The sequence below is a fragment of the Sturnus vulgaris genome, chromosome W (assembly GCF_052056855.1).
Source record: "Sturnus vulgaris isolate bStuVul1 chromosome W, bStuVul1.hap1, whole genome shotgun sequence".
NCBI classification, from domain to species: Eukaryota; Metazoa; Chordata; class Aves; order Passeriformes; family Sturnidae; genus Sturnus; species Sturnus vulgaris.
The window spans coordinates 40,136,060-40,207,759 of NC_142282.1; the positions used below are offsets into that span (position 1 = coordinate 40,136,060).

The window sequence follows — 71,700 nt, forward strand, 5'->3', positions numbered from 1 at the left end:
AATTGTCGAAGTTTTGGGAATCCCCAGCCGAAATAGGGGATGCATTTTGGGAAGCTCCACAACCTTTATTTTATTTTTGGCTTGGACTCCTTTGTAGGCAGCCAAGATTTCCTTCTCTGTTGGGGTGTAGTTAGCTTCAGACCCTCTGTAGCTCCAAATCCAAAATCCTAATGGTTGGCCTCGAGTCTCATCAGGCACCTTCTGCCACAGGCTCCAGGACAAACCATGGCTCCCTGCTGCAGAGTAGAGCACTTTCTTCACCTCTGGTCCCGTCCTGACTGGGCCAAGGGCTACTGCATGAGCAATTTCCTGCTTTGTCTGGGCAAAAGCTTGTTGCTGCTCAGGGCCCTAATGGAAATCGTTCTTCTTGCGGGTAACCAGGTAAAGAGGTCTCACGATCTGACTGTACTCAGGAATGTGCATTCTCCAAAAACCTATGGCGCCTAAGAAAGCTTGGGTCTCCTTGTTGTTGGTTGGTGGGGACATAGCTGTGATTTTGTTGATGACATCAGTAGGAATCTGACACCGTCCATCTTGCACTTCACTCCAAGGAACTAGATCTCTCGAGCAGGTCCCTTAACTTTACTCTTCTTGATGGCAAAGCTGGCTTCCAGGAGGATTCAGATGATTTTCTCTCCTTTCTCAAACACTTCTGCTGCTGTGTTCCCCCACACAATGATATCATCAATATATTGTAAATGTTCTGGAGCCTCACCCTTTTCTAGTGCAGCCTGGATCAGTCCATGGCAGATGGTTGGACTGTGCTTTCACCACTGGGGCAGTCGGTTCCAGGTATACTGCACTCCCCTCCATGTAAAGGTGAACTGAGGCTTGCACTCTGCTGCCAGAGGAATGGAGAAAAATGCATTGGCAATATCAATAGTGGCGTACCACTTGGCTGCCTTGGACTCCAGCTCATACTGGAGTTCCACCATGTCTGGCATGGCAGCACTCAGTGGTGGAGTCACTTCATTCAATGCACGGTAGTCCACTGTCAATCTCCATTCTCCTTCAGATTTAGGTACAGGCCAGATGGGGCTGTTGAAGGGTGAGTGGGTTTTGCTGACCACCGCTTGGCTCTCCAGCTCAAGGATCATCTTGTGGATGGGAACCACAGCATCTCGAGTTGTTCTGAATTGTCGGCGATGCACTGTTGAAGTGGCAATTGGTACCTTTTGCTCTTCTCCCTTCACAAGTCCTACTGTAGTTGGATTCTCGGACAGTCCAGGCAAGGTGTTCAATTGCTGGATGCCCTCTGTCACCACAGCTGCTATCCCAAATGCCCACCTGAATCCTTTTGGGTCTTTAAAATACCCCGTTCGGAGGTAATCTGTGCCCAAAATGCATGGGGCCTCTGGGCCAGTCACAATAGGATGTTTTTTCCATTCATGTCCAGTCAAGCTCACATCAGCTTCCACCAAGGCAAAGTCCTGTGATCCACCTGTCATGCCAGCCATAGAGACAGATTCTGCCCCCACATATCTTGATGGGACTAATGTGCATTGTGCACCAGTATCAACCAAAGCTTTATACTTTTGTGGTTCTGATGTGCCAGGCCAATGAATCCACACAGTCCAGAAAACACGATTTTCCCTCTCCTCTCCCTGGCTAGAGGTAGGGCCCCTCTAAGCCTGTTTATCCTTCTTTCCTTGGGCATATGTCTTAGAGGTTCCTTCAAGGGGATCAGACATATCATCATCATCATCATACTTGGCACCTTGGCAACTGGAGCTGCTCTCCTTTTGGTGGAACTTCCTCTTGGAGTCTTGCCTTCATTCAATTCACTCACCTGTTGTGCTAGAGCAGCAGTAGATTTTCCATCCCATCTCCTCATGTTTTCTCCGCAATCACGTAGGAAGAACCATAGCTCAGCTCGTGGGGTGTACCTTCTTTCCCCATCTGGGGAACGTCTGCGTTGGATACCAGGGCCTCTAATTTGTACTGCCGAGATTTGGAGAAGGTCCTCTTTAATCTCCTCCCTGAGTCTCTTATGATTCTCCTCTATCTCATCTTCTAATTTCTGCAGATGTGTTTCTACTGCTGCTATCCTGGCATGTGTTGGGCCATGCACAGCATCTGCATATGCTCGGAGCTTCTTCGCCGTATCGAGCACGGTCTCATCCCTCTCATCCTGCTTCATTATTGCTAAAGCAGAAGCATATTCATGGGGCCCAAGCCGTACAAGTTTTCGCCACATCACGGATATACACAGTACCAAGTCTGGATTCCTAGTTGTTATGTCATCTGAGAAGATAATCTCTGCCACTGCCATTTCTCTTAGGCGTTGGATCCCTTGTTCTATAGTCTTCCACTGGGTCTGCTGTATATAAAGATCGTCCGCACACAGGTATCTTTGTGCTACACTGTCCAGGACCCGTGCCCATTGGCTGTGAGGGTTAGGCCCCCTCATCATTCCTTGGTCGATGACAGGATCATGTGACAGGGATCCCAAATGCCTGGCTTCAGTGCCGTCCATAATTGTAGCCTTGCCTGCAGCATCCCAAAGACGGACTAACCAACTAATTATAGACTCATCAGGTCGTCGGGTGTATGTAATCCTTTCTTAGGCCATGGAGGTCCTTTAGGGAAAAGGACTCAATACTGGCCTCTCATCTTGTACCAGTTGCTTTGACTCCTGGTTTTATGTCAGGAGGCATTGAGGGTCCTTCTCCTGCATCATCATCATCATCGTCGTCCACTTGTCGATCGGTCTTGTCTGTGCACTTTCCACTTCTTGTGCTAGTAGCAACAGCCATTGGTTGAGGTTTACAGACTGCTTTAGCTGCTGGCTTAGGCTCACTGTCTGTTTTAGTTACTGGCCTCGAGCCTGGGGTGTTGGCTGCAGCCTGAGTGACTGGGATAGTGGCTGATTTATCTCCCTGTCCCCCTTCCTCTGTGTGCTGCCCTACAGTAACTAGCAGGGTATGATAAGCATATGCCAGGGCCCAGCTCACTGCAATGATCTTTTTCTCCTTAGAATTATCATGGCACTTGTCTTTCAGGTACTTTGCCACCTCAGCTGGGTTCTGAATTTGTTCACATGGAAAGTCCCAGGCTATAGGGTCAGAAAATTCATTTATTATTTGGCCCATATCCTCCCATTTCCCACACCACTCAGGATTTCTCATGCCTGGCTCTACTCCTGGGTCAGGGGTCTCATCAGCCCCTCTAGAAATCTCAGCTCTCATTCTAGAGAAAGTGCAGACTGTATAGAGAAAGCTTACCAGATTAAACACCAGAAAGATGGTCTCTAACATTCAGGGGAAACTGAACATTCTCTAATAAGGATGTAACAAATTCAGAGGAGAAGAAGGAGAACAAAGGCTGAAAAGCCTCATCCCCTGCTTCTCCTCTAACAAACTGGGTGCACAACCATAACCATGAACCATACATTTGCGGAACAGACTCCAGCACCTTTATAAACCTCCTGCAAGCCATTACAACCAAGCCCAGCCCGATGGATATTCTGGTCAGTGCCCCTCTGCTACAGAAACTACGTATTAGGGACAATACCGGATCTATTTCTGGATAAGAAAATAAACCTAGGGACCATAGAGGTATTAAGACCTCAAAAAACCCTAGGGACCAGAAACACATGCAGGCCTCTACCCCAAAAGACATGAATTCAAACAACATAGCCTATAACTGCTCTATACCAACACAAAGTAATTGGAACCAAATTATTATTAAAATAGGGGGTTTTTTTCCACTTTCTCATGCCCCCTAGATGGGCTCCAAAATATTTGTCCTGGTTTCGGGCAAATTTGGGGGAAAACCTCCAGAAGGAGCCCCCAGACAGCAAACCTCCACGACTCATCCCCCCCCACCACCGGGTTCAGGAAGAATTTCCTCAGAGAGGAGTGAAAAAAAAAAACCTGTTTATTTAACAAGCGAAACCACTCCTCAGCATAAAAAAAACCCAACACCAGCTGACAAAAATATCTTTCACCGTTCTGAAGGGATGACAAACTCAGAAAGTCTCTCCAGGGACTGGTCGCCCAGTTATCGGTCTCCGGCACTGGGGAATGACTGCTGCAGGTCACAAAAAGCAGACTCCTGGTGTTTCTTGGTGTTTCCCAGGTCCCCGTCCAGAACAGGTTCAGATGGTATCTAGGAAAGGGAGATGGGGGGAAAAAAACAGCCCAGGGAAAAAAATGGACTGCCTAGATGAACTAACTAATAAGCAAAAGCAAGGGCAAAGCAAAGCAAAGAAAAAGAGGTAGAAGCGAGCAAAGCTAAGCTAGCAGCAAGCAGAGCTAAGCTAAGCAAGCAAGCAGGCAGGCAAGCAACCAGCCAGCCTCTCCTAAACACAAACCATGGGGGAGGTGAGCGGGCTAATAACAAGACAAAACAAACCTTCACTTTCAGAGTCAGTCCTGAAAGCACAGGACATAATACCAAACATAAACAGAATACACAATTGGAGATACAAACACCATAACGTCACCCTAGGACACCTCGTTACTTTAAGTCAAACTTACACAGCACAGTTGTCCCCACTTTTCAACATTCTGAAGGGGGACTCATCTGGATTCACCTCAGAGACTGACCCCTGAGGAGTGGCAAGCGCTGAAGGAGGTGCAGCAAACTCTTTTCTACTCATCAGGTATGCCAAGTAGATCCTTCCATCGATATCACTGTGTTTATCATCAATCTGGATTTACATCCTACAGATATCATTGGCCAATGAAATGGCAAATGGTCTGGTCCCTTGTACATTCTAGAATAGGTCTTTTTGCCACATCAGTTAAAGAAGATGGCAACTACAGTGTTTGAATTGTTTGCTCGACTGATAATCAAATGCCATCGACGATGCTTGCAATTGATGGCAGCAGATCTCTCGAATATTATTCTACCTGTAGAGCGGGAATTCTTTGAAGGCAGCTTTGTTAATAGTGTTCCCTTGCAGAGCGCGCTGCAAGACTTTACAGGACAGATTGCTTATCATCTGCCCAGCCATAAGCTATTGCAAATGGCAAAAACAGTCAAGCTGTCGTTGAGACCCAAAAATAGTCAGGTGCCAGTGCAAGGCCCTACCATCTTCACTGAGAAGTCAAGCAAGGCAGGGAAAGCCATTGTTACCCGGGAGGATGAGTCTGGCTGGCAAATGTTGGGAGGCCATGAGACAGACTGCTCAAATGGTTGAGTTGAAGGCTGTCACCATGGCATTCCAAAGTGTTTGGATTGCTCACTCCTAAAGGAAGTTGACAATGCTGTTTTGTTTTGGCTGCTGAAGGCCTTGTGGTGTGCAATTCAAGCCCGAGTTAATCCATATTATATTCTGCACATACAGAGTCACACAAACTTACCAGGTTTTTTAACAGAAGGTAATGCCAGGGCTGATAGGTTGTCTAACCCCGTGTGGGTAGCACCTCAGCCTGACAAGATTGCACAAGCAAGAGCATCGCATGACTTTTTCCATCAGAATGCACCTACTCTGCAAAAACAATTTCATTTAATGGCAACTGAGGCTCATGACTTTGTCAATTCTTGTGATGACTGTCATGGGCTTGCTGCACCTTTGCCAGCAGGGGTGAACCCTAGAGGTCTAAAGGCCCTGCAGCTTTGGCAAGCAGATGTTACTCACATCACTGATTTTGGCAGATTTAAGTATGTGCACATGCCTATTGACACCTTTTCTTCTACCATATAGGCATCTGCTCATACTGGGGAAAAAGGTCGCAATGTGATTGCCCATTGGAGGATGGATTTTGCAATTCTGGGCATACCTTCAGCTGTGAAAACTGAAAATGGCCCTGCTTACGTCTCACCAAAGATGAGGCAGTTTTTGCAGCTGTGAGGAGTCTCACATAAATTTGGCACTCCACATTCTCCAACAGGCCAAGCCATTGTCAAATGCGCTCATGGTACTCTAAAGTGTGTTTTGGACAAACAGAAAAAGGGAATGGATGGAGAAACACCACACAGCCGATTGGAAAAAGCTTTGTACACAATCAATCATCTTACTGTGCCACAAGATTCCAATAATCCTGTTATTGTGAATCACTTTACCTCTTTACAGGCTTCAGATGGGATATGCCTGTCTCGAACAAAGGTCTTTATGCATGACCTAATGTCCTGGGGTACAATGCAAAAATGTGTATTCTATCACCATCTGTTAAAATGTGGGAGGGGTGGTGATCCTTATCTCTGTGGGAGATATCCTCTGCTGATGTGCCATCTGATAAGATCGGGGGATGGTCATCGTTAGCTTTTCACAACCCATCCTTCCTCCAGAAGATATATTCCGTTAATGGGCCATTAAGTCCTATTGTGTGACTGATAAGATTACATCATCCCATTGGGAGATGCTCCAGCCACAGGCAGGAGCCAAGCCTTTCCTACCTAGATAAAAAACTGGGGTTTGGGAGGCGAAGGCAGTCCTTTCCACTGGATCCCAGAGGAAAGTCGGACCTTTTTCCACATCATCGCTGGATCTTCGGAGGAAAACTGCACCTTCTACAGGAGCACTGCTTCAACTGAACCACATCTGTCATCCAGGAGGACTGCAGCCACCATTTATACGGACTGCTACCAACACCCTGACTGACAGGGTGTCAGGCTGTATTTCTGACTGTGTTGGTGGTTGTTTCTCTTATATTATTGCATGTATTTTATTTTTTCTCTTTTCTCCTATTAAATTGTATTACTGACTTGGAGTCTCACACTGGTTTTACTTTCAAACCAACACACCTAACCACAAACAAATGGGAGGGCCCGCATGAACTTATCATTTGGGGTCGTGGATATGCTTGCGTCTCAATGAATGCCGGAGTACGCTGGCTACCTGCAACGTGTGTCCGCCCTGACCTGCGACACCATGAACAGAATGTGGCCAATGCATAACCCTCAAATACTGACCAATATACCGATCACCAACCAGATGGTCCCTCTACAAGTAGAGAATGAATATTCATCTGTTCATGTCTGAACTGTTTTGAAATCAACAAGAGATTTTTAGACAGATTTTATTAATGTATTAGTAATAGATTTTAATTCTAGTAAACAGTAACAGATCTCACTATTGTATTAGAAATGATACTCTTGTAATTGACATCTTGCAGGGAAGAGCAACAGGTTTGAAACTTTCCTAAGCACTCGAGGTATCCTCAGGTCTCTTGAGTTGTGTTTGTTCTCCCTTGCAAGGGGCTCCACAAGGAACCACAACCACTTCTCTTTTTAAACAAAAAAGGGAGACTTGTGGATGCTGGTGAGAATCAGGGAAAAACAGCAGTCTGATTTTCCCAGGCTATTCAAAGGAAAACAAAAGGGAAAGAATTTATAACAAAGTTCAGCACCTGGTGTTGTTAACAGGATGATTGAGTGAGGAACGTGATGTATTGATAAAGGCATGTTTACAAGAGGTGTTGCCTTCCCTGGACCAATGGGCTTATTCTATCCTTTGGTTCAGTGAACCAGTCTATAAAAATGTGTCTACTTCTGCAATAAATCGCTTCTTCTGCTTCTGGAAGAAGTCTGTGTTGCTGTATCTTTTTGCTACTCCCTAGCCTTACAGCAGCACAGGGGCATGAAAAGCAATATGTATTTTTGAGTTAATGAAAGTTCAGCTTTCAGTCACTGGTTGGGCCATTCCTTTGGCTTAGCTCCCATTAGCTGCATTGTTTTAAACAGAGCATGACCGCAACACCTCCGTGCCCCTCCATCCTTTGTTTTATTCCTCTCTAGGGGCAGTACACCAAGCTATCTCAGTGTTCCAGCTCCTAAGGTGTAGTTGAAAGGTTACATAGTCACCAGTAAAAAACATACCATTCTTACACACAGTATTCCTTCTTCGAGCATCCCTGACTGCTTTTGCACATCATCAGCTTTCTGTAAAATCTGACATCAGGCAAAGGATAATGAAAACCAGTAGTATGTTTGACTCATATTTAACTGAAAAAATAATGCTGCACTTGAGTAATTGCATGCCACCAGTGTCAGCACCACCAAGGAAGTTTTTCATGGGTTTGTCCAATCTACATTCTTGAGACAACAGTGGAAAGAAACAGGTTGACTCACATGGAAGAACAAAAGAACAGGAACAGAGGTAAGGAGACCTTCGTGCTTGGGTGATATCTGACTGTAAGCTAGCGGGTGGCCATGATGCCAAAAACAACCTGTTCATACTCAGTGGTGGACCTGTAGTTTCGAACTACTCTCCCCACTCTAGCATCCCTTATGTCCACCTTCTTCATATCTATGAAGAAGGGCAGAGGTCCTATTGTTTGGGGTTTGATTAAGTTTTCTTTTAAATATATATATATGCTGGTTTGAAAGCAAACCAGCAGGAGGAATGAACCCCACACAAATACCTTGAGAGAGATTTCAGGATAGGGTTACAATTTACTAGAGAGATTACAACAAATGCAATGATACAGAGAAAACTAGCTTAAACCCACAGAGTACAACCTGTTGGTCAGGATGATGGTCACAGTCCTATCAAATGGTGGTTGCAGTCCTGTTGAAGTGTTGATCGCAGTCTTGTTGAAGACAGTGGTCCTGTGGAAGTTCCAGTCCTTCTCTGGATCAATTGAGTAGTGGTGGTGTCCTAAATCCCCAAACCCAAAGATTATATAAGATTATATATGCTCAGGTTTAGGTGGGGAATGCTCAGTACCTCCCCCAGGGCAGGGAGTTTCACAATGGGATGATGTAATCCTGTGAGTCATGAGATATTTTGGGAATTCTTGATGGTCTAAGTCCTTGGAGCTGCCTGTTGTGCTGGTGCCATTGAGTTCATTATAGCCCATTAACAGAGCTGACCCTTCAGGCTGGATGTGACTGTGCTGGGAGTTATCACAGCTGAGTCATTTGTGAAGAAAAAGAAACACTACTCTACCTTGCAGGGTTTGTCTCTTCTTCCCTATCTCTTTTAACACTCAGCTTGTAGCCTGAGGTATCACGTATGCACTGGGCAGCTACTGCAAAGGATCCATCATTAAGAGTTTGTAATATATGATATAATGTAATTCATGTAAAGTTGTAAATTAATGTGGAATAAGCAATGTTTGTATGAATAAAATAATAAAGAAAACTCAGAAACTAAAAAGAGAACCACGGACGAAAAAGACACAGTTTGCTTCATCATAGCATTGTAACAGCCAACAAAAGCAGGGCAGCCCAGATTAACAAGTGAATAGACGTGGCTGCAACTGAGATGGCCATCTAGGAAACCGTCCAGGGAACACCCAAATGATGAGCTCCCGACAAGCACCCACGATTGAGATAACCAGAGCCATGGGAAAAATACATCTCAATACCAGCTTCCTGTAAACCAAGACCTGCCTTCCTCAGAATTCATAGTCTCCCAGAATATAGTTTTGTCCAGCCAGCAGAGAAAGAAAACCACATGAATATGCAAAACAACGAAAGGAGACAAAGACATCTGCTCCGGACTAGGAAAAACTGTATATAAACTAGACTGACCAAATCAATTTTGTGAACATTGGGGGATCCGGAGCGGTAGAGTTCGGATCATAGCGTGTTCACCCTGTGCCGATCCCAGGCTAGGCATTGTTCTTTGTGATTGTGGCTGTCGTGGACCGTATCATGGTCACGAAATAAATTATCGGTTGTTTTTGATTATAATAAATTCGGCTGAATCTCTTTATTATCTATAACAATCTTGGTGACCCCTATGTGATCCTGATTGGTGGGTTCGAGAAGACTCCCCTCTGCTCAGGAGATGCCCCTCTGAATTCAGCAGCCTGACAGAATCGGGACAATTTTTGGAACCAATCAGAACCTCGAGCCAAAAAGCCAGTGCCACAATCAAAAGTGGATAAAAAGGGCCCAGAACTCTCGGAAAAGCCGCGACAAAATTATTTTTCACTCACAAAATTCTACGTGCACGAAGAACCCACATGAGAACAGGAATCATAAGTATCACGTGGTTGAGTAAGGAGTGATTGGGCGCATGTGTGAGACGTGATCTTATCACAAAGCAAGTGTGGACCCTGAGACCGCAGTTCCACTATCCTGTGAGGGACATGGTCAGGCGAGGGGGAAGAGAACGTAATGTGGTTGTTCTCTCTTGCTCATGTGAAAAACCTAAGACTCGGTGAAGTTTTAGGGGTCGATCACAAATGGGGATCAAAGGGGAAGATACGTTCTCAGCTGTTGAGAACTGGTAAACCTTTTGGATCCGGGGACTAGGTAAGTCCAGGAAAGGGAGACAGCTCGCTACCTTTCGAAAATATCACAGAACAGTTCTCTGTGAGGCTAAGTAGACTGGTAAATTAAATAAAAAAGGAAAAATTAAAAATAAGTACGGTACTGCTAAAATTTTAAAAAGAGGTCATCTGGAAGATTCCAGCATAAAACAAGGTAAGGAAATTTTCAATTATTTTAAGGATGGGACAGAAAAAGAGCAAAATTCAGGAAAAAGCCCCAAAGAAGCCCTTAAAGGTGCGAGGGGATAAATTGTCTGAAATCCCAATATACATATATACACAATATACACACAACCCTGCGTTTCCCCACCACGGTTCGTCCCCTAATGCTACCCCAGGATGTTTCCTTCCGCCCCCAGCCCCCGAGGTCTCCCCTGTCCCTGTTCCTGTCCCCGGAAATGTTTTACCACCGTCCCTTCATGTTTTCTCTGTCCCCGAAGGTCCCTCTGCTCCTTCTCCTGTCCTGGTTCCTTCCATGAATCCAGCCGTGCACCCAACAAACATCCCCGCTCTCCCCAAAACCCCTCCCATCCCCCGAAGCCCCTCCTGTGCTTCCTAACCCCGACTGTGGGGCAGCCCCACACCCACCCATCCCCCAGCACATCTCGGATTTCAACTGCACCTCTTGTGCAGCCCCCCCACCCCATCAAAGGTGTGCGCCTGGTACACCTGCGCCTGTGCCGCCTTGTGACCAAGCCATGCAATGCACCCACACATATCCTTCTACACGGTCAGACCCTTTCCACCCTCAAGCCCCCCCCTTCCAACCTTTACCCTCCCATTCTAAAAAGCGTCGTGCCCGAAGAAAACACCACTCTTCCTCTGAATACAGCGACAGTGATTCCACTGCCTTTGATTCAGAAGAACCAGATATTTGGGCCACAGCAAAATTGGATGCAACCCAAAATAGAAATTGGCAATTAGCCCAAAGAATCTCTGCCTTTCCTGTGATTTATAAACAAGGCCGCAGAGGAGGATCCTCAAACAGAGCAGAATGGCAATCGATTGGCATGAAACAAGTAACAGAACTGGCCAAAATTGCAAAAGAACATGGCAGATCAGCACACATTTTCAGAAATTTTTTAGAAGTCTTTTTTGCTGCTTTTGTCATGGTTCCCCATGATCTCAAAAATTCAGCTACTTGCCTTCTGTCACCAGCCGAATTTATGTTATGGGAAAGGCATTGGAAAAAACAATTAAAAATACTATCTGATAAGTATTAAAAAGATCCCAATCGACAGAATTTCACTGTTGAACAACTTGCTGGTGAAAACCAATTTTCTAAACCCTCAGAACAAGCAAACTCTATTCCTGAAGAAACACTGCAAGACATTGCTAATGCAGCAAAAACTTCATTTCTCCTTACCCCTGACAACTCTATTCCTAGCTTGCATTTTTCCAATATCAAGCAGGGAATAGACGAGACTTTTATAAAATTTGTAGACAGGCTCAAGGATGCTCTTGAGAAACAAATTGAGAGCACAGAAGCGCAAAAAGAACTTTTAAGAAAACTTGCTTTAAGCAATGCAAATGAACAATGCAAAACCATTTTAAGAGCTTTACCTATAGACACTGACCCCACCATCGAGCAGATGGTGGAAAGCTGCACACGCCACATGTCAGCTGAAAACACAGTGGCCAAAGCAGTTGCCAAGGGCATTGCTGATGGAGTCTCTGGAGCCTTTGCAGCGATGGTCTCCAAAGACAATGCTAGTTGTTTCTACTGTGAGGAACTTGGACATTTTATCAGAGACTGCCCAAACAAACCACCCACCCAAAACCCCCACAACAACTACAACAAACCCCAAAGGCAACAAAAAGAGCAACAGCATCCAAAAAACTTCCAAAGCAGCCCCGTTTCAGCTCCAGGCGCAGACAACAAACCAAAAGCTGCCTTTCACCCAGCCCCAATGATGACAAGTGCGGAACATCAAACCCCATCGTCCTAGAAAATTCCAAACCACATCAGGCAGACCCAACATTTGGCGAAATTTCTATGGGAACCAGGTGTCAACTGGTGACTGTTTTGTCTTTAAATATTACAGATGAAAAATTTTATCATATCCCTACAGGAAAGTATGGACCACAAGATGGTCCTTGGGACATTTTAATCTTTGGTGACAGTTTCCATGGTCCACCACAAATTTCTGTTTTGCCTGAAATTCAAACTGTAGCACCTGGAAAAGAAATCTTTGTCCAATTGTGTTGCATGGACATTCCCTTTTTTTCTTCCACAGAAAACACCTATAGCACAAGCCTTCCTGCTTCCAAAAAATCACATGGAATGAATCCCTCTCAACCCTACAATAATGTGGGCACAAATTATGGGTCCAAACAAACCCATCCTCGAGTGCAGCCTTTCCTGCTACGGGAAAAAATTCAGAAGCCAGGAATGATAGACACTGGTGCTGACGTCACCATCATTGCCCGCTTGGAATGGCCACCACACTGGGAACTTCAATCTGTAGCAGGCATGCTGGCTGGAATTGGGGGAGTTGCCGTTTCCATGAGAAGCAGACACAACGTCGTCATCGAAGGACCTGAAGGACAACTGGCAACCATCCGACCATTCGTGGTAAGAGCCCCAGTCACCCTATGGGGCAGAGATGCCCTGACCCAATGGGGGGCTTCTCTCCGAATTTGAAGTCGGGATTTTTGATGGGGGCCATTGAAGCGTGCACTGACCCGCCTACTCCTCATCTCACCTGGAAGAGTGATGAACCTTTAAGGCAGGCACAGTGGCCCCTATCAAAGGTCAAACTGCACGCATTGCAAGCCCTCGTTGAAGAACAGCCAGCAAAAGGCCACATTGTGGAGTCCAACAGCACGTGGAATTCACCAGTTTTCATCCTGAAAAAGCCTGGAACTGACAGGTGGAGGCTTCTCCAAGACCTTTGCAAAATCAACGACATCATTGAAGACATGGACCCTCTCCAGCCTGGACTGCCCTCCCCATCGATGCTGCCTTGAGACTGGACACTTGCTGTCATTGACATCAAAGACTGTTTTTTCAGCATCCCATTGCATCCCCAAGATGCACCAAGATTCGCCTTATCCGTCCCTTCTCTCAACAGAGAAGCTCCTCTCAAAAGATACCACTGGCTCTTCCTTCCTCAAGGACTCAAAAATTCCCCAACGATATGCCAATGGCACATGGCACACATCCTTTCTCCTGTTCGAGAACAATTTCCAGAAGCAATCATTCATCACTACATGGATGACATCCTAGTTTGTGCATCAGAAAAGACCTACTTAGAAAAAGCTGTCAAAACAAGCATTCAGACCATAGAAAAAGCAGGATTTGAAATCTGTGAAGACAAAGTACAGTACACCAGCCCCTGGAAATATCTGGGACTTTAAATCCGAGAAAGGACCATTGTACCCCAGGAGCTCTCCATTCGAGACGACCCAAAGACTTTAAGAGACCTACACAGCCTGTGTGGATCCATCAACTGGATCCGCCCCCTACTGGGACTCACAACAGAAGACCTTACCCCTCTGTTCAACCTCCTCTGTGGCAACGAGGACCTGGACTCCCCACGCACACTCACCCCAGAAGCCTGACAATCCATCATCAAAGTTCAGGAAGCCCTGTCTTCACGTCAAGCACACAGATTTGAGCCAAATCTGCCTTTTCAGTTTGTCATTTTAGGAAAGGCCCCTCGCTTCTATGGACTGATTTTCCAATGCGACCCTCAACTCACAGACCCCTTGTTGATCCTTGAATGGATTTTCACAAGCAATCAGCCCACAAAGACAATTACCACGTTTCAAGAAATCATGGCACATTTGATAAACAAGGCCAGAACTCGCCTCCGCTCTCTTTCAGGGTGTGAGTTCACATGCATTTACCTGCCCCTGACCATGGGAGATTTGGAAAATCTGCTCCAAACCAATGAAAAACCTTCAATTTGCTCTAGATAGCTACACAGGTCAAATTTCCATTCACATACCAAAACACAAACTTGTTAATCGAAATGCAACCTTCAATCTGGTCCCAAAACTCTTTCAAAGCAGAGTACCCCTCAAAGCTCTAACAGTTTTTAAAGATGGCTCAGGTTCATCTCACAAGTCTGTCTTGACTTGGAAAAACCCCAAAACTGACGAATGGGAATCTGATGTCCAAATTGTGGAGGGATCTCCACAAATTGCAGAATTGGCAGCTGTTGTCAGAGCCTTTGAGAAATTCAAAGACAAACCCTTTAACTTAGTCACAGATTCTGGTTATGTAGCTGGTATAGCTATGAGAGCAGAACATGCTTTCCTCAAAGACATTTCCAATCCAAAATTACACCAATTGATTTCTTCACTAATAACCTTCATTTCCAACAGAAAATTACCATACCACATCATGCATGTTAGGTCACACACTAATCTCCCAGGTTTTATTACAGAGGGAAACAGGAAAGCAGACGCACTGGCCATGCCAGTTGAGACTGCAAACATCCCCAACATTTTTGCTCAAGCAAAACTGTCACATTCATTTTTCCACCAAAATGTACCTGCCCTCATGAGAATGTTTAAAATTCTGAAAAGCCAAGCAAAAGTCATTGTGGCAACATGCCCAAACTGTCAAAACTACCAACTGCCCTCTATGGGTACGGGAGTCAATCCCAGAGGCCTGAACAGCTGCCAACTGTGGCAGTCTGATGTCACCCATTTCCCACCTTTTGGAAAGTCTAAATATGTGCATGTGTCAGTTGACACATTCTCTGGAGCAGTCTTTGCATCGGCTCATGCAGGAGAAACAGCCACTCATGTTATCAAGCATTTTCTCCTTGCATTTGCCACTCTGTGAGTTCCAAAAAAGATCAAAACTCACAATGGACATTTCTCACACGTTTCAAGAGTTCCTCGGTGAATGGGGAATTGAACACATTCCGACCATTCCTGGAAATTCCACAGGACAGACCATCGTAGAGAGAACTCATCAGAACATCAAAAGAGTCCTTCACCAACAGCAAAGAGACACAGAAATTTTATCTCCAGTGGAAAGACTCTGCAAAGCTCTCTACGTCATCAATTTCCTAAATAGCACGGAGTCAGAACCAGACCCTCCAAAACTCAGACACTTTGCAAACTCAACCCAAGCAAAGCTCACTGAAAAACCACCAGTGCTGGTGAAAGACCCTGAAACACATCAGGTGTCTGGACCTTTCCGATTAATTACCTGGGGAAGGGGGTACACTTGCGTCTCCCTGCCATCTGGATCAATATGGTTCCCAGGAAAAAACATAAAACCATACCTAGGCACAGCAAAACCTACTCCAACAGACAACAACAAAAGCTCCCCAGAGTCAAATACAAGACCTCCTCAAAATCAAACCAGCACTGATTGGAGAAGAAGACGTCTTTGAACATCTGCACATCAAATTAAAAATCGTCCTGTCACAAGACAGCAGGCAAAACAAAAAACTAAGCAGCACTCTGCTGCATCAGGCAAATCATAAGCCAGACATAGTCTGGCCACAAAGTAACATTTAGTTAAATGTTACTACCTCTGCTGAAGCACCCTAGTATTAGTCCCCACCCCAATGATTTTACTATAACCCCTAATCCTATATTCACTTCCCTATCCCTAGAGAGAAAAAGAAAAAAAAAGGGGGGGGGAAGAGACAAAGGAGACAAAGAAAGGACATGGAGAAAACCCTAACCCTCTCTCCCCCACCCATCATAAAAATAACTGATTTTACTTATATACCCTATCAGAAGGCCCATCCTCATCCAAAGATAAAAATTATCTCTGTTGATGCTGTCCTCACTGCTGCCTGGATCCTCTTCACCGTGCCGCATGCCTTCAGCTCTATCAGTCCACAACCCAAACATAACGTCTGGGTGAATTTAGCCAAGACATTAAAACAAGATAACATGTGCCTGTCTATGGGCAACCTTGATAACCCACTTTCCACATGTTTGGTAGGAATTCCCTTTGTAGCAGACGAATGGCCCATCCAGAACTCAGAGCTCCTCCACACCACTGGTAAGAGACCAAATCCAGTTGACACTTGGGACCACTGGACAAAAATAGTGCCAAATGCTCCCGAGGAACCCCAAGAATTAGATTTCCTGGGGTCCTCCAAAGCAACATACTGCGTCAAATTTTATTACAAAAGTCCAAAGCAAAATTGGCCTGAATTGAGTCAAATTCGAAACATATACAGAAAAGACGTATCACCCATCAACAAAGCCTACAATTATCCAGATTGGTGCAATTACACAACTCATGCTCTCTCTGAATCCTCTATCCACCCCAAAACGTTACCCCGTGGAATGTTTCTTATCTGTGGTGATCGGATTTGGGCTGGAATCCCCTCTCGCCTTCAGCGGGACCCTGCAGCTTTGGCAAGCTTTCTACCCTCACCCCAACATTACCTTATTACATAATTGGAAAAGGGAGAATGAATCAAAACGCAAAAAAAGATCTTACACTGAATTTGATGAAAGTTGTGACCCTAAATTGTACATTTGGAATAGACCCACAAGAGCTGATGTCTCCCCGTTCTTTCCATGGGTGGCTGCAGCAAAAGCCCTCGGTGAAATTACTCACTTAGGGTGTTGGCTCAGTAAGCAAGCCAATGTCACATCTGCTGCTTTGAGTGATCTTTTAAAGGATGAAGAAACCACGAGACACGCATCCCAGCAAAACTGAGCTGCAATTGACTTCCTGCTGCTCGCCCACGGGCATGGCTGTGAAGACTCTGAAGGGATGTGCTGCTTCAATCTCTCCTCATGTTCAACATCCATTCAGGCAAACATCCAGAAGCTGAAGGACCTCGTGAAGGACTTGAAAGTACAAACCACCCCAGACTGGTTCAACAACCTTTTTGGACAATGGGGGCTGACAGGGTGGGCCACATCTCTGGTCAAGGGACTTTTATGGATTTTAATCATAGTTGTCATTGTGTTAGTTATGTTTGCATGCATTGTTCAATGTTTCAAGAAAGTTGTTGGAAGCGCCTTTTTAGTAAATACAGAGAGAGGAGTTGTGGAGGGAGCAGAAAACACAAAAGAAAGTTTTCCTGCATCCTCAGAACAAGCTCCTTGGAAAATCATAGCTTAGAGATAAGAAATGGATTGTGAAATGACGAATACAAAAGGAATCTGGCTTCCCCCCTTTGGAAGACCCTCTGATCTATCTACAGTATTAGTGGTTCATTTTCTTTTAGTATCCATAGGCCAGCTTGGAATGCAAAATCCCTCAGGGATTGGCCAGAAAGTAGAATTCCCTTGGTAATTGGTGCAAATTGTAAAACCCTCAAAAGTTATAAAAACCCCTGTAAAACAATAGCCATGCATATATGCTAGATAGGATGCCTTCATAGAATAAACTATGGATTTGTGCCTCTCTGCATATGCTGGTCTCTTTTCCCTGCTGATCTGAGAGCTCACCGCGAGCCACAATTCTATCTGGGCAAGGCTCGGGAATTTACTCCGTTGCTGAGAGCTGCGAAAGCAACCTCAAGGATCCCAAAGGGACCCCAAAACCCCACCAGTGACAGTATCTCTGTCCTGATGACCTGAGGCATCATGGGCCCACCTAGCCAGGAACAACTCTTCCTTGTGTTGCCAGTCTAAATCTATCTTTAACACCTGTATCTGTGCAGCCTGATCTACTTGCTCATTGTGTTGGTGTTCCTCATTAACTCGACTTTTGGGGACATGGGCATCTACATGATGGACTTTTACAGGCAGCTTTTCTACCCGGGTGGCAATCTCTTTCCACTCATTAGCAGCCCAGATTGGTTTTCCTCTACATTTCCAGTTAGCTTTTTTCTACCTTTCCAGCCAACCCCACAGAGCATTGGCTACCATCCATGAATCAGTGCAAAGGTAGAGTTTTGGCCACTTCTCTCTTTCAGCAATGTCCAGGGCCAGCTGAACAGCTTTGAGTTCAGCAAGTTGACTTGATCCACCTTCTCCTTGGGCAGCTTGTGCAACCTGTCATGTCGGGCTCCATATGGCTGCTTTCTACTCCTGATTCATCCCCACAATGCGGCAAGAACCATCATTGAAAAGAGCATAGCATGTTTCATCTGCTGGCAATTGGTTATAAGGTGGGGCTTCTTTGTCCCGGGTCACTTGTTCCTGTTCCTCTTCGTCAGCAAGACCCAAGTCTTCCCCTTCCAGCCAGTTGGTAATTATCTCCAAAATCCTAGGGTGATTCGCGTTTCCAATACGGGCACGTTGTGTGATGAGGGCAATCCATTTGCTCCATGTGGCATCAGTGGCATGATGGGTTGAGGGAACCTTTCCTTTAAACATCCACCGCAGCAATGGTAGTCGGGGTGCCAGGAGGAGTTGTGTTTCTGTGCCAATCACCTCTGAGGCAGCTTGAACCCCTTCATAGGCGGCCAAGATCTCCTTCTCTGTTGAAGTATAGTTGGCCTTGGACCCTCTGTAACATCGGCTCCAGAATCCCAGTGGTTGGCCACGCATCTCACCAGGCACCTTCTGCCAAAGGCTCCAGGACAAACCCTTGTTCCCGAATGCAGTGTAAAGCACATTCCTCACCTCTGGTCCTGTCCTGACTGGGCCAAGGGCTACCGCATGAGCGATCTCCTGCTTGATCTGGGCAAAGGCTTGCCGCTGTTCAGGGCCCCAGTGGAAATTGTTCTTCTTGCAGGTGATCAGGTAAAGAGGGCTCACAATCTGGCTGTACGCAGGAATGTGCATCTTCCAAAAACCTATGGCACCTAAGAAAGCTTGTGTTTCCTTGTTGCTGCTTGGTGGAGACATTGCAGTTATCTTATTGATGACCTCTCTGGGAATCTGGCGCCGTCCATCTTGCCACTTTACTCCCAGGAACTGGATCTCTTGGGCAGGGCCTTTGACTTTGCTCTTTTTAATGGTGAAGCCGGCTCCCAGCAGAATCTGAATGACCTTTTCTCCTTTCTGAAATACCCCCATTGTCGCGTCCCCCCACACAATGATGTCATCAATGTACTGCAGATGTTCTGGAGCTCCACCCTTCTCCAGTGTAGCCTGGATCAGTGCATGACACATGGTGGGACTGTGTTTCCACCCCTGAGGCAGTCGGTTCCAGGTGTACTGCACACCCCTTCAGGTGAAAGCAAACTGAGGCCTGCACTCTGCTGCCAGAGGAATGGAGAAAAATGCATTGGCAATATCGATAGTGGCGTACCACTTTGCTGCCTTGGACTCCAGCTCGTACTGCAGTTCCAGCATGTCCTGCACGGCAGCGCTCAGCAGTGGAGTCACTTCATTCAAGACGCGATGGTCCACTGTCAATCACCATTCCCTTTCAGATTTATGCACAGGCCAGATGGGGCTGTTGAAGGGTGAGTGGGCCTTACTGACCACCCCTTGGCTTTCCAGCTCACGGATCATCTTGTGGATGGGGATCACGGCATCTCGATTCGTCCGGTACTGCCGGCGGTGCACTGTCGATGTAGCAATTGGTACCTGTTGCTCTTCCACTTTCAGGAGTCCTACTGCAGATGGGTTTTCTGATAGCCCAGGCAGGGTGTTCAATTGCTTAATGCCCTCTGCTGCCACAGCAGCTATTCTAAAAGCCCACCTGAGTCCCTCTGGGTCTTTGTAATAGCCGTTCCTGAGGAAGTCTATGCCTAGAATATACGGTGCCTCTGGGCTGGTCACAATTGGATGTTTCTGCCACTTTTCCCCAGTCAGGCTGTCTTGGTTTGAAAGACAGGTATGGTCTAAGGAAAGGCAGGAGCCCCTTTTCTGCGATGCAGAGTGCAACCCCCCTCCCTTTTAATTATTTTAGGTCCAATTCAGACGCCTTCAGGCAGGAGATATGGGGATAAGAATAACAGTTCTTTACTGGTATCTAACAAGGCAGAAAACAACAACAGATATAAAAATTGGCAACAGAACAGTCTAGCTCCGCTCCAGTCCCTTCTGGCCGCAGGCCGTCTCCCTGTGCTGTTACCGGTGCTGTGGGAGCAGGGCAGGTCCCGGGCAGTTGAAGAGGGCTGGAGTGATGGCGGCCGCGGCCCAGGGGTGAGAGGGATGGGAAAGTTACTCCCCCCTCACGGTGTCGGTCGTGGTGCTCAGCAGAGTGTCCGGAGATAGTAGGGTGAGCTGGGAGAGCAGCAGAGCGATGTCCAAAGGCAGGGAGCGTGGATCTGAGTCCTGGGATGGCAGGGGAAGATGCCAGAGCAGAGCCCAGGTTGTCTTCCCACTCCACGAGCCAAGCGAGAGAGAGAGAGCTCCAGACCCCGCCGTCCCACCTTTCCTTTTCCGGTTCCCCCCCCTCCCCCTCCAGCCACCCCCTTACGAGAGAACATTATCTGTCGTTTCAAAGTGTAGCCACAATTACTTAGCATAACAATGGGAGAAAATTCCACTGAAAGAAAAGGGAATAGTTCAACCTCCAACACAGGCTCACCTCAGCCTCCAGCAAAGTCAATTCCTGAGATCCCCCCGTAACTCCGGAAATTGAAACAGTTTCTCCCCCCACATCCCGATGTTATTAATGTACACTGTGAACCAGTGTTAACCAATGCTCTGTGTTCCTGTGGCTCTGATGTGCCGGGCCATGGGATCCACACCATCCAAAAGATCCAGTTTTCCCCTGCTTTTCCTTGGCTAGAGGCAGGGCCCCTCTAGTCCTGGTTGCTATTTTTCTCTTGGGCATACATACTAGAGGTTCCTTCAAGGGGATCTGACGGATCATCCTCCCTTCTGTGATACCCTGCACCTTGGTCATGGGAGTCTGAGGCTACCTTCACTTTAGTGGAGCTCCCTCGGTTAGTGTTTCCTTCCCTGAGTTGATGCACCCATGCTGCCAGGACAGAAGCGGGTTTTCCATCCCACCTTCTCATATCTTCCCTGTAGTCATGCAGAAAGAACCACAGGTCAGCACCTGGGGTGTACCCTCTCTACCTAGCTGGGGGGCATTGGGCTTTAATTTTGGGGTTCATGACACCCACTGGTGCTGCACTGATCTTCCTCACCTCTTCCCTTATCTCCTTCATCTCCTCTTTGGGTTCCTTAACCACAGCAGAGACATGAGCCTGCACTGGGCCAGCCATCATACTCTGAAAATTTCTGAGCCTGTTGGCAACAGAACCCACTGTCACTTGGTTGGTATCAGCATTAATCATTGCAATGAAGGTGGTATATTGAGATGGCCCCAGGTTTGCCAGATTCCACAACATTTGCCCTGTGCACCTGACCTTGTAGGGGTCATTAACATGCTGTTCATCCCTCCCAAAGAGCACCTCCAGTACTGCCACTTCTCTCAGCTGTTGGATCCCTTCCTCAAGGGTATTCCAACGCATTCTATGGTGGTACTCCTGCATTCTCTTTCTGTGGACAAACTTCTTTCTCACACTCATTAAAAGTCACACCCAGAGGGAAAGGAGGCCTGGTTCCCTTACAAATACCTGGTCCACACCTGAGTCCTGGGTCAAGGATCCCAAATTCCTTGCCTCAGTACCATCCAGTTGCACAACTGTACCCATAAGATCCCAGACCCGCAGTAACCAGGTTGTAAAAGGCTCACGGCCCCGTCGTACAATGTCTTTTCGCAGGTTATGGAGACTCTCGTATGACAGGGACTCCGTGATGGTCTCAACTTCTGGCTCTCCTGCTGGTTGTGAGGGGATTCCTTCCTGACCCTTATTATCTAGGTGCCTTGTTTTCATCTTAGACTTCCTAGTTTCCACAGGGGCAACTGCTGCTGCTGAGTGCCCTTGCAGTTCAACTGGAACCTGGACAGATGTAAGGTTTGTGGGTTCCACTGCTGCACCATCAGAGTCTCTATCTTTAAGGCAGGGGGAGGGTTTCTCACCAGCTGGGGAAAGGTACTCCTTCAGCATCTGGCTTATTTCCTTCACTAGAACCCCCACACATTCCGGGTGGTTCCCTTTGGAGGTGGGCTGTGGGGCAGGGTGTAAGGGTTGGTCTGAAGTTTCCCTCCTTTTTGCCTCACGACCGTCGCAAGAAGACCCCGAGGTCCCCCACCCAGGCTGACTCCAAACAACGATTTTCTGGCCTGACCAAGTTGGATGCTTGCCAAGGGAGTGTTTGCAGGTGCTCGCTGTGCTTCATGGTACACTGCTCTGGAGCAGTCACTAGCTGGAGTGGCAGGTTCTGTACACCTGTTTCTTGGAGTAACCTTCACAATAGTCCATAAATCTCCCCACCTCTTGGCCAGAAAGCCACTCACTTTGGAGAAGAACTATAAAAGAGCCACCCTCTGGAGAAGACCCTTGAGATCTCCCCACGGATGAAGACTCGTGTATCGGCTGGCCTGTGAGGACGTCCGTCTCGTCTTTTGGTAGCTATTTTCCCATCCCCTCTTTTTTTCTCTCTCTCTCTATATTTTGTTTCCTATATCTCTCCCCTCTATCACAACTGAGTTGTTAGCATTTAATAAAAATGCATTGCTGTTGTTGAATAAACTGATTTTGTCCCCTGCATTTTGCCTGTTTGCACCTCTGAGATCAAACAAACCATCACGACCTCCACTCTGTATTAACAGCGGATCGTGACACAGGGTCAGGCTCTGGGGTAATATCCCTAGTCTCTGGAACAGGGTCAGGCTCTGGGGTAATCTCACTAATCCCTGGGGTAGGTATCAGGGTTGTTATCCAAGTCAATCTCCCCTTATCTCTGAATGTTAGATAGAACAGGTTCAACAGGGATATCAGCAACACCAGCCACAGTATAATGTATTTAGCATTTAGAGCAGATTTGAACCCCTTGAAGACTGGTGGGGTGGGCTTCAAAAACTGTGTGATGGGTTGGGAAAAAATTTCACTTGCTGCCATTTCCTCACAGTAAGTACCATTATTGAAGTAGCCCCAGAAACACACACTCAGAGTGCGATAGCTCTGAATCCATGTGGCCATCTTCCAGAGAAAATTAAAAATCCATTAATTCCTCAACTGATCAACCCACAAAATGAACTGGATAATACCCATAGTAACCTTGGTTATGAGACTCATGTTTAAAAAAGGGCTTGCAAATGGGAGAGATATAGCAGTGACCACATGGAGGGCAAACCAGGGTAAGCTGGACAGCATGGTGTCACCTACCACAAACTTGGGTAACTCAAGAACTGTTATTCCCTTTCTTAACCCTCTCTCAATGCCCTCAGGCAATGCCCCAAGTTGGGCGCCAAAATCTGTCTTGGTTTTAAAGACAGGTATTTGCTAAGGAAAGGCAACAACCCCTTTTCTGCGATGGAGAGTGCAACCCTCTCCCTTCCAATTGTTATAGTTTGAAATCAGAGGCTTTCAGGCAGAAGATATGGGGATAGGAATAACAGGTCTTTACTAATATATTTAACAAGGCATACAGCAGAAACAACAACTATAAAAATTTGCAACAAAACAGAACACTATAGCTCAGTTCCATTCCCTTTTGTCCACAGGCTCCATCTCCCTGTGCTCAGTTACTGGTGGTGTGGACAGGGTAGGTCCCGTGCAGTCGAAGAGGGCTGGAGTGATGGCGGTGGCGGTGGCCTAGGTATGAGAGGGATGGAGGGGCGACTCCCTCTTCCCGGTGTTGGTCGTGGTGCTCGGCAGAGTGCCCGGAGGTAGTAGGATGAGCTGGGAAAGTAGCACTATTATGTCTGATGGCAGGAAACATGGCTCCCGGCATTGGGATTGTGGGGAGGACACTAGGTAGGAGCCCTGGCTGTCTTCCTTCGACTTTATGAGAGAACTGGAAAGTGAGAACCAGAGAGCCCAGTCCCACTTTTCCTTTTCCTGTATTCCCTGTTCCCCACCCCCGTGCAAGAGAAAACTATTACTACTAAGGTGTAGCCACAAATACGTAGCATAATAATGGGGAAAATTTCACAGAAAGAAAAGGGAACAATTCAACCCCCAACACCTATCTCCAGGGAGGTAGATGCAGTTCAGTGGGTGCAAGTTACACGTTGAGCAGCTGATGTCAAAGAAAAGGTTTTAAAAGAAAGGGCCAGTGCTGCAATTGCCTTTTCTTTCATATCCTCTAAACTGCACAGCCAACAATGAAACTATTCCTCTTCTTTCCCCACTACACGCGGGACCACATTCTGTCAGTCTCCCAAAAGTCAGGATCCACAGAGGAACTCTTCCACAAAGTGCTCCCACACGAATGGGGCTGGGCCAGAAAAGTGCTTGGCTTTTTCCTGGGCACTGTCAGCGCTCATTAGAACAACCATACAATGGCTCTGTCGACTCACAAAAGAAGGAAACACACCCAGCCCAGCTTGAAACAACCCCAAGGGCAGAGCCAAGTTGCAAACATCCCTGCTCTCAAATCAACTGTGCCAGAACAAAAAGATTTTGCTGGCCTTCTCCTTCCAATTGCATACCCTTCTTTGTACCACACTCAAAAGGCAACACATACTCCTTTGCCCTAACAAAGCTTTTCATTCTCACAGAGTCGGGTAGAAAACTTCAAAAGATCTGGAAAAACCAGAGCTCACAAAAGTGCAAGCAGAGAAAGCTCTTGCTGCCGACAGTTTCAACTGCACCCATCAAACTATGAGCCCACACCCTGCTATCAACACTTTCCTTCTCAGATCTAGGTACTGTCCTTCACTTTCCGTTTCAAGCGTAATCCTTTCTTAGGCCACAAAGGTCTTTCAAGGAAAAGGACTCAATAGTGACTTTTGATCTTGTGTCAGTTGCTCTGACTTACGGTTTTGTATCAGGAGCTTGCTTTGAGGATCCTTCCCCCAGATCATCATTGTTCACTGGCCAATCAGTTTTGCTTGTGTGTTTCCTACCTGCAGCAACTGCCAGCGGCTTTGGCTCACTGTCTGGTTTAGCTGCTGACTTATGCCCACTCTCAGGTTTAGCTACAACCTGAGTGACTGGGGTATTGGCTGATTTATCTCCCTGCCCTCTGCCTCTATCTGCTGCCCTACAGTATTTAGCAGTGTGCAATAAGCGTATGCCAGGGCCCGGCTTATTGCAAGGAGCTTTTTCTTATTAGAATCATCATGGCAATTCTCTTCCAGATATTTCACCACCTCGTCTGGGTTCTGAATTTGTTCACGTGAAAATTCCCAGGCTGAGGTAACAGAAAATTCCTTCAGGGTTCGGCCCATTCTCTCCCATTCTCCACACCACTCAGAATTTTCCACTCCTGGGTCTACTCCTAGGTCAGGTGTCTCATCAGCTCCTCTGGAAATCTCAGCCCTGTGGAGAAAACATGAAGAGGTGGGATGGAAAACCTACTGCTGCTGTAGCACAATGGGTGCTTGAATTGCAGGAAAATAATACTCAGAGGAAGTTCCAGCAAAAAGGAAGCAGCTCCAGTAGCCCTTGGCTAAACTGCGAGGTATCATGATGAAGACATGTCTGATACCCCTTGAAGGAACCTCTAAAATGTATATCCAGGGAAGGAAGGATAAAGAGGCTTAGAGGGGCCCTGTCTGTAGCCAGGTAGAGAATAGGGAAAACCGTGTTTTTTGGACTGTGTGGATTTGTTGGCCTGACACATCAGAACCACGAAAGTATGAGGCCTTGGTTGATTCTGGTGCCCAGTGCACACAAATCCCATCAAGACACGTAGGGGAAGAAACTGTTTCCATCTCTGGCAGGACAGGGGGAATCACAGGATTTCACTTTGTTGGAAGCTGAGGTGAGCCTGACTGCAGGAGTTGGAGAGAGACTTCCCCCTAGTTCCAGACTTGCTCACATCTTAGGAAGAAGCCTCTGTCCCCCTGCATGGACATGAGTAAAAGATAACAAAAGAGGCTCTTTCCCCCTTGGGGAGAATCTGAGGTTTATTTCTTGTGGACTTACAGGAGCGAAAAGAGAGCGAGGTCAGGGGACATAGGTTTTTTCTAGGGTCTGGAAGAGGGTGGGAGGAAACTGGATCTCAGCCAACTAAGCACAGCCAGAGGGGAGAGGGACCAGACCACAGGACATTACAGGGGTCACAGAACCTACCATTTTCAACACATCTAGTGAATTACAACATCTCCCCGTTTTTTGTTTAACAAAGTTGAAAGAAGGATATTAGGTTCATCTTGATTCAAATTATGATCTTGTCCACCACTTGCAGTTAGTGGGAGAGTTAGATTGTTTTAGGTTTTTCATCTCTATGTGATTGACTAGATTGACTACTGAGGTAGAAGGAATGAGACCATTAATAGCCTTGAAAACCAAGTGATGTAGGATCCCAAATGCCATTATTACAAGGAAAAGAATAATAAAAATTAACATAATGGTTTTAACTATAGAAGTCCACCACCCTGTGAGTCCCCAGCCTTTGAACAGTTCATTGAACCAATCTTCAGATTCTTGCTTCACTTGTCTGATCAAGCTGTTCATGCTTCAGAGGGCAGCGTGGATGTTAGGAACTTTCGAGGTCAGGTTCATGCATCAAAGTCCTTCAAATTCCTGGCACTCATGTCCATGCAGCAGTAGGAGAAAATCTATAGCAGCACAATTTTGGAGTGTGGCCTGCCTGGTAACTTCCCTGTCTTCCAGGAGGGAGCTGATGGTGGTGGATGTTAAGTTTGCCTGTTTGACTAGCCAGCACTCTAGGTGACCCAATTCACCCACAGCTTTGGCTACTGTGACCCACAGAAGAAACAGGGACACAGCAATTCTTTTTGACTTGGCCCAATGGAAAATTTCAGAATCACAGTTTGGGTCCAAATTATCAGCACTTCTCTTTTGGATTTTATTAGCCAATTTGTTTTTATGAGGCCAATCGCTAATTAAGGTTTTGTTGGTTGCCAACAGGGACAACCGCACGAAGGTGCATGGCCCTCCTAAGAGCCGAGAAAGGATCCCTGCACATGCCCAATCTCCATAAATCAAGACCAATCCCCTAGGAAGGCTTTTGGGGCTTGAATGAGTTGGGGCGTCAGCTGCAATATGGTTTAGAATATTACACCATGTTTTGGCAGTGAATTTCTCACGATATTGCATTATATTGTGGAACTCTTTTAAGCTAGAAGGTTTTGGGAGGATCGTAAAATGAATGCAATATTGTGCTGGGTAAGAACCCAATAACTCTAATTCTTGGGGTTCCTGAGCTGCTTTGGGCAAACTTGGCAGCAACTCCTCTATAGGGTTCTTACTCATTACAGCTTGCTGCCTTCGATTTTTGTACAGTTAAATGGTATGTGACTCGGGAAGTTCATTGGGCATCTGTGTTTCAAAGCTGGCTGAATATTCTCCAGCCTTCAATGGGATTCCTACCAGGCAGGTGGACATAGGGTCTTTTGCTGCTGTGGACAGACATATGTTTTCCTGTTGGAGCGTCTGTGCCAGGGTCACCCAGATGTTTTGACATGGCTGAGGGATGATCCATGCAGCTGCCAAACTGTTCAGTGTTAACAAGAAGACAACTTGGATGGGGTTAATCACAGGGTTTAGTGGAGGGTAGGTTTCCCCTAAAAGGAAAGACAAACGTTTTAAAACATGTTAAAGGTCCCTGTCTGCCAGAATGTCGTCCTCTAGGAAGATTTTCTTTCCTTTTTTTGGCAGTGTCTTCTTTTTGAAGCAACAGCCACTTGCTCCTCGCCCCCTTCAGTCAGAGCGGGATGTTTGGGGAATCCACTGAGGGCCTGGGGCAGTGGATATGCACGCATAGACACGTTCCCAGGTAACAAGCTCATAGGGACCTTTGGTTTCCCAGGTTTCTGGGTCCCTAATCAAGACGGGTGGATGTTGGGATAACTTGAACTGTTTCCCACTGTTAAAGTGACGCACCACAGGTGGACGCATGTTTTCAAATTAACAATTCAGAAAATTGATAGTAAACATGGCTTTGCAGAGCTTCTGCTGTGGAGACATCCACGCAGTTGAACTACTCTGTTTAGCCAAAACCTGCTTGAGTGTCTGATTGGTACTCTCAACCACACCTTGGCCTGTGGCGGAGTGGGAGGTGCCAGTTTTATGTTCCACTCCCCACTGCTGAGTGAATTCCAGGAACTCCTTGGACATATACGCTGGGCCCCTATCAGTTTTGATTTCCCTAGGCATCCCCAACACTGAAAAGGCTTGCACTAGGTGCTGTTTGGCATGCACAGCCTTTTCTCCTGCGTGGGCAGAGGCATAGGCTGGGCCTGAATATGTGTCAAAGCTTGCATGAGCATATTTGAGGCGACCAAAACTGGGAATGTGTGTGATGTCAGTCTGCCACACTTCACAGCTGCCAAGACCTTCGGGGTTAACCCCCATGCCCATTGATGGCATGGTCTGGAGCTGACAGCTGGGAGCGGTGGCCACAATGGCTCGAACCTGACTCCATGTTAGCTGGAACTGATGGATCAGACCTGGCACATTCTGATGATATCGCTGGTGGCTCAATTTTGCCTGTTGAAAGATGTCAGGGAGGAGTGCTTGTTCAGCTGGAGTTGCTTGTTCAGCTGGGATTGCAGCTGGGGTTGCAAGGGAGTCTGCCTGACGATTCCCTTGTGCAATTTTGCCTGGCAAATCGGTGTGTGACCTCACATGCATCACATAGAACGGGTGTTCTCTATGGGAAATCAAATAAATTAGTTTTGAAAGCAACCTGAAAAGCTGCTCATTCTTTATGTCCCTGAGCACTGCCTGCTCTGCCCTGGACACTACCCTCGCTACATAGGCTGAGTCTGTTACCAAGTTGATTGGCTCCAAGAACTTCTCAAAGGCTCTCATGACGGTTGCCAGTTCGGCTACCTGGGGTGATCCCTCCACAAACTCAACATCGGCTTGCCAATGCTGAGTCTGGGGATTTCTCCAAGTCATCACCGACTTGTGGGAAGCCCCGGATGCATCCATGAACACTGTGAGAGCTTTGAGTGGTCTCCAACACCTCTTCTCACGAGGAATGAGGTGGAATTCCTCATTAAACAGCTTGTGAGATGGGGCATGGACTGATACTTGTCCACTATATCTGTCCAGAGATAACTGGAGACTGGCATTGCTCAGGAGCAAATGCTCAAACACCTCTTTAGTCAATCTCTCAGGAGATTTCCTTCCCTCCTCAGAAAGTTTGAGTGGGAGGTGAATACATGTGAAGTCACAAACAGCCAGTTCATACAATCTCATCCTTGCTTTCCGAATCAGCTGAGCTATCAGCTCTTGTGTGTTAGCGATGGTTTTGGATCTTTGGTGCGAGAGGAAGACCCACTCTATGATTAAGAGTGACTCTTTCTTCCCCTCAATCCATTGGAATATCAACCCGTCTAAGTGTGGCAGTTTTCCTAGGACAATGAATTTGAAAGGCAGCTCGGGCTGGTAACGATGAGCTTGCCTCTCTCCTGAAGCCTTCTGTACCTTTTTGATTGTAGCCTTTGCCTCTGGGGTCAGTTCCCTGGGAGAAACCAACTCTCTCTCCCCCTTCAATAAATTGAAGAGAGGTTCTAGGTCCTCATTAATGAAGCCTAGCCAGGGCCTGACACAATTCCAAGACCAACACAAGGAATGGAGATATGCCAAGGTTTTTGGATTACAATTAATTTCCAATTTCTGAGGAACAATGGTCCGTGCTGTGATTTCCAAGCCGAGGTACTTCCAAGGTGTCATCCTTTGGACTTTGTCCTCCTGCAATTGAAATCCAGCAGAGGTTAAAACCTTAACCACTAGGTCAAGTGTTTATTGGAGTAGAGAGTTATCGGGGGTACACACAAGAACGTCATCCATGTAGTGTAAGATGATGGCTTCCCTTCTCTGAGCACGCACTGGGGACAGCAATGAGGCCACATGCCACTGGCAGATGGAGGGACTACATTTCATTCCCTGCGGCAAAACTCTCCAGTGGTAGCGCTTCATTGGGGCTTCTCCATTTATGGTAGGAACCGAGAAGGCAAACCGTGGGGCATCTTCTGAGTGTAGGGGAATGTGGAAGAAACAGTCCTTGATGTCTAGAAGAGCCAATTGCCAATCTCTGGGAAACATCGCCGGGGAAGGCATCCCAGGTTGGAGTGACCCCATGTCCTCAATCACTTTGTTTATTTCCCGGAGGTCGTGGAGCAGCGGCCACTTGTCCTTCCCCGGCTTCTTTATTACAAAGACCGGGAAATTCCACGGACTTGTGGTCTCTTCTATGTGGCCTTTGGCCAATTGCTCCTCCACGAGCTCTTCAAGTGCCTTGCGCTTCTCCTTACACATCGACCACTGTGCTACCCATTTTGGGGAGTCATCTAGCCATGTTAATTTATGGGTAGGGCGCTCTACAGTGGCCGCCTCTAAAAATCCCGGGGAGTCTTAGAAATAACCAATTTCACTCCCCACTGGGACATCGTGTCTCTCCCCCATAGAGGGTATTTATAGTCTGTTAACAAATGGATGGACGCTAGCCAATTTACCATCCAGCCCTTCAGTTTGCACTATGCTTTTTGATATTTTTGCCAATTTTACCCCTCCTACACCTTGGATTTTGCCAGCCACAGGTTGCAATTACTAATGTGACGGCCACTTCCTCTTGGGTATGATAGTCACATGGGTGCCTGTGTCCAGTACCCCCTTCCACATGGAGGTGGTCTGATCCCCAGGTTAGATTGCACGCCAAAGAAAGCTTTTCCTCATCCACCACTTCTGCCCAGTAGACGTCAAGAGATTTTCCATCTCCTGGGACCTCCGCTGGAACGGGAATGGCCTGGGAGAGGATTTGCCCCTCAACCAGGTAATATGGTGGTAGAGGACATCGTGCCAGGAGAATGAGGCCGGTTATGCTTCCCTTGATGGTCATGGGAGACATCTGAATCTCCAAGGGTGTGTGTGCTGTGTCCCCAATAACAAAATGCTCACTGTCCAGTTTCATGTGGTATAAAGTCACGTCCTGTGTACTGTTGGGCATATCCTCTGTAATGACTGTCCAATCAGCTGACCTGAAATGAAAACCTTTGGTAGTCACGAGCCTAAAATGGCCTCGTGGCTGCCAAACCTTGTTAACTGAACATTTGACATTACTGTTGTCCTGCATCCCCACACCCTGTATTCCATCCTCCCCCTTTTCTTTAAGAGAGAGACTTTTGCCAGTGTAGAGCCCGCATTATTTATATCTTTGCGAGATCGTGTTAATGGCGGCTACGCACTGTAAACCTATTTTTTTTGTTTGTTGGCCTTCTTCTGTTTCTGGTTGTGTAGACAGTCTCTGGCAAAATGTCCTGGCTTCTTGCACTAGAAGCAGATGGTCTGCTGCAGCTGCTCTGGTGACATTGGTTGCTTCTTTGCTCCTGGTGTCACAACTGCCGTGGTCTTTGGGTGTGCCAGTCCAGGATTTCTCTCGTGTCCACTGAGCAGTTCTGCTTTCCTGGCGCAGGCTTCTATCATCTGTGCTAAGCTAGGCGCTGGTTCGAGGGGATGGCTAAGGATAACCCTGTGGCAGGTTTCATTAGCATTCCTCTGAGCCATCTCCTTAATCAATTTGGCTTGTACCACCAGATCACGCACCTGCCTTTCTACTTGCACACGAAGACAATCTACAAACTGTAAGAAATTCTCAGAAGCAAACTGTTTAATGTTAACCTAACTACCCTTAGCATCCACTGTTGATAACTGGTTAAAAGCCTTTTCTGCAACATTGCATATTTTATCCAGGACAGACTTGGATAATACTCTGGTTTGTTTATCCGGACAATGCCAATCCCCCTCTCCACATAGGTGTTCATTTGTAATTTCATTATCATCAGCATCTTTCCTATCATCAGAGCTTTTTAAAAGCTCTTGTAAAAGCACTTTCAAAGATCTTTTCCACAGGCTTTCCCATAGATCATATTCTGAGGGAGTTAACAGACATCGGAAAACATCCTTGATATCATTTGGGACTAGTTCATTTGAGCTAAAGGTGGCTCTCATCATGCCTTTAGAAGTTTCACTACTTCTGCCAAATTCTCTCTGTACTTTACAAATTTCCTTTTTATCTTAATAAGACAAAGGCTGATAACTTCTCTTGCCATTTCTCCTACTGAGATAAACCATGGGAGCAGCTGATGGTATATATTCTTCTCCCAGGTTTTGATTTCTGGGGCTGCCCACCCTCCCCCACCTCGGAAACACCATCTGTCTCGCAGGGGCTGTGAACTGAGCCCTCCCCACCCCCATCCCCACCGATACTGAACCCTGCAGGGGCTCCACCCCCCCCCCCCCCCGCAGTAGCTTTGGAGGGCAGGCATGTGAGACCAGAGCAGGGGAGGGGTAGCCATGGGAACCAGGGTTTCAACACGTGGGGGCGTGGTTGCAGGGTCATGTCATGCAGGGCAGACTCTTGGAGGAGGGAGGGGGCAAGGCGGCCGAGGGCAGGAATGGTTTATGGGAGGGGAATGGTTTAGGGGCAGGGACCAGATGGTAAAAGGGATTGTGGGATGACAGAGGAAACACGTGGCCGCCACCATATGGGACCCCCACCAAGCAGTCTGCAGTGCCTCGGGGACAATCCACATGGCCAGGGCCATCTTGGATCTTCCCCCTGGCCCCTTCAGGCTTAGCCACTTGGCTGTTGCCCTGAAGGGAAGGGAAGTCACTTCTTATAGCTTTCTGAACACTGCTCCGAAGGGAAAGCATTTGGGAGGGAAGGGTACAAGGAAGAAGCCTGACAATTTTTGAAAAATCTTCAGAACCAGGATACTGGGGAGGACTCAGGAGCCCAGAGAACTACAGCTATGCCGGGTGCCTTGCCGTTCCCTGGGTGACCCACGGGTTTCCTCCAGTTCTAGCTTATAGGGTTTTGGAGAAAGGGAAGGTGAATCTGGGCTGCTTTGCTGCTGCTGTCTGTTGTTTTCTGTCTGAAGTAAAAGTTTTCGAATTTGTAAGAATATCGCGAGGAATAGAGAGGCTTTTTCATCTCCATTTTCCACTTTTAAAGTTAATAAATCCCCTATTTCATCCCAAAATAAAAGCAAATTTATATCTTGCAATTCAAGGTCTGATTTTTCAACAGACAAGCAGCTTGTAAAATGCGCTAATCTTTTCTTAGAGATTAAAACATCTCCGGAACTCAGTATTTCCCTGAGCTGGGAACATAAACTCTTTTGTAGGGCAGATTGTTGTGAGCCCATGATGTTTAGTAACAATCTGCCACTATATCTACCCCAACCACAGTTAAAACACAGAAAAACGTGTCAGTTGTTAAAAATTTGCCACGTATAGCATGGCTTCCAGGCTCTCCCACCAGCAAAGCCACAAAAAGCCACGGAAACGCGCTCACTGCTGTTTTGCCTGCACGCCATCTGCCCATGCCTACACCCTGCCGCGCTGCCGCGTGCACCCACTAAGCAGCGCCGGGAGGGAGCCGCACGTGTCCTGCCCTGTGGTATGCCACCACAAAGGAATCTCAACTCCTTCCTGTGAGTCTCAGCTGTCTATGATAGTGCAGAAGGTCCACGTCCTAACAACCTACTCGACTAGCACAAGACAAGCTGCCGATTTCGTCCTTAAAGTCTCAGAACTGCACAAAAGGTAGTTGGACAGCTCAAAGGCTTATTGAATGCCGAAAATGGCAGTCACAGCCGGTCGTGGAGTTCTCTAACATCCGTAGAGATCACTCACGTTGAGCACCAACTACAGGAGTTGGAGAGAGACTTCCCCCTAGTTCCAGACTTGCTCACATCTTAGGAAGAAGCCTCTGTCCCCCTGCATGGACCTGAGTAAAAGATAATAAAAGAGGCTCTTTTCCCCCTGGGGAGAATCTGAGGTTTATTTCTTGTGGGCTTACAGGAGCGAAAAAGAGCGAGGTCAGGGGACATAGGTTTTTTCTAGGGTCTGTAAGGGGGCAGGAGGAAATTTGATCTCAGCCAATTAAGCACGGCCAGAGGGGAGAGGGACCAGACAACAGGACATTACAGGGGTCACAGAACCTACCATTTTCAATACATCTAGTGAATTACAGCACTTGACTGGAAATGAGTGGAAGAAACATCCTATTGTGACTGGCCCAGAGGCCTCACGCATTTTGAGCATAGACTTCCTCTGAAATAGGTATTTCAAAGACCCAAAGGGACTCAGGTGGGGTTTGGGTTAGTGACTGTAGAGACAGAGGGCGTTAAGCAGTTGAACACCTTGCCTGGACTATCAGAAAACCCATCTGCAGTAGGACTCCTGAAGGGGGAAGAGCAACAAGTACCAATTTCCACCTCCAAAGTGCACCGCCAACAGTACGGAACAACTCAAGATGCTGTGATTCCCATCCATAAGATGATTTGTGAGCTGGAGAGCCAAAGAGTTGTCAGTAAGGGCCACTCAACCTTCAACAGCTCCATTTGGCCTGTGCGCAAGTCTGACGGAAAATGGAGATTGACCGTAGACTATTGTGGCTTGAATTAAGTGACTGCATCATTGAGCGCTGCTGTGCCAGACATGTTGGAACTCCCGTATGAGCTGGAGTCCAAGGAAGCAAAGTGGTATTCCACTATTGACATTGCCAATGCATTTTTCTCCATTCCTCTGGCAGCAGAGTGCAGGCCTCAGTTTGCTTTCACCTGGAGGGGCGTGCAGTACACCTGGAACCGACTGCCCCAAAGGTGGAAGCACCGTCCGACCATCTGCCATGGACTGATCCAGGCTGCACTGGAAAAGGGTGAGGCTCCTGAACATCTGCAGTACATTTATGACATCATTGTGTGGGGGAACAATGAAGCAGAAGTGTTTGACAAAGGAGAGAAAATAATCCAGATTCTCCTGAAAGCTTTTTCGCTATCTAGAAAAGCAAAGTTAAAGGACCTGCTCGAGAGCTGCAATTCTTAGGAGTAAAGTGTCAAGATGGACAGTGTCAGATTCCCACTGATGCCATCAACAAGATCACAGCAATGTCTTCACCAACCAGCAAGAAGGAAACACAAGCTTTCTTAGGCACCATAGGCTTTTGGAGAATGCATATTCCTGAGTACAGCCAGATTGTGAGCCCTCTTTACCTAGTTACCTGCAAGAACATCTTCCAGTGGGGCCCTGAACAGCAACAAGCCTTTGACCAGATCAAGCAGGAGACTGCTCATGCAGTAGCCCTTGGCCCAGTCAGGACAGGACCAGATGTGAAAAATATGCTCTACTCCACAGCTGGGAGCTGTGGTCTGTCCTGGAGCCTTTGGCAGAAGGTTCCTGGTGAGACTCGAGATTGGCCACTAGGATTTTGGAGTCAAAGCTACAGAGGGTCTGAAGCCAACTACACTCCAACTGAGGAAATCTTTGCAGACTATGAAGGAGTCCAAGCTGTATCAGGGGTAGTAGGCACTGAAGCACAACTCCTCCTGGCACCCTGAATACCAGTGCTGGGGTGGATGCTCAAACCAAAAGTTCCCTCTACCCACCACACTACCAATGCCACATGGAGCAAATGGACTGCCCTCATCATGCAGCGCACCTGTATTGGGAACCCGAATCGCCCAGGGATTTTAGAAATAATTACAAATTGCCTAGAAGGTGAAAACTTTGGTCTCACTGATGAAGAGGAGCAGGAACAAGTGACACGTGCTGAAGAAGCCCCACTGTACAACCAACTGCCAGCAGAAGAAATGTGCTATGCTCTTTTTACTGATGGTTCTTGTAGCATTGTAGGGATGAAACATAAGTGGAAAGCAGTTATATGGAGCCCCACAAACAGGTTGCACAAGCTACTGAAGGAGAAGGTAGATCAAGTCAACTTGCTGAACTCAAAGCTGTTCAGCTGGCACTGGACATTTCTGAAAGAGAGAAGTGGCAAAGTTCTACCCCTACACTGATTCATGGATGGTAACCGATGCTTTGTGGGGATGGCCGGAGAAGTGGAAAAAGGCTAACTGTCAGTGTAGAGGAAAACCAGTTTGGGCTGCTGAAGAGTGTGTTATAAATGAGAGACAAAAGTCTCGATATTAAGCAAAATTTAGATTGCTTTATTTGATATAGAAAGAGCAAGCAGCGTGCTGGGGAATGTGAGGGGTCACCGCCCACTCCACGCTCCACCGAATCTCAGTTTGCATCCTCTTCTTATACTGTGGTTTTTCATTGTAGTCAACAATTTTTTGGATTTTTGTTGTCATAAGCAGTGGTGGTTGAATAAACATCCTTACACAAAGCCTTTGGGTGATAATCAGTCACAGATAGCCATCTGGTCCTTGTAGATAACCACCAGAGAAGTTCTGGGAGTCTGGTTCTTGAGATAGGCAGTATTGATTAGACAAAGGCAGGAAGGGCTTTTTGGGAAGTCTGATTTTGTAAGCTGGTAGCTGATACAACTCATTTGGAAAACATAACATAACATATTATAATGTAACATAATACAACATAATATAACATAACAGGGTGATTTTAAACAGAGTTATTTTATCATATAATTTCCATTATCTAGTGTCCTGGTTTATACAAACCTCAATGTTTTTGTGATTAACACGAATCTTTTATCAATTATCACAAGTGGAAAGACATTGCTACCAGGGAAGAGAAACTATCTGTTAAAGCCCATCATGCAGATGCCCATGTCCCCAAGACTAGAGCTAATGAGGAGCACTGAAACAACAAGCAGGTAGATCAGGCTTCAAAGACAGAGGTGTCAAAGATAGATTGGCAAAAACAAGGGAGAGTTGTTCCTAGCTCGATAGGATCATAATGCCTCAGATCATCAGGGTAGGGATGCCACCTGTAAGTGGGCAAGTGTCTTAGGGGTGGATCTAACCACGGACAGTATTTCTCAGGTTATATATGACTCTGAGACATGTGCTGCATTCAAGCAAGTCAAGAGGGTGAAGCCCTTATGGTATGGTAGGCAGTGGTCCAAATATAAGTATGGGGAGGCCTGGCAGATTGATTATATTACACTGCCCCAGACACATCAAGGTAAGCGCCACGTGCTCACAATGGTAGAAGCCACCACTGGATGGTTGGAAACCTACCCTGTGTCTCACACTATGGCCCGGAACACCATCCCAGGCCTTGAAAAGCAAGTCCTATGGAGGCATGACACCCCTGAGAAGATTGAGTCAGACAACAGGACTCATTTCAAGAACAGCCTTATAAACAGCTAGGCTAGGGAACATGGCATTGACTGGGTGTACCATATTCCCTACCATTCACCAGCTGCAGGCAAGGTGGAGAGGAACAATGGACTGTTAAAAAACACCTTGAAAGCATTGGGTGGAGGATCATTCAAGAACTGGGAGGAGTATCTAGTAAAGGCCACCTGGTTAGTTAACACTTGAGGCTCCACCAACTGAGCAGGCCCTGCTCAGTCTGAGGTCTTGCATATAGTAGACGGAGAAAAGGTCCCAGTGGTGCATGTCAGAGGTTTGTTAGGGAAGGCAGTTTGGATCAATTCTGCCTCGAGTACAGACAAACCCATTCATGGAATTGTCTTTGCTCAGGGACCAGGTTGCACATGGTGGATAATGCAGAGAGATGGAACAACAGGATGTGTACCTCAGGGAGATCTGATTGTTGGGTGAGAATCATATGTAAATATCACTGCTGGATGTCACTGCCGTTGTCTGTATATAGCTGTATACTGCATATATATATGTGTGTGTGCAAAATGTATGAGTTTGTAGACTTAGAATATATATTAGCTTTTGGTAGTGGTGCTGACGATATGGGGATAAGGGGTAGAATGTCCTGGGGTGGCTTTATGATGCTTCTATCCCCAATCGCCTGTTCTGCAGCTTTGGGACTGGTTCCAAGAGTGAAGGGGGAGAAAACAGGCACAGAGTTTGTTATCAGAGACTGCACTTGCTCCCCCGCATCCTTCACACAGACTGTGTTGTCTGCAGTGGAAAGCAGGAGAGAGTTCTCTTTTGCTTTTAGTTAGTTTTTGACTAGCTGAGGCAGAGAAGTTTCCTGGACTGTGGGGTTTTTTTCTTTTTTTCTTGAAATTGTTTGAACCTGCTCTAGACTGAAAAACCCAGAAGAGCACCGGGAGCTCACACTTGTGGCCCACCGGGGCCTGGCTTGGTGACAGACCGAGTGAGCCGATGTCCTGGGGTACAATGCAAAAATGTGTATTCTATCACCATCTGTTAAAATGTAGGAGGGGTGGTGATCCTTATCTCTGTGGGAGATATCCCCTGCTGATGTGCCATCTGATAAAATCAGGCGGATGATCATCATTATCTTTTCACAACCCATCCTTCCTCCAGAAGATATATTCTGTTAATGGGCCATTAAGTCCTATTGTGTGACTGATAAGATTACATCATCCCATTGGGAGATGCTCCAGCCAGGGGGCAGGAGCCAAGCCTTTCCTACCTAGATAAAAAACTAGGGTTTGGGACGCAAAGGCAGACCTTTCTACTGGATCCCAGAGGGAAGTCGGACCTTTTCCACAGCATCGCTGGACCTTCAGAGGAAAACTGCACCCTTCTACAGGAGCACTGCTTCAACAGAACCACATCTGTCATCCAGGAGGACTGCAGCCACCATTTCTACAGACTGCTCCCAACACCCTGACTGACAGGGTGTCGGGTTGTATTTCTGACTTTGTCGGGGGTTGTTTCTTTTATATTATTGCATGTATTTTATTTTTTTCTCTTTTCTCCTATTAAATTGTATTACTGACTTGGAGTCTCGCACTGGTTTTACTTTCAAACCAACACAGCCGAGCTGCAACCCATGAGAGGTACTCTTCAGAATCTGTCATCTCTTCAAAGTGGCAAGAGGTTTTGTTGTATAGTATTGTTCACTTTTATGCGGGGGAGTACCTTGCCTGTTAAATCAACAGGTTTTTTCCGCTTGTCTTCAAGGAAATCTTTTCCTGAACCCGTTGGGGGAGAAGCTGCTTGGATCTGTTTCCTAGATGGACCCCATTCAGAGGTTTCCTCTCAAATTTCCCCTAAACCAGGGCAGTAAGCAAGTCAATGCAAGGTAGTGGATTGGTAGGAAGAGCAAGGGAAGGACATGTATGGGTCAGGAAAGCAAAGGAAAGGAATGGTCAGGAATGACAAGGAAATGCAAGGTTGGGTAGGAAAGGAAAGGTAATGTAAGGGAGGGGTAGGCAACATAATGGGTGTCTTAAGAGGGAAAGTCTATGCATGGCAAAGCCAAGAGAAAAGCGGTAGAAAAGTCAAGGTGGGGGATGGGTGAGTGCAGCTGAGAAAGAAAGGAAGTGCATAGCTCCAGTGTGTGTGTGAGTGAAGTTTGCAGGATGTAAAGCAAGAAAGCTGTCACTTGATTGCGGAGTGAACGGACATTTTCAAACGTAAGTGGCAAGGTCCAAGCAAACTTTTTCCTCCTGGCACATCTGTGTGTCCGAGATGTAGCCAGAAACCTCTCGGTTTAAATTCAGACTGCAAGCGGGACACAGAATGTGATGGTGCAAATAGCTAAGCATGAAAGGGTGTAGCATCAGTATGTTTCAACATAAGCAGCTTGTCTGTGCAAGGAGACGGCCCTATGGGACTCCAACAATATGATACTACACTCATCTGAGAAAGAAAGTGCATAGCTTCAGTGCATGCTCTGAAAATGAAAGGCTGCAAGGAAAACGCAAGAGGACAGGGCAGCAAAAGCTTTCTGTCCTGGCACATTGAGTTGTTTGAAGTGGAACCGCTGTTCGGTTTTGCTAAGGATTCTGTGACACTGAGAGGATGTGCTTTTCCATGTAGCTGAGAAGGAAAGTGAGAATCACCTGTAGGTCTGGCAGAGTTGGTAGGCTGCAAGGGGAAGGTGAAGGCCAAGCCTGGCTTTTGGCTGTGGGACCTGTTGCAAGGAAGCAGTTGCTGGAAGCTTTTTGGGATCTGAAGGAGTGAAAGACAATGCTGGTATCTAATTAAACTAATGATTGTTGATCATCTGGCTGAATCTATTCCATAAACCAAGACTGGGATTTTCCCCCGTCACCCCAGTTTTTTCATCTTTTCATTGAGCAGCCTTTTTTGAGGATCCTGTGAAATGCCTTGCCTTGAAAACTAGAAGTCCTGCAGTTCAACCTCTAAGAAACATGGAAAACAGTTAAAGTCAATTTCAGAATTGCCCTGAGTGGAGCTGATGTTTCAGTACCTGAAAAGGCCATTACAAATATTTGCAAAAAACACCATTTTATTATGCAAACGTGAAATACAGTAGCAGCTTAATCTTATTCTCATTGGAGTCATTGGAAGGTTTGCTGTTTACTGAAACAGGAAACAGATCAAACATGAGAAGCTTAATAATCCAAGCTCACTCACCACTGTGTAAATAGCACTTGAATAATTCAAGGTACCATTGCAACATACAGAATGACTGCGCAGGAAAATGGAAGTCTTGTTCTTCACAGGGGCAGAAAACCTTTTTACCACAGAAACTCTGCAAGTAATCCATCATGCCTCAGTGTGCCACTTCTGGTCAGAGCTACGCGATGGGTCTCTGGGTTCATGATACTCTCAGGGTTCAAGGCCCCACATAACTCCCCACCTTACAGATACACAAGTCAAGCCCAATGAAAATGCAGTTCTCCAGACAGCTCACTGAAACCAGTGACTCTACAACTAGGAGTTCACAGCATCACGCAGGGCAATTCTGTCCACAGATAGATTTGGTTTTATGAATCCAGAACAAAGTTGCATTTTTATAGTCTTTGGCTCTACTAAGATATTTCATGTAGCACAGCAAAAATAAATTTGTTTAGACAATGATAAATAACAGAAGGGATAATGTACATTTTGCTGCTATCTTCTGTCAAATACCTCAAGTCTTACAGTGAAGACAGACTTCCAGAAGAGTAAAGAAATTTTGAACCTTTACAAGACCCTTGTACTATATGTCTTGGTCAATTTATATGCAGATGCTTTCAGCAGAACTTTTTTGCACCGTTAGCCCACATTGCTGAACTGAATCCAGTACAAAAGCAGTGAATAGAGGAACCGTTCCCTTTTAATTTGAATGGTGATAAAAATGCAAATTAAATAAAAGCATTTTATAACAGCAGGAAGATTTTCTGTAGCTAGCAAATAATAAAAAACCTACATATTTATGGGGTTTTTGTTAAATTTACAAGAATTACAGAGAAAAAACATAGTTTAGCAAACTGCAAATATAAATCTAAATCACACAGTATCTTGAAAGGTGACATAAAAAAAACAAGAGGAAGTAACAAAAAAGAAAACCAAAGGAAGTCAGAAATAAAGCACAACCTTTCCTCCTTACTGCACTATCTTAGAAGTACCTTATAATGTCTGAACAGTCATGTCAGTAGAAAACTGTGCCAAGAACAATTGTGGAAAACTGTGCTATTCAAACAAAAATCAGGTTTGCTTTCATGACTATTAAATCTGCATGCAATGCAGTATGTTTTGCATGTTCAAAATTAATTTAGAACTATTTTCCAATTTTTATTTGTTTTTAATTACTTGACTAAATATTGGGTACATTAAAATACTGCAGACCTGTCATTCATTTTATAATTGCCAATTGCAAAGGAGGCAAGCATTTTGTGTGCTTAAATAAGTAAAGTATTTTAGAGTGCTTTTGTTACTAGTTTCAAAGCTTAGAATATGCATAAAATATGCTAGCTGGGAACTTAATGAATTATTTGCTGTAAGCAGGCTAAATTAGATTAGCTTTCAAAAAGAAAAGGTATTTTATTCCACCTGAAGTAGGTTAATAACCCTCAAGCACAATATGGAAGAGGGATACAACATAAAAGGTTAAGCTACTCTGTTGATGGCAAAAGGCTTACCCACTTCACACAAATACAGGAGATAAATTACTATTTTTATATACAAGTTGCTATTCAGAACTTTCCTTGAAAAGTTTAAATGACAATCATGACACTAAAATTCTGTGCAAGCATGAGCTAAGTACCTTAAGCAAAGGGTAGCTCAAGCATTACTTACATTTTATGTAAAAAATGCGACTTGGCCTCTGTTTATCACATCTACGCCATTAAAAAGCTTACTCTGTCTCAGATTCCTTTTCAGGGATACCAACTCAGGATGTGAAACTGCATGAAAATGATGATTTTAAAATTATATATTTGAAGAATGGAATAATGGTTAATTTTCTTTTCCTTTCAACTGCTTTGTTTGCCCTTTTTAATTTTTTAAGTCCTTTCTATTATTACCATGGTAGCACTGCAGCAAGTATTCAGTTCTAAGCTGTCCATATTGCCACCTTCTGGACTACCTTCAAAAAACTCCCCACCAGTTTCATATAGAAATCACAAGCAGTAGAGATGACTAAGACTGCAAAAATCTTATTGAAGTCACCTTCTAGAACAGGACCATGTCTTTGACCCTCTCCTAATTAGACAACTTTCATAAATCATGAGGGAATTTCACATCCAGGAGATAAGCAATGACAGCTGTAAATGACAGATGCAAATGACAAAAAGTGCATTGAAATTCTCTTTGGACTCCAGCATACAGCAATGGAGGAGGTTGAATTCACCTTCTTGGGAGGTTTTAAAATGCACATTAAGACTTGAGCTAAGCCATCTTAACCTTTGTTGCGTACGTCTGTGTAGACAGTCTCTGAGTTTCCATCACTGCAGAAGGAATGTCATTTAACCCACATTATCATCACTGGATGCTGAGATGCAGTTACTGCAGAGTATCAGCAACATATTTTACAGGGTGGGCTTTTATGTTTAAACCCTGAGTAACATTTCAGAGAGAGGTATTTTGTGGGGGGAAAAAAACCCAATTCTTAAATATTTAAAATAATGGTTACATTTAAAAGTTTAAAAAAAAATTTTAAAAAATTAATTCTAGATGTATTAACAGCACAAACTACCAGAAGTAACGATGCTTTTGATTATGACAGCATAACTCTACCATGGACGGTCTTGCTCTGCAATATTCCTTAAGAAAAAAGCCTTCACTCGAAAGGAAAAAAAAAACAGCCAAAATATTGGATTTTATTTCAAAGACTACGTACCAAAGGTCAAACAGTTTATATTGGTTTGAAAGACAGGTATTTGCTAAGAAAAGGCAAGAGCCCCTTCCCTGAGATGGAGAGTGCAACCTACTCCCTTCCAATTATCATAATTTTGGAATCAGGGGCTTCCAGGCAAAAGACATGGGAGGTAGGAATTACAGTTCTTTACTAATATATCTAACAAGACAAACAAAAGAAACAGCAACAGCTATAAAAATTGACAACAAAACAGAACAGTATAACTCGGTTCCAGTCCTTTTTGGCTGCAGACTCCCTCTCCCTGCGCTCAGTTACTGGTGGTGTGGGCAGGGCAGGTCCCACGCAGCTGAAGAGGGCTGGGGTGATGGCGGCGGTGGCTCAGGTGTGAGAGGGATGAAGCAGCGACTCCTCCCCTCACGGTGTCGGTCATAGTGCTTCGCAGAGGGCCCGCAGGTAGTAGGATGAAGTGGGAAGGCAGCAGTGCGATGTCTGACAGCAGGGAATGTGGCTCCCAGCGTTGGGATTGCGGGGAGGGTAGTAGGTAGAAGCACCAGTCGTCTTCCTCCGACTCCATGAGCGAGCGAGCGAGCGAGCGAGCGAGCAGGCCCCTGCCCCACCTCTCCTTTTCCGATGTTCCCCCTCTCCCCACCCCCCTGCGAGAGTAACTGTTACCCTAGCTATCTGAGCTAAGGTGCAGCCACAAATACTTAGCATAACAATGGGAAAAATTCCACAGAAAGAAAAGGGAAAAATTCAACCCCCAACACAGTTATAATAGTAATTAGTAGACTAAAAGTTAAATCAGTACAGCATAACATAGGTCAAAGATGACTTGTGCCTTAATGTTCTCACAGCAGTCTGTACAAATCTCTCTTTGTGGGTTTGTTCTCTCTTTAGATGCACCTTCTCTCATCCCCACAGTATGAGAATATTTATGACAAGGTTGAATGACCTCATACAACTTTCTATAAGTAAAGAAAGAGAAGCCAGAAAATAAAGGCAAAATTGTTAATTGCAGATGGAAAGAGGGAGGCAGCAAAACAAAACAAAACAAAAATAATTAAAACCCCCACTATTTTCTGTGAAAAACAAAGGCACAGACAAGAAGCAACTTCAAAATCCTCACTAGAAAAGTGTGATTTATCCACTTCAAGTATTTTGTGGTACATTCCTTGCTCTTTTCTCATGCCAAACAGCTTAACCATTGAAGGTGTCCCTTTTCTCTTTCTGTACTACCGCTAAAAATATCACTGTGTCATTGCCAACAAGCTGCTATTCTCAGAGGTGCTCAGCTGAAAGTCCTATATCAGCTGATTTACTGTCCACTTTAATATGGCATGACCTCAACCACTTTCAGTTGCAGCACCTGAAGTTGCCCAGCCCTACAATTCTTTGCCCCTTGAATGGTTATGCTCCTTGGCAACTGGCATTTGTAAGTACCTGAAACTATGCAGAATTTGCACTATTAGATGATACCAAATGAGTCACACCGGCAGATTAACTAGGGCACTCAAAGCAGAGAGAATGAGAGCACAAGAAGAAAGTACACAAGAAAGGAGTATCTGCTTTTTTCAATTCTTAAGCAGCAGTGAAACCAGCAACAGGGCTAACACCTTAGAAATCAAAATTATCACAAATCCTCCTAGGGGTAATTCTTGCAAAAAACCAAAGACTTCCTTTTGTCTTCAAAGGCCTGGAATATTTAGCTTTAGAGAATCAACTCATTTACAAATGTAACTGCAGGAGGGAGCCATCATTATTATAACTAACCTTTATATGTGTATAACTTTTAGTGGGGATCCATCCTTGGGACGCACATCATACTTTATAAGAAAAGAGGCATTGTTGAATGGCTTCAGTGAAAAAAAAATATTAAACGTACTCTGAATAGAATAAGAATCCAAAAGAGCAAGTATTTCAGGAAAGCCTGAGATACTGCCTGTGATGAGATCCCTTCTAACAGGTTCACTTAAGGTACCAAATGCTCCATCCAAATACTGGCAGATTAGTCATAGTGGAAAAGCAATATTTTTAAATGGTCCTTTGGGAAGACAGGGCTTGCAGGGAATTTGGTACTTGCTGGTATATTGTCTACATTCCAAGAAAGAGTATTAAATACTGAAATGACTTATGGAAGATGAAGTCATTGTGAATATGAAAGTCCAGTGCATGGCAGTCTCAGAAAGGAATCCATCAAAGCCCGTTAAATCCCAACACACAAGTTGTGAGTTGGCAGTGTATGCCAGTTTTTACCAAATCACAGCAAAACGCAGATCACAAAAACAGGCCATTATGTTGATGCCTTGTGTTTTAGCTTTTATATTTTTCCAGAATCTCTGCTGCTTAGTGTGTAAATCTGAAACTTCATATTAGGTGTTACTAAGTTCTCTTCAAAGGGTAGGTAGACAAAACAATCCCTTCCCAGCTAGAGAATCAAGGACAACCATTACCCAAAAAGCATAAACAATGACTAAGGGAAGGGGGCAAGCCAGGGGGCTGATACTTCATAGCTTGGGGCTGTGGTTGGATAATTGACCCCAATATGTAGATGAACCAAAATTTATAAAAGTGTAAAGAGTCGTGACCAGGATCCATCTTGGATTAGATTTGAGTGTAGCCCCGGCTGGGCTCTTGCACTGCCCAAAGTGTATCCTTTCAATAAATACCTATTTTATCCCTTTTGCTCTGTCTAGTCTCTGTTCCAGGTCAGCCTTTCCAGGTGTTGCCCGATACCCCAAACCAAAACACAAACTAACAGAGTGTCAGTTTATGCGGTGCTTTATTCGGGGCCCGGGGACCTGCGGACTCACGTCCAAAGTCAGAATCCCACTGGTTCCCTTTTTCAGAGGGTTTTTATACCCTTTTTTACAAATGGTTTACGTGCAGAAGTACACATTCTTCTATATAATATAGATACATTCACCTTGTAGATAACATTTTACATCATAGATCCTACATGGTTGCTTATCCTAGGACTATAGTGTCCTCCCTCTTAATCTCCCTCTTACGCCACTACCCACCACCAGTTCTTTATTTATGATTATACTCTAACCTTATCACTAACAGTTCTGCATGCTCTGCTAAATCTTTTGAACATTGTTTCCTCAGCACAGCACATTCCTAAGTTAGTTACCCAGGGCCTACTCTGGGAACTGCAGTCTCCAAGCCTTAGCATTACTACTATTATGGTTTATACACTTTATATTCCAATATTCAGGATTTCTAGTCCATACGGTAACACAGGCATCAAGGTCAGATACAGAATGAAGCAGTATGAAAGAGGAAAGCAGCTGAGAGTATCAACCCTGTTAAGTGGTATAATAAATGTCAGTATTCTTATTGACATTAGCAGAAATTTGTAACGAGTCTATGAAAATTAAAAACTAGGCAAAAGGGGAGTGATGACTACTCTGAGATAGTGTTTCCTAACAGGGATTTTCAAAATACAGAGATTGCATCATCCTTTAATCCAAAGGAAGTTATTAAAATGATAGTAAAGAAACAGCATCGAATGCTAGAAAAGCTCTGGGCAGCATACATATAGAGACAAATGCCACTGATACACTGAGAAAACTGACACAAATGCAACAACATTGTGCTATATCCCAGAAACATCCACTTCTTCACTATCTGGCATTTCCTTAATATGCACATAGCAGCTCTGCAACATTTCTACTGATCATCTTCTTGGCACACCACTAGTTTCTTCAGTGCCAAGATTTTAGGTAGATGATCTTAAAGATACAAATCTATGCCCTTCAAGTGAAACATATTGTGGAGAGAAAATCCTGTCTGAGATGTTCAGACATTCCATTTGCTAGACAGACCAAATAAAAAGAAAAGCAAGCTATAGGATTGTGTACTTGCTATAACAAAACACCTGTGGCATAGGAGAATTTAGGCAAACAGCCCTTTGAAGAGAATAATGATGTGATAAATAAAAACACATTTCCACACTATTGAGGTACTTCTAATGTAAGAGAAGGATTGAGAGCAGAGGTTGAACTAATAGGAAAGATTACAAGAATCCCAAAAAAAACATGACCAAAAATTCTGAAAGATAAGGGCAACTGACCTGTTTAAACCTTCAGGAAATCAGTGACCGGTGATTTAGATAGACGATTTAAGCAATTTACAGGTGCACCTTCTGCTCCTTTTTCACCTGGCAACATCACAGGGTGAATTGTGACCATGGAGTCAAGATTATTTGGATTATATTTTTAACTTTAGGAGAGAAGTTGTCCTGGGGTACAATGCAAAAATGTGTATTCTATCACCATTTGTTGAAATGTGGGAGGAGTGGTGATCCTTATCTCTGTGGGAGATATCCTCTGCTGATGTGCCATCTGATAAAATCAGGGGAATGATCATTGTTATCTTTTCACAACCCATCCTTCCTCCAGAAGATATATTCTGTTAATGGGCCATTAAGTCCTATTGTGTGACTGATAAGATTACATCATCCCATTGGGAGATGCTCCAGCCAGGGGGCAGGAGCCAAGCCTTTCCTACCTAGATAAAAAACTAGGGTTTGGGACGCAAAGGCAGACCTTTCTACTGGATCCCAGAGGGAAGTCGGACCTTTTCCACAGCATCGCCGGACCTTCAGAGGAAAACTGCACCCTTCTACAGGAGCACTGCTTCAACAGAACCACATCTGTCATCCAGGAGGACTGCAGCCACCATTTCTACAGACTGCTCCCAACACCCTGACTGACAGGGTGTCGGGTTGTATTTCTGACTTTGTCAGTGTTTTTTTTTTTTCTTTTGTATTATCGCATGTATTTTATTTTTTCTCTTTTCTCCTATTAAATTGTATTACTGACTTGGAGTCTCGCACTGGTTTTGCTTTCAAACCAATACATTTATTGGCGCCCAACGTGGGGCACGAAGGGTACTGAGAAAAGTCAGTATTACAATTTTGTGTTCACCATGATTCTCAACATGCTTACATGGGTTTTATATCTTGCTCTCTAAATTTTTCCGCACATGGGGAACTATCTGCCAGCTGTAATGCTCCTGTGTAGACCAGGATATGGTATTAAAATTGCTTTATTGGCCTATTATGTCTACTGCATGATAACCTCTGAGGCAATGAACATAATTCAGAATATATACTCGACTTTGTTTGCTTGTCCTAGTCTAGGTTGCTACATCCGGGGTTTTAACAATCACACCCAGGCCTTGGGGGGAGGGGTAAAGGATGATTTTTTCCAATCTTTCCAGCCTGATACAGTAGTTTTTGGAAATGTTGAGTTCCCGCTGGATGCTAAGGACAGCATAATATTGTTGTTAGTTCTGCTTTGTCTCCTATGCACAGCCTACAACATGCTTAGAAACAAAACACTACATGGTGTACTGCAGCGTATTTTTGAGGAAGAGGAAAAAAGAAACAAATCAACTTCGTCCACGTCTGCACAGAATGTCACAAAGAGGAGAAGAACCAAACAAAAAGCAACAGTGTCCGTGTCTATGCAGACTGCCACAGAGGAGGAAAAAGCCAAAAGCAAAGCAACAGTGTCCGTGTCTATACAGACTGCCACAGAGGAGAAAAAAGCCAGAAGCGCCATCAGCATCTCCACACAAACCATCACTGAACCAGAACAGCCTAGACCAGTAGCAGTTGCCCCGGTTCAGAAGAAGAAATCAAAGAGCAAATCAGTCCGCATAGTGACTGACGAGGACGTGGCAGGACCTTCGCACCCAGCGGAAGAGACAGAGCCAGAAATCATCACTCGCTCTCTATCCCTGGGTGAGCTGCGTGACCTGCAGATGGAATTCACCCGCCAGACAAATGAGTCCATCTTGACCTGGCTGATCTGCATCTGGGACGCTGCAGCCAATGACACCATTCTGGATGGATGTGAGGCCAGGCAACTGGGATCTCTGTCCCGGGATGTGGTCATTGACCAGGGGATTGGGAGAACCCAAGAAACTCTCAGCCTCTGGCGGCGACTGCTGACAAGTGTGAAGGACAGATACCTTTGTAAAGAAGATCTCCAGGTGCACCAAGGAAAATGGGGCACAATAGAGCAAGGTATCCGATGCCTGAGGGAATTGGCCGTGCTGGAGATCATTTTCTCAAAAGATGAGAGATTTCCTAAGAGCCCAGACTGTGTCCGGTGCACGTCACAGATGTGATTAAGATTCGCACGGCTTGGACCAGAGATGTATTCCCGTTACCTGGCAATGCTTCAGTGGAGGGAAGGTGAGGGCATGGTAGGCATCTTGGCCAATAAACTAAGAATTTATGAGAACACTGTCAAAGCCCCATTTCGTACCCATGTCTCATCTGTGGAAACAAGGCTGGTGGAGCAAGTCCGAAGCTTGATTGAAGAGGGCCATCAGAAACTAAAAAAAGAACTTAAGGAAAACAACTACCAGATCTCTCCAGAACCAACAAGAGTTTCTGCCATTAGGAGCTGGCGTTCCTCAGGCAGGGAGAGAGGACACACTCCACGAGGTAACCTCTGGTTTTTCCTTCAGGAGCATGGAGAAGACATGAGGAAGTGGGATGGAAAACCCACCTCCTCCTTAGCAGCCCGGGTACGTGAACTGAAAAGAGGAACACCTACCCCAAGAAGCTCATCTAGAGTCAATGCTGCTCCAGTCTCTCGTGCACAGAACTCCAGACAGTATCAAAATGATGATATGATTGATCCTCTTGAAGGAACCTCAAGAACCTATTTACAGGAAGAGAGCAACATGTACCAAGATAAGGAATAGAGGAGCCCTGCCTCTAGCCAGGTAGAGGAGAGCGATAATAGAATCTATTGGACTGTGTGGATCCGATGGCCTGGCACATCCGACCCACAAAAACATAAAGCTTTGGTTGACACCGGCGCCCGATGTACTCTGATGCCATCAAAGTATGTAGGAGAAGAATCCATCTCTATTTCGGGGGTAACAGGAGGATCCCAGCAGCTGACTGTAGTGAAGGCCAAAGTGAGTTTAACTGGGAACAAGTGGCAGAAACACCCCATCGTGACTGGCCCAGAGGCCCCATGCATCCTTGGCATAGACTATCTTAGAAATGGATACTTCAAAGACCAAAAAGGATATCGCTGGGTTTTCGGGATAGCTGCTGTAGAGACAGAAGACATTAGAAAACTGAACACCTTGCCTGGTCTTGCAGATGACCCCTCTGCTGTGGGACTACTGAGAGTTGAAGAGCAACAGGTACCAATCGCCACAAGAACAGTACACCGTCGGCAATACCGTACTGACAGAGACTCGGTGATTCCCATCCATGAAATGATTCGTAAACTGGAGAGCCAAGGGGTGGTCAGCAAAACCCACTCAACCTTCAACAGCCCCATCTGGCCTGTGCGTAAATCTGAAGGAGAATGGAGATTGACCATGGACTATGGTGCACTAAATTAAGTGACTCCACCGCTGAGCGCTGCTGTGCCGGACATGCTGGAACTCCAGTACGAGCTGGAGTCCAAGGCAGCAAATTGGTACGCCACTATCGATATTGCCAATGCATTTTTCTCCATTCCTCTGGCAGTAGAGTGCAGGACTCAGTTTGCTTTCACCTGGAGGGGCGTGCGGTACACCTGGAATCGTCTGCCCCAGGGGTGGAAGCACAGTCCCACCATTTGTCATGGACTAATCCAGGCTGCACTGGAAAAGGGTGAGGCCCCTGAACATCTACAGTATATTCATGACATCATTGTATGGGGCAGCACAGCAGGGGAAGTCTTCAAAAAAGAAGAAAAGATTATCCAGATTCTGCTGAAAGTTGGTTTTGCCATTAAGTGAAGTAAAGTTAAAGGACCGGCTCAGGAAATTCAGTTTCTAGGAGTCAAGTGGCAAAATGGACGTCGTCAAATCCCAACAAAGGTAATTAATAAGATCACCACTATGTCTCCACCTACCAACAAGAAAGAAACACAAGCTTTCCTAGGTGCCATAGGCTTTTGAAGAATACACATTCCTGAGTACAGTCAGATTGTGAGCCTGGTTGGAGTCTCGCACTGGTTTTGCTTTCAAACCAACACACTCTGTCAGTGTTTTGAGTTTGTTTTTTTGTACTATTGTATTTCTATTTTAATTTTTCCTAGTAAAGAACTATTATTCCTATTTCCATATCTTTGCCCGAAAGCCCCTTAATTTCAAAACTATAATAATTTGGAGGGAGGGGGTTTACATTTTCCATTCCAGGAGAGGCTCCTGCCTTTCTTAGAAGACACCTGTCTTTCAAACTTAGACGCCCCCCAGCCCCACAACAAGACAGTGTAGCACCACTATTGGGTGAGCCCCCTAAGTGACCCCCCCCCCCACCCTAGTGCCCCACAGCCCTGACCCCTAACTCTGTCCACAGGTGGAACTTCTCCAGCCACCCTCCCAGGGAAGCCCCAAAATATAGGTGACACCCTTTGTCCTCCTGCCTCACATGTTGCCCCACGGTGTGGCCGTGGCTGCCCCCCAAGTGTGAGTGGTGAGTGGAAGCCTCTGCCCAATAGCACTCCCCACTGAGCCCTTCCCCCTAAATACAGGGGCAGGACCCCCTGTGTAGGAATCTCTGCTTTGGGACAGTCGGGACAAACTTAGGCGCTCCTTTTATTCTGGTCTTAAAGTTTGCAGTTTATTTTGTAGAGCGTGGGTATATATAAGGCCCTGCTAGGAACTGCAGCCGCAGCTCAGATTAGGGCAGAGAGAGGGATAAAATGATAGTAAAAGAAAGGACTTAAGAAAGTAAGAACGAAGAGAGTAAGAGCATAAGAGAGTAAAAGCATAAGAGAGAGATTTTCCCGTTTACAATACATTAAATCTTCTTCTATGTTGAATATTCTAATTTCCACTAACCAATCTAATACAAGATACAAATTCTCTAACATTTGCATGCAACCTATAGGAATCACTATATTACCATGTTTTACTGCTTTTCTTATCTCTAAATTTTATCTGGGACCCTTCCTGCCATGCCTAGGGAGGATGTCCATTTGCTCTTTGGTATTTGTAGCATTTAACTTTATCTAAACAAAGGGGCCTTGAGGCATTCAGTTGCTTTCAGCCACACAGTTGAAAATTGCTACCATTTTTATTTCGCTTATATTTTCCATATTCTGAAAGTCTTTTGCTAAGGACTCATATTTATAAGGTTTCCCTAATTCATCCTTCCCAACACCCCTGCCTCTCAACTCCCTCCTGACTCCCACTCTCCCTCCTGCCCCCATGACCCCCTGCCTCCTAAGTGACCTCCTGCCCCATAGGAACCAGAGGGCCCCTGTGTGGCTGTGGAGCTGGAGCTGGGAGACACTGTGGGTCAGGAGCTGAACAGGAGCATTGCCTAAGTGAGGAGAGTGGAGGCATGGGAACCCTGATCTCTGTACTACGGTGCACTGCACACACAAGCCCAGTGTTCTGCGGCTTTATTCTTTGCCTTATGTGATCTGGACAGAACTGAAGCCCAGTAATAGCATTCAACTTTGCTGCCTTTCAGCATCTATACTTGCACACATCCAGTGTCCTGTGTATGGTTTTTCCTCAACTCTGTGTATAGTGCCACTCTTTCTGTTTAGCAGAGTCCAAACTGTCCATCTAATGCTCACTCAGCGAAAAGTTCCAGGAGAGAAGTGCTTGCTGGATTAGTCTTTCAATGTCCAAGACTTTCAACACAGCACCACAATCTGGGCAAAGAGAAGGGGTAAGGAAAAGCATGTTTTTGTCTCGGCACATTTTTCTGTGCAAGATGTCTATTGGGATCTTTGGTCCTTGCGAGACTGTCATGTGCATGATGGTACTTTGAGCTGACAAGGAACGTGCAGACAGCACTGCCATCTGAGGAGGCTTTGCAAGTTTTAAAGGAAGGAAGACTGTCCCTGGAATATGGTGCAAATACAAGTTTCCATAAGTTTCAGGGGCAAGCTCCGGGCAAGCTTGCTGTCCTGGCAAGGTTGTCTGTGCGAGACTTAGCCAAAAAGCTTTCTGTTTGTATTCAGACTACAAGAGAGGCAGAACGTGATGCTACATAGCGCTGAGAAGGAAAGTGCATGGCCCAGGCGTGTTTCGGCAGAAGCAGTGCGCTGGAGGGCTTCACTGCCAGCAAAATGGTTCTGTGCAAGAAGTAGACGACTATTGGCCAACGGGAGAATGAAAGCGCCACATACAAAGAAGCAGAGCACCATGACTGTGCACAATGTACAGGCTGCAAGAGGAGTGTGGCTGCCACTTGCTTGCCAGCCGAATTCATGTTGGCAGTCACAAGCAGGAAGTTCAATAAGAGCTACCTGTGCTGCTACCTATTCCTCTTCCAGCCCTCTGAGGAAACAATTGCACTTACCTTTAGGCTCCGAGATGCAGATAATACAACAGTAGATGCAGTGGGGAAGGGAAGTACCGAGAACACCGTCACTGGCATTTGATGTAGCTTACTTGCGGCTAGGAGAAGGTGCAACCCAGCACTGGTTTTTTACTTCTAGAGCCTTTTTCTATGAGACCAGCTGCTGGAAGTTGTCAACAGAGCTGCGAGAGTGAAAATTGTGATGGCATGTCTATCTGAGAAGGAAGGTACAGACCGCACTGTGTTGTGCCTATTTAAATGCTACTTAAAGAAGGGGGTACTTTAAGAACATCTACTGACCTGACACTTCCATCTGTGTGAGCTCTACCTTCTTGGACTCTGCAACACTAAAGGTGTTTGCACTGCAAGTATCAGTTTTTACAGGGAAGAGAGAAGGTCAGCAAATGTTTTCTGTCCTGGCACATCTTTCAGTCTGATATGCAGCTGGAATTGCTTCACTACAAGGATGGACTCTGCCACTTTCAGAGAATGTCATGATGCTATATATATAGTTGAGAAGCAAAGTGCGAATGACTAATGTGTTTCATCTAGTTTACAGACTTCAAAGGGAAGATGAAGACCAGCCCTGGCTTTTTGTTCTTGGACTTTTTCTTTGCAAGCAACTGCTGGACGTTTTGAAGGGGTTTGGGACCTGCAAGAGTGAGAGGATAAGATGGTCCATAGATCTTGAGGAAAAGTGCATATCTCCAGAGATTTTGATGCTGTTTAGCGGGTACAAGTTACATGTTGAGCACAGAAAAGGTTCTAAAAGGAAGAGGCGGTGCTGGAATTGTCTTTTCTTTTGCAGTCTATAATCTGCACAGCCTTCAATGAAAAGATTCCTCTTCCTTCCCTGCTACATGCAAAATCACAATCTATTAATCTGCAAGAGCCAGGATCCACAGCAGAGCTCTTCCACTAACTGCTCCCACACAAATGGGGCCTGTCTAGAAAAGTGCTTGGCTTTTTCCTGGGCATTGTCTGCGCTCATCAAAACAACCACACGATGATACTGTCGACTGGCAAAAGAAGGAATCCTCACCCAGCTCAAGACCACCTCAGGTGCAGTCTAGTTGGAAACGTCCCTGCTCTCAAATCAACTGTGTCAGGACAGAAAGATTTCACTGTTCTTCCCCTTCGAGTGCAAACTCTTATTTGCACCACACTCAAACAGCAACACGAACTCCTTTGCCCTAACAAATCTTTTCACCCTCGGAGAGTCTGGCAACAAACTTGAAAACATCTAGCAAAAACAGACCTCACAAAAGTGCCAGCTGAGTAAGCTCTTGCTACCTACAACTTCAACTGCACCCATCAAGCTACAAGCACACACCCTGCTATTGGCACTTTCCTTCTCAGCTACCAGTACCATCCTAAGCCTTCAGTATTACTGAGTGTTGGGGGTTGAATTGCTCCCTTTTCTTTCTGTGGAATTTCTCCCATTGTTATGCTAAGTATTTGTGGATACACCTTAGTAACTATCATGTTCTCTCGAAGGGGGGTGGGTGGATGGGGGGAGACCAGAAAAGGAAAGGTGTGAGAGGGGTCTGGGGATGGGCTCTGGCTCTTGCTTCACTCATGGAGTGAAAGGAGGACGCCCCGTGCTCCGATCTGGCATCTCCCCTGCCATCCCAGTGCCAAGATCCACGCTCCCTGCCGTTGGACATAGCTCTGCTGCTCTGCCACTTCATCCTACTACCTCCGGACACTCTGCCGAGCACCACGACTGACACCGTGAGGGGGGAGTCTCCCCTCCATCCCTCTCATCCCTGGGCCGCTGCCACCATCACCCAGCCCTCTTCGACTGCACGGGACCTGCCCTGCCCACAGCACCGGTAACTGAGCGCAGAGGGAGAGGGCCTGTTGCCAAAAGAAACTGGAACTGAGCTATACTGTTCTGTTTTGTTGTCAATTTTTATAGCTGTTGTTGTTTCTGCTATTTTGCCTTGTTAGATATCAGTAAAGAACTGTTATTCCTATCCCCGTATCTCCTGTCTGACAGCCTCTGATTTGAAACTATAATTAAAAGGGAGGGGGTTGCACTCTGCATCTCAGGAAAGGGGTTCTCGCCTTTCCTTAGAAAAATACCTGTCTTTCAAACCAAGACACTGAGTGAAGATCCAAAATGAACAGCCCCAGGGACTATTGACACACTAAAGCTACCAGGACAAAAAGCTCAACAGCTTGGCATTTACATTCCTACTGACAGTTCACCAGGTCTAACCCAGAGAACTGCCTATTGGGAAAAGCCTTTAAAATCACTAAGATCACCTAATGTGCACATCCAAACTTGCTTTCTTTGCCAGAGAGAGGGAGTCTAAGCCATTTCTTTTAATGGAATTCCCTCCTCCAAAATACAAAACATCCAGGAACTGACCCCATACAAAGGTGCCAAACACTGTTACTGGTCATTACTTGCCTGGGGCACTAGATCAGCTGCACACCAAGACTGGTGTTCCTCCAGTCCAGGGGTTTTCCAGATGCCTTGAGGTCTCATCTGGGGTGGCAGAACTGATGCCTGGAAAGGCTGACATGGAACAGTGACTAAACAGAGCAAAAGGAATAAAATAGGTATTTATTGAAAGGATACACTTTGGGCAGTGCAAGAGCCTGGCTAGGGCTGCACCCAATTCCAGTCCAAGATGGATCCCAGTCATGAGTCTTTACACTTTTATAAATTTTGGTTCATCTACATATTGGGGTCAATTGTCCAACCATAGCCCCAGGTTATGTGGTCTCAACTCCCTGGCTTGCCCCCTTCCCTTCACTGTTGTTTATGCTTTTTGGGTAATGGTTGTCCTTGATTCTCTAGCTGGGAAGGGATTGTTTTGTCTAACTACCCAGTGAAGAGAACTTAGTAATATCTAATATGAAGTTTCAGAGTTACACACTAAGCAGCAGAGAATCTGAAAAATATAAAAGCTAAAATCCAAGGTATCAAGCGTAGCTGCTTACCTTGTCCAAAAGATGCGTGCTGCTAAAATTTCAGAAGGCCACCTCTGAGAAGTAGAAACCACATGCCAAATTGAATCTTTCAGGAGACCACCTTCCAAAGATGGATATTGCCTCCATCATTGTACGAATTGAAGCAGTGCTTCCAAACCAAATATACCAGGACAGAAAGACACCACCGCCCTTGACCTCCATGAGACAGCTTCTTCTCTGCACCTCCAACACTGGGGCTATGTGCTTTCCTTCCCATGAAAAAGCATTGTCATTCTTGTTCAGGAACTTACCAAGCAAAAGTTGCATACCACCTCCAGTATTGCATATGCCCAACGATTGCTCCTATAGTGAAGGGGCCAGAAGAGAAATGTGTTGCTGGACTATACCTCTCCATGGTACTTTAACATCTGCTCCACCAACACTGGTGCTATGTTCTTTGCTTCACGAGGAAAAGCACTCTGAGTTAGTTGGGCTTACCTTGTCTTCAGTACCTTGCTTAGTTTTTCCTAGCTTACACTTTGCTTCTCTTGCCTATATGAAAAATGTATGTGATTGCAATAGTAGAAATAAAACCATGCAAATGTTGTGTGATAAGCAGAATAAGTGCCTAGAAAAATTATAAAAATCCATTTTAAAAAGTCAAATAAAGCACAGAATAATGTCTGCTTGCATAAAAATAAGGAACTAGTGATTACATCTGCTTACTTGTGATTATGCTTACTTGCACAAAAAAATAAGGAACTTGTGGTTATATTTGCTTTCATAGAACACAAATTAAGCAAATTGTGAAAACTATACTAAGCAAATAGCTGTAGATATATAAATAGCTGATAACTATGCATGCAAAAAGAAAAGGTCATGAAAAAGACATTGAGGAAGCCTTCATCCAAAAGACCACCGAAAGAGGGCAAATGACCCCATAGCAACAGCCAACGCCTGCACAGAAGATGACCATCGACGTGAAATCAAGGAAACAAAAGAAGGCAGGGGTTACTGGGAAAACAAAAACTCAGACTGTATAAAAAAGCTGATCTAATGCTATGTGGTGTGCATCGTTGGTGGAGTGGTGACTCCCTGGCACACCCAGTGCTGTTTGCTTGCTGCTTTTTCTATTAATAAATAATAATTGGAGAGATCATAATTTCTTGTGAATTTATAACACCTACAACTTCCTTGCTTTGCTTTGCTTTGCTTTGCCTATCACTCTTTACCTTGCTTTCCATGCAGGCAAGGCAATGCAAACCAAGTGTAGGCAATGTAGGCAAGTCAGGGGAGAGGTAGGTAAGGCCAGAGCAGTGAGGGGAAAGCAAATGGAATGATAGGCGAGAGAAGGCCCAGAAGTTATAGGCATAGGGTGTGAGGGGCATGTGTGTGTGTGTGCAGGGGGTGTGTGTGTGCAGGGGTTATGTGTGGGGTGCAGTGCCAAGGGGAGCTGCCCCACCACCAAGGAGGTGTGTGAGTTAAAGAAGTAAGATGAATGTGTCTTTACAAACAGACTGTGAATCTGCTTGTAGACAGGGCTAGGAAGTTCTGGATAGTGAAGTAACAGAAGAAACTATTAGTTCTAGAAACTTACTAATCAACACAGACTTGCTCAGCCAAGGCCGTGTTAAATTCCTGAACCTAGAGCAAGAAAACAAAAACAATGAAATTAGAAATAGGTTTTTTCTTTCTTTTATATAACAAAAGGGGGGGGGTGCATATTAGAGTGGGGCATAGAGTAGGTGATTCATGAAGTCTGTACCTTCTGATTACCTCAACTAATTGGGAAAAAGAAGAGCGTGATGTGGCTGGGAATTTCAGATAAAAAGGGGGCTGTGTACCCCAACCATTTGAGACACCCCATGGGAAGCACCCCATGGCCTCTGCCTTTACTTGAATAAAGTTACAGAACTCCTCTGTCTCTTTTTTGGACAAAAACCTCTGGCATCATGGATTAATTTTCCAAACAAAATGGGGATTCGTCTGGGATCTATCCACCATCTAGGGGCAGTAGACAGCGAGTGAAGTTGAAGTTGTCCCTCACCCAGGTTTGGTGATCAGCTCCCTCCTGTGGCGACCAGCACCGGGTGATTGATTGAGTACCAGAGACTGTCCAGGAGACAGATGAGTGGTGGACCAGGGGGTCTGCGAAGAGTCCGCAGGGAAAGACCACTGAAAATCTCACCAGTAAATACAGTGGGATATTCGGGGAGTAAACCTGAGAGGTCACCCATGGAGGGTAACACAGGTAAATCCAGCAAGGGTTCCTGGGAAAAAGGATGACTACCCTGAAATATCTCCTCGAGGGTCCCTTGGGAGAATGTTGAGGTAGTTTGCGCATTCTCCCAGAGGTAATTAAGGAAAATCCATGCTCGGGGGCAATAAGGGGAGTTGAGAAGGGGTCTTGACAATAAGAGATGAATGGTGTTGGTATGTTGGGAAAGGATTGGTTGAAGGGGAGTGTGGAGGAATATGGTTAAGGCAAGTAGCAGCAGAAGGCATTTATCCTCAAAATTTGCCAACTGATCCAGGGCCAGCCACAGGTTCTTTGTATCCTCAGCTTCTGTTCCAGTTTAAAAGACAGATGTCTCCTAGGAAAAGCAGGGCCTTCCCTTGAAATGGAGAAAGTAAATCCTCTCCCTCTGATTTTGTATAATTTTGAAATTAAGAAGCTCTCAGACAAAGATATGGGGATAGGAATAACAGTTCTTTACTAGTATATACAACAAGGCAAACAAAACAACAACTGTAGAATTAACAACAAACAGAATAGTAAACCAGTACCAGTCTTCTTAGCTGCAGGTACTTTCCCCTTTGGTACAGTTACTGTCATAGCTGACAGTGAGCGCTGGCAGGTTCCCGATGGACAGGGCAGGTACGATGATCCCTGCTAGGCTGCAGGGGCGCTAGGGGTGATGGCAGCTGTGTCCCAGATGGGAAGGGGTGGAGGAGAGAGACAGGACACTTGGAAATAGCAGGCTGAAAGTGGGAGGACATCCTAGCAGGCCCAGGGTGCGGGGTCCAACAGCAGAAGAAGAGGCAGCTCAAGGCGTTAGGATGGCAGCAGTAGCAGCGACCTTCCTCCTCCGAATCCAAGAGCAAGAGAGAGTGAGCGACTGCCCCCCACCCTCCTTTTACCTGCTTCTAATGTCATGGTGTGTCCCTCCCCTCCCTCCGAGAGAAACTTCTAAAAAACAGGGAAGTTCTCTCTCCCTCCCCCCCCCCCCCCATCTCAAGAACCTAGCTATCAGTACTTCTTAGCATGTCAATAGGAAAAAATTCCACAGGCAAAGGAAAAAAACAACCCTCAACATTATTTAACCCGATTTTTTTCCCATACCAACTTTACATCAAATTTAAACCTTTAAATTATATACATACATGCACTATCCTAATTATATACATATATATACATGCAGATATGGGTACATACAGTGTCATGGGTAGTTTGCCCTAAAACAAGATCTCCTTGAGGTATGCATCAAGTCTCTCCATCCTTTTGCATCACCCACCAGGTGCAACCTGGTCCCTGAACTAAGACAACCCCAAGGATGGGATTGTTTTTGCTGGAGGCAGAATTAACCCAAACAGTTTTCCCTAGCATACCTCTCGTGTACCACTGGAACCTTATCTCCATCTGATATTCCCAAGGGCTCAGATTAGGCAGGGCCTGCTCGGTTAGTAGAACCTAGGGTGTTCACTAACCATGTGACCTTTGGTAAATTAATTTCCCAGTTTTTGAAAGTCCTCCCACCCAGTGCCTTCAAGGTGGTTTTAAGCAGGCCATTGCACCTTTCAACTTTCCCAGCTGCTGGTGCATGGTAAGGAATATGGTACACCTACTCAATGTCATGTGTTCTAGCCCAGGTGTTTATAAGGCTATGTCTTGGGTGACTGTATGATGCCTATATCCCCAAATCGTCTGTTCTGTTGGCGTTGAATATTAAATTCTGCAACTTTAAGACTGGTTCCAGGAGTGAAGGGGGGGAAAGAAGAAGCGCAAAATTTGTTATCAGAGACTGCACTGGCTTTCCTGCACACAGTCTTTGTTGTCTGCGGTGGACAGAGAGAGAGCTCTCCTTTGCTCTTGGTTAGTTTTTCTGGCTAGCTGAGGCAGAGAAGCCCCCTGGATTGTTTTTTTTTTCCTTTTTCTGTTTTCCTGGAATTGTTTGAACCTGCTCTGGACTGAAAACCCAGAAGAGCACCGGGAGCTCACACCTGTGGCCCGCCGGGCTTGGCCTAGGCCGCAGCATTCCCCATCACCAGAGGGACAGAGAACAGACTGAGTGAGCCAGGCAGCCCACAGAAAGAACTCTTCTGAATCTTTCATCTCTTCGGAATGACGAGAGGTTTTGCTGTTTGATATTGTTCATTTTGTGCTGGGAGGTGTGTTGCCTGTTGAATAAACAGTTTTCTTTTTTTTCCACTTCTCTCCAATTTTTTTTCGTTCTCTTTTTTTCCCCCGAGCCAACTGGGGGAGGGACGGCTTGGAATCTTTTTTTTTTTTTTTTTTTTTTCTAGAGAACCTCATTCAGAGGTTTCCTTCCAAATTTGTCCTAAACCAGGACAGGCTATTTTTTAAATGAGTCCCGTTGTCTGACTCAATTTCAAGGCCCAAGATGGTGTTCCGAGCACTGGCATGAGGCACAGGGTAGGTCTCCAACCATCCAGTGGTGGCTTCCACCATAGTCAGTACATAGCGCTTGCCCTGGCGGGTTTGAGGCAGTGTGATGTAATCAATCTGCCAGGCCTCCCCATACTTATATTTGGACCATCACCCCCCATACCAAAGGGCTTTCACCTGCTTGGCCTGCCTGATGGCAGCACACGTCTCACAGTCATGGATAACTTGAGAAATACTGTCCATGGTTAGATCCACCCCTCGGTCTCATGCCCACTTATAGGTGGCATCTCTGCCCTGGTGGCCTGAGGCATCATGGACCCATCGAGCCAGGAACAACTCTCCCTTGTGCTGCCAATCTAAATCTATCTTTGACACCTCTATCTGTGCCGCCTGATCTACCTGCTCATTGTGTCAGTGTTCCTCATTAGCCCGACTCTTGGGGACATGGGCATCTATATGATGGATTTTTACAGGTAGCTTCTTTACCCGAGTGACAATGTCTTTCCACTCATTAGCAGTCCAGATTGGTTTTCTTCTACGTTACCAGTTGGCCTTTTTCCACCTTTCCAGTCAACCCCACAGAGCATTGGCTACCATCCATGAATCGGTATAAAGGTAGAGTTTTGGCCACTTCTCTCTTTCAGCAATGTCCAGGGCCAGCTGAACAGCTTTGACTTCAGCAAGTTGCCTCAATCCACCTTCTTCTTCAGTAACTTCTGCGACCTCTAGTGTGGGGCTCCATACGGCTGCTTTCCACTTCCGTTTCATCCCCATGATACGACAGGAACCATCTATGAAGAGAGCGTAGTGTGTTTCATCTGCTGGCAGGTGGTTGTATGTATGGTGGGGCTTCTTCAGCCTGGGGTACTTGTTTTTGCTCCTCTTCGTCAGTGAGATCAAAATTTTCACTTTCAGGCAAGTTTGTAATTATCTCCAAAATCCCAGGGCGATTTGGGTTTCCAATACGGGCACGCTGTGTTATGAGAGCAATCCATTTGCTCCCTGTCAAATTGGTGGCATGGTGGATAGAGGGAACCTTTACTTTGAACATCCACCCCAGCACTGGTAGTCAGGGTGCCAGGATGAGTTGTGCTTCCGTGCCAATCACCTCTGAGGGGGCTTGAACTCCTTCGTAGCCAGCCAAGATTTCCTTCACTGTGCGAGTGTAGTTGGCTTTGGACCCTCTGTAACTTCGGCTCCAGAATCCCAGTGATCAGCATCAAGTCTCTCCAGGCTCCTTCTGCCAAAGGTTCAAGGACAGGACATGGTTCCCAGCAGCAGAGTAGAGCACATTCTTCACCTCTGGTCCATTTTGCCACTTCACCCCCAGGAATTGGATTTTTCAGGGAGCTCCTTTAATTTTGCTCAGTGGTGAATCTGTCTTCCAGCAAAATCTAGATGATGCTTTCTCCTTTTTCAAATACTTCCATTGCCATGTTTCCCCACACAATGATGTCATAGATATACTGCAGATGTTTTGGAGCTTTACCCTTTTCCAGTGTAGCCTGGATCAGTCCATGGCGGATGGTGGGGTTGTGTTTCCACCTCTGGGGCAGTTGGCTCCAGGTGTACTGCACACCCCTCCAGGTGAAAGCAAACTGAGGCCTGCACTCTGCTGCCAGAAGAATGGAGAAAAATGCATTTGCAATGTCAATGGTGGTGTACCACTTTGCTTCCTTGGACTCCAGCTCATATAGGAGTTCCAGCATGTCCAGCACAGCAGCACTCAGTGGTGGAGTCACTTCATTCAATGCACGATAGTCCACAGTCAATCTCCATTCTCTGTCAGAGTTGCACACAGGCCAAATGGAGCTGTTGAAGGGTGATCGGGCCTTACTGACCACCCCTTGGCTCTCCAGCTCACGGATCATCTTGTGGATGGGGATCACGGCATCTCAATTTGTCCAGTACTCCCGGCAGTGCACCTTAGAGTTGGCAATTGGTACTTGTTGCTCTTCCACCTTCAGAAGTCCTACTGCAGATCAGTTTTCTGATAGTCCAGGCAAGGTGTTCAATTGCTTAATGCCCTCTAACTCTACAGCAGCTATTTCAAAAGCCCACTTGAGTCCCTTTAGGTCATTGTAATAGCCGTTCTGGAGGAAGTCTATGCCTAGAATGCAGGGAGCCTCTGGGATGGTTACAATAGGATGTTTTGCCACTCCTTCCCAGTCAGGCTCACCTCAGTTTCTAACAGAGTTAATTGCTGCGATCCGCCCATCACCCCGGCAATGTAAACAGGTTCTGCCCCCACATGTCTCCATTGCATTAGGGTAAACTGTGCACCAGTATTAACTAACACCTCATATTCTTGTGGTTCAGATGTGCCAGGCTATCGGATCCACACTGTCCAAAAGACCCGATTTTCCCATGCCTCTCCCTGGCTAGAGGCACAGCCCCTCGAGCCCTGGTTATCATTTCCTTCCTGGGCATACATACTAGAGTTTCCTTCAAGGGGATTGGACAGATCATCCTCCTTTCTGTAATACCCTGCAGCTTGGTCATGGGAGTTTGAGGCAATCTTCACTTTAGTGGAACTCTCTCGGTTAGTGTTTCCATCCCTGAGTTGATGCACCCATGCTGCCAGGACAGAAGTGGGTTTCCTATCCCACCTTCTCATGTCTTCCCCATGGTTAGGCAGAAAAAACCACAGGTCAGCTCGTGGGGTGTATCCTCTCTCCCTATCTGAGGGACATTGGACTCTGACTTTGGAGCCTGTGACTTGCACAGGTGCCATATGGGAACTTGTCTTGGTTTGAAAGACAGGTATGGTCTAAGGAAAGGCAGGAGCCCCTTTTCTGCGATGCAGAGTGCAATCCCCCTCCCTTTTAATTATTTTAGGTCCAATTCAGACACCTTCAGGCAGGAGATATGGGGATAAGAATAACAGTTCTTTACTGGTATCTAACAAAGCAGAAAAACAACAACAGCTATAAAAATTGGCAACAGAAACAGTCTAGCTCCGCTCCAGTCCCTTTTGGCCGCAGGCCATCTCCCTGTGCTGTTACCGGTGCTGTGGGGGCAGGGCAGGTCCCGCGCAGTTGAAGAGGGCTGGAGTGATGGCAGCCGCGGCCCAGGGGTGAGAGGGGATGGGGAAAGTGACTCCCCCCTCACGGTGTCGGTCGTGGTGCTCAGCAGAGTGTCCGGAGGTAGTAGGGTGAGCTAGGAGAGCAGCAGAGCGATGTCCAAAGGCAGGGAGCGTGGATCTCAGTGCTGGGATGGCAGGGGAAGATGCCAGAGCAGAGCCCAGGTTGTCTTCCCACTCCACGAGCCAAGCGAGAGAGAGAGAGCTCCAGACCCCCCCGTCCCACCTTTCCTTTTCCGGTTCCCCTCCCCTCCCCCTCCAGCCACCCCCTACGAGAGAACATTATCTGTCGTTTTAAGGTGTAGCCACAATTACTTAGCATAACAATGGGAGAAAATTCCACTGAAAGAAAAGGGCTTAATTCAACCTCCAACATTATCCACCCCTGAATTTCTCCCATACTAATATGCTATATCAAATTAAACTGTTACATTATATATACATACATGCAGTTAGAGACATAGGCACAGTACTATAGGTATTTCACCCTAAAACAAGGTCTCCTTGGGGTATGCATCTGGTCTCTCCATTGTTTTGCATCACCCACCAGGTGCAACCTGGTCCTTGAGCGAATACAACTCCATGGATGGGATTGTCTTTGCTGGAGGCAGGATTCACCCAAACAGTTTTTCCTAGCATACCTCTCATGTGTACCACTGGAACCTTATCTCCATTCGATATTCCCAAGGGCTCAGATTGGGCAGGGCCTGCTCGGTTAGTGGAACCTCGGGTGTTCACTAACCAGGTGGCCTTTGGTAGATTAATCTCCCACTTCTTGAAAGTTCCCCCACCCAGTGCCTTCAAGGTGGTTTTAAGCAGGCCATTGCACCGTTCAACTTTCCCTGCAGCTGGTGCATGGTAGGGGATATGGTACACCCACTCAAGGCCGTGTTCTCTAGCCCAGGTGTTTATAAGGCTGTTCTTGAAATGAGTCCCATTGTCTGACTCAATTCTCTCAGGGGTACCATGCTTCCAAAGAACTTGTTTTTCCAGGCCCAGGATGGTGTTCCGAGCAGTGGCATGAGGCACAGGATAGGTCTCCAACCATCCAGTGGTGGCTTCCACCATGGTCAGTACATAGCGCTTGCCCTGGCGGGTTTGAGGCAGTGTGATGTAGTCAATCTGCCAGGCCTCTCCATACTTATATTTGGCCCATCGCCCCCCATACCAGAGGGGCTTGACCCGCTTGGCTTGCTTGATGGCAGTGCATGTCTCACAGTCATGGATAACTTGAGAAATACTGTCCATGGTTAGATCCACCCCTCGGTCTCGTGCCCACTTATAGGTGGCATCTCTGCCCTGATGACCTGAGGCATCATGGGCCCATCGAGCCAGGAACAACTCTCCCTTGTGCTGCCAGTCTAAATCTATCTTCGACACCTCTATCTGTGCAGCCTGATCTACCTGCTCATTGTGTCGGTGTTCCTCATTAGCCCGACTCTTGGGGACATGGGCATCTACGTGACGGACTTTCACAGGCAGCTTCTCTACCCGGGTGGCAATGTCTTTCCATTCATTGGCAGCCCAGATTGGTTTTCCCCTACGTTGCCAGTTAGCCTTTTTCCACCTTTCCAGCCATCCCCACAGAGCATTGGCTACCATCCATGAATCAGTGTAAAGGTAGAGTTTTGGCCACTTGTCTCTTTCAGCGATGTCCAGGGCCAGCTGAACAACTTTGAGTTCAGCAAGTTGACTCGATCCACCTTCTCCTTCGGTAGCTTGTGCGACCTGTCGTGTGGGGCTCCGTACAGCTGCTTTCCACTTCCGGTTCATCCCCACGATGCGGCAGGAACCATCAGTGAAAAGAGCATAGCATGTTTCATCTGCTGGCAGTTGGTTATATGGTGGGGCTTCTTCGGCCCGGGTCACCTGTTCCTGTTCCTCTTCGTCGGCAAGACCAAAGTCTTCCCCTTCCGGCCAGTTAGTAATTATCTCCAAAATCCCAGGGTGATTCGGGTTTCCAATACGGGCACGTTGTGTGATGAGGGCAATCCATTTACTCCATGTGGCGTCAGTGGCATGGTGGGTTGAGGGAACCTTTCCTTTAAACATCCACCCCAGCACTGGCAGTCGGGGTGCCAGGAGGAGTTGTGTTTCCGTGCCAACCACCTCTGAGGCAGCTTGGACCCCTTCATAGGCGGCCAAGATCTCCCTCTCCGTCGGAGTGTAGTTGGCCTCGGACCCTCTGTAGCTTCGGCTCCAGAACCCCAGTGGTGGCCTCGCGTCTCACCAGGCACCTTCTGCCAAAGGCTCCAGGACAGACCATGGTTCCCGGCTGCAGAGTAGAGCACGTTCTTCACATCTGGTCCCGTCCTGACTGGGCCAAGGGCTACTGCATGAGCAATCTCCTGCTTGATCTGGGCAAAGGCTTGCTGCTGCTCAGGGCCCCAGTGGAAATTATTCTTCTTGCGGGTGACCAGGTAAAGAGGGCTCACAATCTGGCTGTACTCAGGAATGTGCATTCTCCAAAAGCCTATGGCACCTAGGAAGGCTTGTGTTTCCTTCTTGCTGGTTGGTGGAGACATTGCAGTGATCTTATTGATGACCTCACTGGGGATCTGGCGCCGTCCATCTTGCCACTTTACTCCCAGGAACTGGATCTCTTGGGCAGGGCCTTTGACTTTGCTCTTTTTAATGGCGAAGCCGGCTCCCAGCAGAATCTCAATGATCTTTTCTCCTTTCTGAAATACTTCCATTGCCGTATCCCCCCACACAATGATGTCATCAATGTACTGCAGATGTTCTGGAGCTCCACCCTTCTCCAGTGTAGCCTGGATCAGCCCATGACAGATGGTGGGGCTGTGTTTCCACCCCTGGGGCAGTCGGTTCCACATGTATTGCACACCCCTCCAGGTGAAAGCGAACTGAGGCCTGCACTCTGCTGCCAGAGGAATGGAGAAGAATGCATTGGCGATGTCAATGGTGGCGTACCACTTTGCTGCCTTGGACTCCAGCTCGTACTGCAGTTCCAGCATGTCCGGCACAGCAGCGCTCAGTGGTGGAGTCACCTCATTCAATGCACGATAGTCCACTGTCAATCTCCATTCTCCTTCAGATTTACGCACAGGCCAGATGGGGCTGTTGAAGGGTGAGTGGGTTTTGCTGACCACCCCTTGGCTCTCCAGCTCACGGATCATCTTGTGGATGGGGATCACGGCATCTCGATTCGTCCGGTACTGCCGGCGGTGCACTGTTGAGGTAGCAATTGGCACCTGTTGCTCTTTCACTCTGAGGAGTCCCACTGCAGATGGGTTTTCTGATAGCCCAGGCAGGGTGTTCAACTGCTTAATGCCCTCTGCTGCCACAGCAGCTATTCCAAAAGCACACCTGAGTCCCTTTGGGTCTTTGTAATAGCCATTCCTGAGGAAGTCTATGCCTAGGATACATGGTGCCTCTGGGCCAGTCACAATTGGATGTTTCTGCCACTCTTTCCCAGTCAGGCTCACCTCAGCCTCCAGCAGAGTCAATTCCTGAGATCCCCCTGTAACCCCAGCAATTGAAACAGGTTCCTTCCCGACATGTCCTGATGGTATTAATGTACACTGTGAACCAGTGTCAACCAATGCTCTGTGTTCCTGTGGCTCTGATGTGCCAGGCCATCGGATCCACACCGTCCAAAAGATCCGGTTTTCCCGTGCCTCTCCCTGGCTAGAGGCAGGGCCCCTCTAGCCCTGGTTATTATTTCTCTCCTGGGCATACATACTAGAGGTTCCTTCAAGGGGATCTGACAGATCATCCTCCCTTCTGTAATACCCTGCACCTCCATGGGAGGCTGAGGCTACCCTCACTTTAGTGGAGTTCCCTCTGTTGGTGTTCCCCTCCCTGAGTTGGCGCACCCGTGCTGCCAGGACAGAAGTGGGTTTCCCATCCCACCTTCTCATGTCTTCCCCGTGGTCACGTAGAAAAAACCACAGGTCAGCACGTGGGGTGTACCCTCTCTCCCTAGCTGGGGGGCGTTGGGCTCTACTTTTGGGGTCCATGACTCTCACTGGTGCTGCACTGATCTTCCTCACCTCTTCCCTTATCTCCTTCATCTCCTCCTTAAACTCCTCTCTGAGGTCCTTAGCCACAGCAGAGACATGAGCCTGCACTGGGCCAGCCATCATACTTTGATAATTCCTGAGCCTGTTGGCAACAGAGCCCACTGTCACTTGGTTGGTATCAGCATCAATCATTGCAATAAAGGGGGTATATTGAGATGGGCCCAGGTTTGCCAGATTCCACAACATCTGCCCTGTGCACCTGACCTTGTCAGGGTCATTGTCATGCCGTCCATCCCTCCCAAAGAGCACCTCCAGTACTGCCACTTCTCTCAGCTTTTGGATCCCTTCCTCAAGGGTATTCCAACGTGTTCTCTGGTGGTACTCCCGCATTCTTTCCCTGTGGACAAATCTCTCTCTCACACTCATTATAAGTCGCTCCCAGAGGGAAAGGAGACCTGTCTCCCTTACAAATACCTGGTCCACACCTGAGTCCTGGGTCAAGGCTCCCAAATTCCTTGCCTCAGTACCATCCAGTTGCACACCTGTACCCATAAGGTCCCAGACCCGCAGTAACCAGGTTGTAAAAGCCTCACGGCCCCGTCGTACAATGTCTTTTCGCAGGTTACGGAGACTCTCGTATGACAGGGACTCGATGATGATCTCAACTTCTGGCTCCCCTGCTGGTTGTGAGGGGCCCCCTTCCTGACCCTTATTATCTAGGTGCCTTGTTTTCATCTTAGACTTCCTAGTTTCCACAGGGGCAACTGCTGCTGGCTGTGAGTGCCCTTGCAGTTCAGCTGGAACCTGGACAGATGTAACATCTGTGGGTCCCACTGCTGCACCATCAGAGTCTCCCTCTTTAAGGCAGGGGGAGGGTTTCTCACCAGCTGGGGAGAGGTACTCCTTCAGCATCTGGCCCATCTCACGTATCTCCTTTGCTAGCACCCCCACCCATTCTGGGTGGTTCCTTTCCGAGGTGGGCTGTGGAGCAGGGTCAAACTCTGGGGTAATATCCCTAGTCTCTGGGATAGGATCAGGCTCTGGGGTAACCTCCCTAGTCTCTGGGACAGGATCAGGCTCCGGGGTAACCTCCCTAGTCTCTGGGACAGGATCAGGCTCTGGGGTAACATCACTAATCCCTGGGGTAGGTATCAGGGTTGTTATCCAAGTCAATCTCCCCTTATCTCTGAATGTTAGATAGAACAGGTTTAACAGGGATATAAGCAACACTAGCCACAATATAATGTCATTAGCATTTAAAGTGGATTGAAACCCCTTGAAGACTGGTGGGGTGAACTTCAAAAACCCTGTGATGGGTTGAGAAAGAATTTCACCTGCTGCCACTTCCTCACATTAAGTACCATTATTGAAGTAGCCCCAGAAACACACACTTAGAGTGTGATAGCTCTGAATCCATGTGGCCATCTTCCAGAGAAAATTTAAAATCCATGAATTCCTCAACTGATCAACCCACATAATAAACTGGATAATAGCCGCAGTAACCTTGTTTATGAAACTCATGTTTAAAAAAGGGCTTGCAAATGGGAGAGATATAGCAGTGACCACATGGAGGCCAATCCAGGGTAAGCTGGACAGCATGGTGTCACCTACCACAAGCTTGGGTAATTTAAGAACTGTTATCCCCTTTTCTACCCCTCTCTCAATGCCCTCAGGCAATGCCCCACGTTGGGCGCCAAAAGCTGTCTTGGTTTGAAAGACAGGTATGGTCTAAGGAAAGGCAGGAGCCCCTTTTCTGCGATGCAGAGTGCAATCCCCCTCCCTTTTAATTATTTTAGGTCCAATTCAGACACCTTCAGGCAGGAGATATGGGGATAAGAATAACAGTTCTTTACTGGTATCTAACAAAGCAGAAAAACAACAACAGCTATAAAAATTGGCAACAGAAACAGTCTAGCTCCGCTCCAGTCCCTTTTGGCCGCAGGCCATCTCCCTGTGCTGTTACCGGTGCTGTGGGGGCAGGGCAGGTCCCGCGCAGTTGAAGAGGGCTGGAGTGATGGCGGCCGCGGCCCAGGGGTGAGAGGGGATGGGGAAAGTGACTCCCCCCTCACGGTGTCGGTCGTGGTGCTCAGCAGAGTGTCCGGAGGTAGTAGGGTGAGCTAGGAGAGCAGCAGAGCGATGTCCAAAGGCAGGGAGCGTGGATCTCAGTGCTGGGATGGCAGGGGAAGATGCCAGAGCAGAGCCCAGGTTGTCTTCCCACTCCACGAGCCAAGCGAGAGAGAGAGAGCTCCAGACCCCCCCGTCCCACCTTTCCTTTTCCGGTTCCCCTCCCCTCCCCCTCCAGCCACCCCCCTACGAGAGAACATTATCTGTCGTTTTAAGGTGTAGCCACAATTACTTAGCATAACAATGGGAGAAAATTCCACTGAAAGAAAAGGGCTTAATTCAACCTCCAACAGAACTGTTCCCCCTCACCTCCTCCCTCATCTCCCTCATCTCCTCTTGGAGGCTTTTAATCACAGTAAAGACATGAGCCAGCATTGGGCCATTGATTATACTCTCGTAATTCCTAAGCTTGTTATCGACAGAACCCGCTGTCTCTCGGTTATTATCAGTATTAATTGTCGCAATAAAGGTGGTATATTGAGCTGGCCCTAGGTTTTGCCAGATTCCACAACATCTGCCCTGTGCACCTGACCTTGTCAGGGTCATTATCATGTTGTCCATTCCTCCCAAAGAGCACCTCCAGTACTTCCACTTCTCTCAGCTGTTGGATCCCTTCCTCAAGGGTCTTCCAGCGCATTCTATGATGGTGGTCCTGCATCCTCTCTCTGTGGAAAAACCTTTCTCTCACACTCATTAAAAGCCACTCCCAGAGGGAAAGGAACCCTGGCTCCCTTACGAATACCTGATTCAAACCTTAGTCCTGGGTCAAGGAACCCAAATTCCTTGCCTCAGTACCATCCAGTTGCACACCTGTACCCATAAGGTCCCAGACCCGAAGTAACCAAGTTGTATAAGCCTCACGCCCCCATCACACAATGTCTTTTCACAGGTTACGGAGACTTTCATATGACAGGGACTCGGTGATGATCCCAACCTCTGGTTCCCCTGCTGGTTGTGAGGGTCCTCCTTTCTTATCCTTATTAACTAGGTGCTTTGTTTGCATCTTAGACTTCTTAGGTTCCACAGGGGTGACTGCTGCTGGCTGTTACTGCCCTTGTGGTTCAACTGGATCTTGCATAGTTGTAATGTCTGTGGGTTCCACTGCAGCACTATCAGACTCTCCCTCTTTAAAGAAGGGAGAGGTTTTCTCACCAGCTGGGGAAAGGTACTCCTTCAGCATCTGGCCCATTTTGGGTATCTCCTTCACCAAAACCCCCACCCAATCCGGGTGGTTCCTTTCTGAGGTGGGCTGTGGGGCAGGGTCAGGCTCTGTGGCAGCATCTCTATTCTCTGAGGTAGGTATCAGGGTGGTTATGCAAGCCAGTCTTCCCTTATCTATGAATGCTAAATAGAACAGGTTTAACAGGGATATCAGCAACACCAGCCACTGTAGGATATCATTAGCATTTAGAGAGGATTTGAACCCTTCGAAAACTGGTGGGGTGGACTTAAAAAACTGGATGAAGGGTTGGGAGAAAATTTCCCCTGCTGTCACTTCCTCACAGTAAGTACCATTATTGAAGTAACCCCAAAAACACACAGTTAGAGTGCGATAGTTTTGAATCCATGTGGCCGCCTTCCAGAGGAAGTTAAAAATCCATGAATTACTCACCTTATCAACTCACAAAATGAACTGGATAACAGCTACAATAGCCTTAGTTATAGGACCCATGTTTAGATAAGGGCCTGCAAATGGGATATAGCTGTGACCACGTGCAGCTCGAACCAGGGTAAGCTGGACAACATGGTGCCACCTAACACAAAAAATCAGGTCACTCAAGAACTGTTATACCTTTTTCACCCTTTCCTCTCTATGCCCTCAGGCCTCACTGTTGG

The 71,700-nt window shown here is 46.4% G+C and overlaps 1 long non-coding RNA gene and 2 pseudogenes across 1 annotated transcript; 1 reads left to right on the forward strand and 2 right to left on the reverse strand.

Moving 5' to 3' along the window:
• The first annotated feature begins 12,701 nt into the window (after positions 1–12,701).
• LOC148220174 (uncharacterized) lies at positions 12,702–17,482 on the forward strand. Its single transcript, XR_015798946.1, has 3 exons — positions 12,702–12,747; positions 16,093–16,152; positions 16,783–17,482. It is a non-coding gene; the product is annotated as an uncharacterized LOC148220174 (long non-coding RNA).
• Positions 17,483–25,663: 8,181 nt separating this feature from the next.
• On the reverse strand, positions 25,664–27,046 carry LOC148220175 (uncharacterized; annotated as a pseudogene).
• A 446-nt stretch (positions 27,047–27,492) lies between these two features.
• On the reverse strand, positions 27,493–32,110 carry LOC148220176 (uncharacterized; annotated as a pseudogene).
• Positions 32,111–71,700: the final 39,590 nt, after the last annotated feature.